Consider the following 72,089-nt stretch of genomic DNA (forward strand, 5'->3'; position numbering starts at 1 on the left):
ATAGGAGGAGGATGTCGTCTATGTACCTGGCCCAAAAGGTCAGCTGTGGCCTGACACGGGCATAGACGACATCCTCCTCCCATTTCCCCATAAACAAATTCGCCAAACTAGGGGCATATTTGGCCCCCATTGCGACCCCTTTAATCTGGCGAAAAAAATCCCCTCCAAACCAAAAAAAGTTATGCGTAGCCGCATAGTCTAAAAGTTTCATAATAAAGATTATTTGTTCTGAGGGGAGGTCAGAAAACCTTTCTAGGGAATCTGAAACGGCCTCTAGGCCCATATTTTGGGGTATGCTTGTATAAAGTGACGCAACATCTGCAGTCACCAGCAGAGTCCCTGCAATAGAGACCCTACCAACACAATATTTATGGGAATTGACAAGTTCAACCCCCATTGGAGGGGAACCCATTTGGTAAGAAGCATTTCCAAGCTCGAAATGATGTGGATACACAGATTAAAAAGTTATGTTCCTCATGGTCTTAATATTGAAGTAGACGTAAATGCGTTTATTGACAATTCTTGAATAGTATATGATTGGTTGGAATAATTTACATAGCTTAAGCTTCCTGTGGTAGTTGTTGCTTTTTCAACTGTAAACTTGGTGTGAGTTCCATGAGTCCCCAATGAGGTTTTTTGCCCTTATCATTTTTTGACATGCCATATCAGTGGTTTTACTACCATAAAAAGTTTCCAATTTCCACTGGTATATAATTCTTTCAATTAAGAACGTATTAGTATCTGGACATACGAGACAGTATATATCTTTACTACAGAAGCTGTCTTGTTTATCCGTTTGGATTGTTTGTGTTTAATATTGTTTTATTATTTTATTGGATACCTTTTGATAAATATATTTTTCAATTGGTATTTGAAAGAAATTTTTTTTAATTTCTTTTTATGTACTTCTATAACAATTTTGTATTTTTAATTTATGGTTCCTAAAAGAATCGGGAGGGTTATTATTATGGGTTTGCCTCTGCGTAATGGTAGGGCAAAAATCTTTACCCCTTTTTTTCTTATGTAAAATGGTGGACTGGGGGTTAATATGGGCATTCCAGTCCTCTTTCCCTCACCCAACATGGTGGATTGAGAGGACAGCATGGAGCTCAGACCGAGGCTGTCCGTTTAAGAATTTGTATATAGGCGGTGCGTCAGAACGCCGTCCCGCATCCCGTGAACACGTCCGTTCGTGACGAAACGCGCGTAGGGAGATAGGCGTTCTGACGTCTCCGCGTTCTACGCCCAACCAGGAAGTGCGGGCGGCACACGAGTCCGGCCGGCTCGTTTTTATATGATCGTTTTTTCTTTACGCATGTGAGTGTAAATCTTTTAAACTTTACTTTATTAAACCAAGTGGTTTTACGCTATGCGAGTGTCTTTGATTTTTTATATGATCCACGATACCTTCGTTCCCGGACTGGAGGCTTCGTATTGGAGATAGAGACAGCGTGGTGTCAGCAATCTACGACACCTTCGTTTCTTGATTGGAGGCTTCATATTGGAGATGGAGATGGTGGGATGCCTGTGACGGTTCACCCAGAAACCTCTGTGCTGTTGCCTTACTGATCTCACTAACACTGGGATCTAAAGCTCTGGTAAGCAGCCCCTCTTCTCACTGGTGGAGGATTGTTTTGAAAAATTTTTTGTTTTTATATACACGCATTTGTGGATATTTTTGCACCTTTATGTCAAGTTTGAAGAACCAATATTAATCTTGGGACTATATAAAAATATTTTTTTCATCACATATGAACTTTTTATGGTTTTTTGAATATTATTTTAGTTAATACTATTCGTTTAAATCTAGCACACATTATAACCCTTTTTTTGTGTCAATCTACATTAATTATTGTGGGGGTTTTCTTTGTAATATTCACATTAATGTCATTTTAGGTCTAGTATACATTTTATTCACTTTATGACGATACGTTAGTATTCATGTATACTATTCACTAATCACATTTTTCTGTCAATTTAATATTGTTTTTACGTTTATTGGTATAGGTTGATTAGGTTTTTTGGTGTTTGACTATTTTCTAGTTTCATTGTTTTTAGCGCAGCTCATTTTGTTCACCTATTTAGTTTGATATCGGAGTATTACGATTAGGGTTGCTGCTTATAGGTTGCTTTCTTTTGTTGCTTGAGTAGCGCGGTTTACCTTTTGTACCGTGCTTGTTGGTGACTGCTACCAAAGTGGCCATGCAGGAGCAGGAGGAGTTCAATAAGCTCAGTGTCAGGTACAGTCCCTGACTGACAAGGTTCTATGTGTGGACAATGTTGCAGATTTACGCAAGCGAGTGCAGGTTGCACTACAGAAAATGATGGCCAAGGATAATGTGGAGACTTTCTTCATGGTTTTTGAGAGGGTGGCACAGTGTGAAGGGCTTCACCAGTGGGCTGAGGTCCTTGCCCCCTTTTTGACCGGGGAAACACAGAAGGCCTATTGTGATCTGAATGCTGCTGAGGCCTGGCAATATAAAACACTGAAAACTGAGATTCTGGCCCGCCTTGGCGCAACAATGGCTTTGAGAGCTCAGTGTGGCAATTTAAGGTGGACCAACCTGCAAGGTCCCAGATGTATGACCTCATTCCCCTCACATGGATGTGGTTACAGCCAGAGGTCGCCACCCCAGCCCAAATCATGGAGAGTCGTAGTGGATCGCTTTGTGAGAGCTCTTCCAACCCCTATACAGCGGTTTGCCAGGGGAGCTGATCCTAAAGATGCCAATGAGTTGGTGGCCCTCATGGAGTGGTACTTGTGTACTGAGTATTTTCTTCCTTCTCCAAGAGACAGACGCCCACCAACCTGGGAAAAAGCAATCCTGCCCTACAGTAGGGGAAAAGGGAGGTAACTGTGATTGATGTTCCTGAGGTGTGAAGTGGCTCAATAACCAAAGGGAGACTCACAGTTTGAATGATAATTACTCAGTCATGCAACACTATACCAATATGAAACTTGCGTCCCTTTTTTCACACAAATAGAACTTTCTTTTGATGGTATTTAATCACTAGTGGGTTTTTTATTTTTTGTGCTATTAATAAAAAAAAAGACCGTAAATGTTGTTTAAAAAAAAAATGCTTTTTTCTTTGTTTCTGTCATAAAATTTTGCTAATTAGTAATTTTTCTTCATAAATTTTGGCCAACATTTATACTGCTACATATCTTTGGTAAAAATAACCCAAATTGGTGTGTATTATTTGGTCTTTGACACCATCGTTTGTAGACTCTATAACTTTCACAATCACTGAAAATGTATCACATCTGATCAGGCCTTCAGTACAGCAGATGAATCTCATTTCTGGAGACACTAAAAAGTCAGGAAAGTACAAATACACCCCCCCCCCCCCAAATTACCCCTTTTTAGAAAGTAGACATTCCAAGGTATTAAGTAGCATGGTGTGTTTTTTTTTTAAGTTGCCATTTTTTCCTACAGTTCTTTGCAAAATGAAGATGTTTTTTACAAAATTGTCATATTATCAGGTTATTTCTCACACACAGCATATACATACAACAAATTACACCCCAAAATACATTCTTCTACTCTTTCCAAGAATGGCGATACTGCATGTGAGACTTTTACACAGCCTGGCCACATATAAAGGACCAACATTGAAGTAGCACCTTCAGGCGTTCTATGAGCATAAATGACACATCTCATTTCTCAACCACCTATTACACTTTTGAAGGTGCTGGAGCACCAGGACAATGGAATTGCCCACAAAAAAACACCCCACGTATAATCTATGAGGCATAGCGAGTCTTTTGAATGGTTCATTTTTTTCCAGAAGTTTTTGGAAAATGTGGGGAAAAAAAAGAAAACGCATTTTTTTTTATTTTTTATTTTTTTTACACAAAGTTGTCAATTTAGATTTAGATATTTCTAACACATAGCATGTATATAGCAAAAGTTACACTCCAAAATACATTCCGCTACTCTTCCCGAGTATGGTGATACCACATGTGAGACTTTTACACAGCCTGGCCACATACAGAGGCCCAACATTGAAGTAGTACCTTCAGGCATTCTAGGAGCATAGATTACACATCTCATTTCATTCCTACCCATCACACTTTTGAAGGTCCTTGTGTACCAGCCCAGTGGAATTACCCACAAAATGAACCCATTTTGGAACGCAAACACCCCAACACATATTCTATGAGGCATGGGCTGCAAATAGGTACTCGGGTACACTGATGGGCTGCATATAGGTACTCGGGTAACTTGGTGAGCTGCAGACAGGTACTCGGGTACTTTGATGGCCTGGCGACAGGTACTTTGGTACTCAGGTGGACTGCGACAGGTACTTTGATGGGTGGGGACAGGTCCTCTTTATTGGGGAGGAGGCACAATCAGTGTGCGTTGGTGTACACTGTAAGCGGTAACGAGAGGTTACCGCAATCTCCTCACACACGATCGGTGTGAGGAGAAGAACCCGGTAACATCTTGTTAGCGCGGTTTGTTGACATTTAGTGATCGGCTGTGGAAGGAGCACAGCTAATCAGGGGTTAAACAGCCGCTGGCCAATGGCTGTTTACCAGCATCGGTGACGAGCAGTGTCCCCGGCACACTCTGCCACCGCCGTGATCGCACGCATGCGCCATGCAAAGTGGGGCGGTACCACCTGTGATCGCCCGTGACTTCATCACGAAAGATCACGTGGTAAACAGCCATGCCCAATATGACGCCCTCCCAGAACAAGAGCCGTGCCGCCAGGCCATCATATGACAGCCAGCAGGCGGTTAAAAGGAACATTAAGCCAACCATCTAAGAACAAAAATGTAATATACTGCAGCTTGGCAGTCCTTTAACCACTTACCAACGGGCCCATAGCCGAATGGCGGCTACAAGGCGGTTGGATAACTCTGGTCGCGGCCATTTATCACATGATCGATCCATCAAATGACGGAGCGATCACTTGCAAACAAACTGGCGTCATGTCATGACGCCAGTTCCTCTCTCCCCTCTGTGTACTGATCTGTACAGTGGAGGGGAAAGATCAGATGGCAGCAGTGCTGTGGGCTGGATCTGTAGTGCCCACAGAGCTGCTCTATGACAATTGCAGTCAGATCCATGGATCCATCCATCCATCCATGCTCAGGCATCCCTCCATACTCTGCAATACCCTTCCAATACTCTGCCATACCCTGCAATACCCAGCCATGCTCGGCTGTACTCTGCCTCTGTATGTGACCAGGCTGTGGAAGTCTCACAAATGTGGTATCGCCGGACTCAGGAAGAGTAGGCAAATCTATTTTGGGATGTCATTTTTAGTATGTACATGCTATGTGTTAGAAATATTGTATAAATGGACAACTTTGTGTTAAAAAAAAAAAAATGCATTTTAACCACTTCTATGACATCCTTGACTTTGTCCGGGATTATCTGAATGATGCCTGCAGCTACAGGCATCATTCAGATATCAGCTTTTTCAGCCAGCGATTCCCTACACCATAAGAACGATCATAGTGGCTGTTTCGCTGCTTGATCGTTCTTACGGGAGATGAGAGGGGACGCACCCCCCTGGTGCTTCTACCGACTCGCCAATACAATCAAAGCCAGGATCATTTTTTTATTTCAGGTTTCCCAGCCTAGAGGTGAGAGTCTTATTGACCCCATATCTCACTGTAAAGAGGCCCTATCATGCCATATTCCTATTACAAGGAAGGTTTACATTCTTTGTAATAAGAATAAAAGTGATCGAAAAATTTATTTTTGGGGAAAAAGTGTCAAACTAAAATAAAGTAAAATAAACAATAACATTTTTTTTTTTTTAAAGCACCCCTGTGCCCGTGTGCTCACATGCAGAAGCGAACGCATACACAAGTCCCACCCACATATAAAAAAGGGTGTTCAAACCACACGTGAGGTATTGCTGCAAACGTTAGAGCGAGAGCAATAATTCTGGTCCTAGACCTCCTCTATAACTCAAAGCATGTAACCAGTAAAAAATGTTAAAGCGCCACCTATGGGGATTTTTAAGTAGCGAAGTTTGGCGCCATTCCACGAGTGTGAGCAATTTTGAAGGGTGACATGTTAGGTATCTATTTACTCAGTGTAACTTCATCTTTCACATTATGCAAAAACATTGGGCTAACTTTACTGTTTATTTTTTTTTTTAAAAGCACAAAAAACTTTTTCCAAAAAAAATGCATTCGAAAAAATTGCTGCACAAATACTATGCGAGATAAAAAGTTGCCTTCGCATTCTCTAGGGTCTTTGCTAAAAAAACAAACAATGTTTTGGGGTTCTATGTAATTTTCTAGCAAATAAATTATGATTTTTACATGTAGGAGAGAAATGTCAGAATTGTCCTGGGTGCTCCCTGCATGTTGGGCCTCTGTATGTGGCCATGCTGTGTAAAAGTCTCACACATGTGGTATCGCCATACTCCGGAGTAACAGCAGAATGTGTTTTGGGGTGTAATTTGTGATATGCATATGCTGTGTGTGAGAAATAACCTGCCAATGACAATTTTGTGGAAAAAAAATTAAAAAATCTTGATATTGCAAAGAATTGTGGGGAAAAAATGGCAACTTCATAAACCCCGCCATGCATCTTTCTAAATACCTTGGAATGTCTTCTTTCCAAAAAGGGGTCATTTGAGGGGTATGTTAGGGTCTCATGAAATGAGATAGGCCGTCAGTACTTCAGGTGTCAAAGAAGGAGGGGGAGCAAGGAGATGGACTTTATATGAAGCACGTGGTTGCAAGAGTGGTAAATTGGTAAACATATTGGAATTTTTATTGATTACCCAAGAATATAACTGAGCATAACAGACAAATACACAACAATATCATCATGGTAATACAGTGATATAGTGTATCAAGTTATAAAATAGTAGTAGCACATGCTATGGCAAGCAAGAAACCTTACAAAATTCACCGAAATATATATTAGAATTAAGCAGTAATAGCCAATAATACTTGCAAAACCTATGAGCTCCTTGGTCCCATAATAAAATATTGAGAATAAACTTGGTATTCAAATAATGTTGATTGAAAGTATAATATATGGCAGCTCTATGCGTTTCGTGGCTGGGAGGCCACTCGTCAGAAGCAAGCACAAGGTGTATCTATAGGTAAAAATATTGAGCTTGAATAATATGATATAGGCAAACATATATAAGGATGGGATATAAGACCCCCAAACCAAATACCTGTTGATTACTCCAAAGTTCTTGTGGTGATGGTGTGGTATCAGGCACCAGATCCGTCCATATGAAAGCACCCCACAGCGGGAGCCGTGGCGGATGACACACCAAAGGTGCCCCACAAGCACCAACCGAGACAGGCATAGAAACCCCAGGCTATCTGAATGTGAATTAAATGAGACAGTGAACCCGGGTAAAAATGCTCAGGAAGAAGGGTATAAAAGGAGTGGATGGAAACCACCCAAAAGTGAGGCAGAAGTCAGGGGCTAGGGCCAATAGCCCAAGGCTGAATTAGAAAGTGAAGTGAGAAAATGAAAATAGAGTGACCACCGGTAGAAAGCAGAAAAATAAAAGTGCAGACCAACCTGAAGTAATATGTGAGATCCTGATTATCTCAGGCATGCAAATGGTGTACGACAGGAACAAGGAAATTGCTAGACTAGTGTGCAGACCAGTGTGAAGAGGAGCCTGGAGTGTCAGGGCACGCCCAGGAGCCTCTCATGTAGGCGCCATAGCGATAACGCCGCCAACGTCACGCCAGCGCAGCAGATGGAAGGGAGGAGACAGGGGGCGGGAGAAGTCAGGCACATACTGCCCGATTCTCCGCCACCGGAAATCCCCCAATCTACCCGCGAACATGGGAACCATACACATGGGTGCAAGGGCGCCCATAGCACGCCGCACGTCCAGAAGGGATGCGCGACGTTGACGCATCATGGCTGTGCCCCCCCGGCGCACAAGAGGCTGGGGGTGGGGGGGGAGAGCCGCCAGGCACATCACAGCTCCCAGTAGAGGAGAACAGACATGACGGCAAGGTGAACTAGCTAGACCACACGAGTAGACCTGCCATATATTATACTTTCAATCAACATTATTTGAATACCAAGTTTACTCTCAATATTTTATCATGAGACCAAGGAGCTCACAGGTTTTGCAAGTATTATTAGATATTACTAATATATATGTCGGTGAACTTTGGAAGGTTTCTTGCTTGCCATAGCATGTGCTACTACTATTTTATGACTTGATGTACTATATCACTGTATTACCATGACATTATTGTTATGTCTATTTGTCTGTTATGATCAGTTATATTCTTGATCAATATTCTTGATCAATCAATAAAAAGTCCAATATGTTTACCAATTTACCGCTCTTGCAACCACGTGCTTCATACAAAGTCCTACCTCCTTGCTCCCCCTCCTCCTTTGACACCTGAAGTACTGATGGCCTATCTCATTTCTTGAGACTCTAACATCCCAGAAAAGTACAAATACCCCCCAAATGACCCCTTTTTGGAAAGAAGACATTCCAAGGTATTTAGAAAGATGCATGGCGAGGTTTATAAAGTTGTCATTTTTTCCAACAATTCTTTGCAATATCAAGATTTTTTTTTTTCCCACAAAATTGTCATTAGCAGGTTATTTCTCACACACACGGCATATGCCTACCACAAATTACACCCCAAAACACATTCTGCTATTACTCTGGAGTATGGCGAAACTCTGAAGTAATACATGTCCCACCTACTTGCTCCCCTCCTTTGACATGACAAGGGATGGAAATGTGTGACCTTACCAGGCCAGTTTAATTTAAAGTCCCAGGGATGGAACAATTGATTTGATTAAGCCATGCATTCATATAAAATCCCTAATTTAGAATCTTTCTCCTCTAATATCAGTACTTCAGGTGTGATCAATTTTCAGATACTGGCACCATAGCTTGTGGACTTTCACAAAGACCAAATAATATACACCAATTTGTACTTATTTTTACCAAAGATATGTAGCAGTATAAATTTTGTCCAAAATTTATGAAGAAAAAAAATACAAAATTTGCTACATTTTATAACAGGAACGAAGAAAAATTCATTTTTTTTTTTTTTTTTTTACAGAATTTGTCTTTTTCTTATAGGGCAAAAAATTAAAAAGCAGTGATTAAATACCACCAAAACAAAGCTCTATTTGTGTGAAAAAAGGGACAAAAATGTCATATAGGTACAGTGTTGCATGACCGAGTATTGTCATTCAAAATGTGAGAGCACCGAAACCTAAAAATTGGTCTGGTTAGGAAGGGGGTTTAAGTGCCCAGTGGTCAAGTGGTTAATGTGGTCGCTGTAACTTTTTTTTCCCCATACACACCATCAGATTTTCTGCTGATTTTTTCCTTTAGATTTACCAAAACCATGTAGTGCAAGGGGCCTGCCTGATTGCATACAAATTGAAACCCCTAAAGTTTGACCTCATATTACATGGTTTTGGTAAATCTGAAGGAAAAAAAAAAATCTGATAGTGTGTATGGGGCTTTAGGCTCCCCCCCTCCCTTTTTTACCTGGTAATTCTGTCACTAACATTCTTCTTGTACTAGGGTGACAACACTCTAATATGGAGAAACAGTGCAATCACCCTAGGACAGAAAGTGTTTTAAAGAACAACTCTAACAGGGGGGAGGTGTTATGTAGTCCATAGAGAGAGCAAAAACACTAACAACAGTAAGTAGAGAAGAGTAAATTATCAGCTAACAATATTTCTGGTAAGATTAACAGACATTTCTCTGCACTTAATGAATAGAATAACAAAATTCTGTATATAAAAAGGAAGCATATAAGAGAAGTTTGTTGTTGGGGTTTACCAACGGTAAACAGCCAAAGAGCACTTTATGAAGTTCATGATGTTTCTGAAGACATAAAAGATACATTTACAATATAAGCTTAGCAATTATGTACATATATAAAAATATCAAATACACAAACTATCTTTTTTATCTATAAAAGACCGTCCAGATTGTTCACTTTAACTGCCATCCTTACAGTACATGGAACCCTAAAAATATGAAGGGAAGATAAAGTTAGGTGGAACTCAATAGGCACAATGTACGGTCTTGTGACTGCTTGTAAGAAAGAGAACCAGTCTTCCAGGGCATTTAAAATTTTTCCACATTTGACATAATTCATACACCCTTCTTTTTTTTCTTCTTTTTAGTAGTATTTGCAGTTGCTATATCCTCTGCAGCACTCCCCCTTTTTCCTCCTTTCTTCTTGGTAGAGGTTTTGTCTATCACAGTTTCCATGTTACCCCAGACTTCATCATCTTCCTCATCCTTCACATCTTGTGTGGGGAGTGGAGTCAACTCTTCTTCCTGAAGATGAGTCAAATAATAACTTAAAATGTATAATTAATAACTATTTACCTTCATAACAAGTCCCAAGAACAGCTCCACCCATAACCAAACATTTACTGCATTTTTCACTAAATGTTACTGTACATAGTTAGCAATACAGTAACATTAAGCCCGCATGTGGATATGGTTCACAGTGAGGTACAATGAGTAGCAACTCTCCATGCATGCATAGTTAAGTCCCAAGAGTAGATAAGAAATGCACACAACTGTACTATAAATAAATAATTTGAGAACCAGGAGTTCCAAATCTTCCAAATTTCTGTTTTTATCACAAAGCGTCAGTCAGTTTCTCAATATCCAAATGCCATGACATTTTAATGTTTGACCTGTGCCATGTGCCAACTTACAAGCCCTAGCCAAAGCTTGTTTAGCTGTCATAAATATAAAGGAGATACATTCAAATTGACTTGAGGTGCATATGGGAGTCTTTAATTACAGCAAGGCCTCATAAGTGGAATGCCATCACTGTATGCATGGGTAAACCATTGTTCAAAAAAGTTTAATCCTTGGGCAATCCCACCACACATATACCAACATAGCAGCCATACTGTAGCCCCAAAAGCAAAGATCCGAGGCATCCAGCACAAATGTTGCAATCTATGAGGATACCATCGAAGTAGAAGCTTGTAATTAATTAGTCTCCAGGAAGGAAGAACTGATGACCCATGAGTAAAATCATCCCATATTTAGGGCCACTGTACAGTATGCCTGTAGAGGGGGGAACAGTATGCCTTTGGATGAAGGATCCCTACGGCACACATGCTCAACCAAAGTAGGACTGAGTGGCAAACCCATGTGTTTTAGGTTCTATTTCTCAAAGCATGAGCACCTCTTAGGAGGTAGTATCTAGGGCAGGCATGTCCAAAGTCCGGCCCGCGGTCCGGTTTTGAACGGCCCGCCTGGTCTTTCTCAATTTATTGTGCTGCGGGATCAGGGCTGTCAGATCAGCAGATCACCGGCACTGTGAGAAGCTCCGTGAGCTTCAAAAGTGAAAGTAAAGTGCAGAGGATTGTGCTGTGCTCTCTGCTTCCCCCTACAGTGCAGTACCCGGCTGAATGAGGAAGCTGCAAAAGGTACTGTACTACAAGCTAGATTAGTGTTAAAAAGGCCTTTATTCATGTGTCTGTATTTGTGTGCATGTATGTCTGTATGTATGTGTGTGTGCACATGTGTCTGTATGTATGTATGTGTGTGTGCACATGTGTCTGTATGTATGTATGTGTGTGTGCACATGTGTCTGTATGTATGTATGTGTGTGTGCACATGTGTCTGTATGTATGTATGTGTGTGTGCACATGTGTCTGTATGTATGTATGTGTGTGTGCACATGTGTCTGTATGTATGTATGTATGTGTGTGTGCACATGTGTCTGTATGTATGTGTGCACGCACATGTGTCTGTATGTGTGTGTGTGTGCACATGTGTCTGTATGTGTGTGTGTGTGCACATGTGTCTGTATGTATGTGTGTGTGTGTGCACATGTGTCTGTATGCATGTGTGTGTGCACATGTGTGTGTGTGTGTGCACATGTGTACATGTGTGTGTGTGTGCACATGTGTCTGTATGTATGTCTGTATGTGCATTTATGTATGTATGTATGTGTGTGTATGTGTGTGTCTGTATATATGTCTGTATGTATGTGTGTGTATGTGTGTGTCTGTATATATGTCTGTATGTACGTGTGTGTGCATGTGTGTCTGTATGTATTTCTGTATGTGTCTGTAAGTATGTGTATGTATGTCTGTATGTGTGTGTGTATGTGTGTGTGTATGTGTGTGTGTATATGTCTGTATGTGTGTGCGGCGTGCATTTGTCTGTATGTGTGCCTGCATTTGTGTGCTTGTGTCTGTGTGTATGTTACTTTTAATCCGGACCCCCCTCCCCCCCTTCTTATACCATCAAAACTGCTTTTGTAGGGCTTGTGTGTGATATTAGCCAGGACTGCTGCTCCTCTGAAAAGCAACCCATGCACAGATCTCTTTTCAGAGGCATTTGAATGGCGGTAAAGAGGCATTATGTTGCCTCCTCACCACCTGTTTTAAGCCCGTAAATGCAACATCTGTGTGGCTGTGTACTGTGTGTAGGGCAGCCCATTAATTTCAATGGACTTCCCTACTCACAAAAATGCTGGGAAAGAAGTTCCCGAGCTTTTTTTTTTATTATTTTTTTTTATTGCACTGCACCAAAAGCACCCTACATTTTCCAATGTGTGGGGTACCATTAAGAATTAACGGTGCCCCCTAAACTGCAGAGCATTCGTCTGTGTGTTGGGAACGAGTGCGACAAAGGCAAGAGAATTCTTGTTGGGCTGTGTATTAGTGCTCGGATGGACACACTTAGACCGAATTTTCGATGGTTCAAAGAATGTCAGGCAAAATGGTCGGCCCTCAGGCATGTTCACTTCATCAAATCCGGCCCACTTTGCAAAAAGTTTGGACACCCCTGATCTAGGGTTTTGTTTTTTGTTTTTATTTAAACATCACAACAGTATAAAACACAGCAGTGTTCTAAATACTAGAATTGGTTTAAAACATTTCCAAGAAACGTGTATTAGCGCTAGATCTAGATACGACACAAATTTTGATAAATAACCACCTAAGAGCATGTACCTTCAAAAGCAAGCCAGCTTTCATATTAATATTAATAGGTTTCCTTTGAAGGAAACTGGCACTCTGTACAGTTAACAGTATTTTAAATAACTGGGTGTAGTGCTGCTCTGTGATAATGTGCTCACCGGAAAAACCTCACACGTGAAATAATAAAATATACTTTATAAACCAATTAAAGGGGTGGAGCCGGGTGTTGTCACTTCTGGTAAAGATCGAGACCAGAAGTTGGTGAGAGAGACACTGTATTGCACTATGCCGGATAAGAGGTTTTTAATGTGATTGCATATTTGAATAAAGGAGTATTTTTTTTAAACAATATTGGACCATTAGCAATCTTTCTTTTTTCTGGGAGTGATAACTTTCACTATGGAGACATGAGCTGGATTTCTTAAAGGGACCTGTCCATCATTTCCCCCACTGAAGGAGTGTTCCCTGGAAGATAGAGAGGGTGACCCCATTTCTGATCCATGGTTAGAGATAACAAGTTCACATGACCTAAATGATGTAAATTATATGGGTCACATACCAAAAGAGAGGACTTAAGGTACACGGAGGTGGAACACTGGCAACTCACAGCTATTTGGGTACTGTTAATATAAAAGGGCAGAGAGGCTGGCAGAAGTGAAGTGGATACTTTGAGCACTTGGATTTATGGACTTGTTAGTGCACATACTTCGATATTTGGATTGTTAATACTGATGGTGTTCTAATTTACTATATTTTACTTTATGGGATTGTGTTTACCATTGGTATTAACATTTTGGGAGTATCAAACACACTAGAGTGGTGTTATTTATTTAAGGAAATTTTTGTTGGTTTATAATATATTTCATATGTGAGGTTCTTGTAATAAGCATGTTATCAGAGAGCAGCACTACAGTTAATATATTATATACATAGTAGGTGGCAGCAGCATTTATTTGCACTATATGTTGGTAGTGCAAAAGGTTTTCATCATTAATTTGACTAGTTAGTAGGTGGTCCTGCTGATCCGATGGCTTCAGCCATTGGCCACAAGTTCAGACTTTTCTAATTTGCATACGTGTCCCATGGCTAAGCAATAGGTTTGTTCATTCTTCTTATCCAAAAGCTTTTTAATTAGGGTGGTAAAAGAAAAATAAAGTCACCATATATAATACAAAATGTAGAGAGTTTTAGTACCCCTAAAAATTAGAAGAGAATCACCAGACATAGTGGTTGATTTACTAAAAGCAAATCCACTTTGCACTACAAGTGCACTTCGAAGTGCAGTCGCTGTTGATCTGAGGGTAGGTTCTGAAATGTGGGAAAGCTCTGCTGATTTTATCATCCATTCACTTGCAAGCTAAAATGCTTTTTTTTTTTTTTTTTTTATCCTGCAGGTCCCCTCCTCAGATCTACAGCAACTGCACTTTCAAGTGCATTTGCAGTGCACTTGTAGTCCAAAGTGGATTTGTCTTTAGTAAGTCGATCCCATAGTGTAGGTGTTTTCAGTTGGATTAGTCAATGACATTTATAAGGTAACTACAATCATCATCCTAAATGTACTCTCCTTGGGTCTCATTTGAGATAGAAGTTGTGACGTATGGAAAAAAAAATAAATGACAGGGCGCGATTAGTAGGATCACAAAGCAAACACTTTCTTAAACAAAGCTCATTTACATGTAAAAAAAACGGGGATGGCAGAACTAGCAAAACCAACACATGGATCACCCACAAGGATATGGGAGGGCCGATCAAACAGCAGCACAGCCAGATGGCAAAAACACATGACAGTCAAAAGCACCAGCTGCGTCTACAGCCACAAGAGGTGCTGCTCACTGACAGGAGGAATGTCGTCAGGATGTGTGTGGGGCATGACACCCTACTTTCACAACCTGCTTGGATTGTATCCCAAGGACATATCTTTATGCAATCCTAATACACACCACTCCACTCTTTAGACCCAGGATTACCCTTTCTATTTATCCTTAGAAACCTAGCATTCTCCCAAGAATACATCTCACAGGTAAGCTTCAAATATTGGACAAAAGCTGGTATAACCTGCCTCCTTTGCTTACTAACATGCAGGGCAGGGACAAGGGAGGGGCATCTGCCCTGTGCACAGTAGTTTTATTGTGGATAAGAGGGCGCTGCAAGGAGTGTTCTGCTACATGGCTGACGGCAGTGTAAAAAAAATAAAAAAAGCACCATCACTAGACAAATCCTTGAAGCAGCAGAGTTCTATCTCCCCCTCCAGTGCAGTGCTCCTGTATCATGTACACACAGCTTTTAGAATATATATCCACCCCACGCCGTTTTTTCGGCGTAGAGGGTTCCCCTTAAAATCCATACCAGACCTAAGGGCCTGGTATGCTCCCGGCGGGGAACCCATGCCGTTTTTTTTATTTGGCGTGGAGTTCCCCCTTTAGAGCTCATTGTCTGATTGCCCACGGCCAAAATCGCCTGGCCTGGGGCGAGTTAAAGTCGTGTTGACGAGTCGTGTCCAAGTTGCCTACAAAAGTCGCGTTGGAAGTCGTGTTGCCCCTGTGTGAACCAGCTCTTACCATCTCTATTTTTTCTGTTTACCGTTATCACAGAGTGAAAGCAAATCTCAAATTTTGGGTTGTCACCAGAAGATGTATAGACGGGGCAAATATTCTTTTACTTAAGAGGGATTCCTTCACATTTTCCATTTTGGCTGTGGGACAGATAGTGAAAGAAAACCTCCCCAATAGGACACAGATGGCAATAAATAAATATCGACAGGGGTTATAACCCTCACTCTATAGAAAACAAAATTAAAAAAAATGTTGCCTTCAGTTCTACTTTAAAATGGGTAACTCTCAAACCTTACCTATAGCGTTATAGGTTTCTCACCTTATACCAGTGGTCTCCAAACTATGGCCGGGGGCCCAGATGTGGCCCTTTGCTTGCTGTTATCCGGCCCTTGGGGGACTATTTATATCCACTAATACCACAATGGGGCATAATTCTCCCCTGTTGGGGCTCAGCCTCACCCCTCCCCCCTCATTGGCTCAGCGGCTGTGACTGACAGACTCCTGCTGCTGTGTGAGAAAATGAGGAAAGAGACACCTAGGAGAGCTGCTGCTCTCATGCCCATCGCTGAATCGAGATGGGGTTCAGGTGAGGATAAACCATACCCAGGTGTTTTTTTTTTTGTTTTTTTTACTGTGATGCATAGAATGCATTAAGGTAAAAAACCTTCTGCCTCTAGAACCACTTTAAGATATCTTTCTTTTGTATTTTTATATATATCTCACACACACACACACACACACACACACACACACACTTGTGTAGTAATTGAAACATGACAGATTTTCTAATCTTCAGTTGAAAAAAAAAAAGTAAAGTAAAGTAATGTATACACTTTTAATTTCCAATTTGCTCTTGACTTGTGTTTTAGGGTCTACATCATCCACTACGCACACCTTTTAAAGAAAATTCTTATGAAGCTGCATAAGCATGCTTCCAGCTTACCTCCCACTTGTCACGTGATGTCAACAGAAGACAATTTAACCGCGATTTTAGGTACACCTGTAAAAAGGCACAAAGAAAATGATGCTAGTCAGATGACTGCAAGATAACCTCTATACTATCACACATTTCACTAGATTTACTTTTTGTCCTGGGGAGTAATATAGCTTTACTGGAGTTCCTTCATTATGTAATAAATGTGTGTTAAGCAAGCAGTTCTTTAATAGTGGAGCAATAGCAAGGCAGATCTATCAACAAGAGACAAATCCTAAAGTTTAGGCTACATTCATATCTATGCAGTTTTCATGCAGTTGCAACACAATGACATTTTAGATGTGTTTTGACTGCATTTTATATACACTACCATTTATTCCTGTGGAAAGCGATTCCACACCAATGATGTAGGAAGCAGAATATAAAACTCAATTTAAGTCATACATTTAGGCCAAAATGCCTTCCGCCACACGTCCCGGGGAAAAAAAAAAAAAAAAAAGGTACACAAAGTTGTCACTGAAATTATATATTGCTCAAACATGCCATGGACATGTGTGCAAATTACACCCCAAAATACATTCTTCTGCTCCTCCCGAGTACAGGGATACCACATGTGAGACTTTTTGGCAGCCTAGCCGCGTACCGGACCGCGAAAACCAAGCACTGCCTTCGGGATTTATAAGGGCGTAAAATGGTTATTTCACTCCTCACTGCCTATCACAGTTTCAGAAGCCATGATATGCCAAGATAGAACAACCCCCCCCCCCCAAAATTACCCCATTTTGGAAAGTAGACACCCCAAAGCGATTTGCAGAGAGTCTTATTGAGTATTTTGCAGATCTTTCTTTTTGTCACAAAGTTTTGAAAATTGAAAAAAAAAAAAAAAATTCCTTTTCTTTCTTCATTTTCAAAAACAAATGAGAGCTACAAAATACTCACCATGCCTCTTAGCAAATACCTTGGGGTGTACTTTCGAAAATGGGGTCATGTGCTATTTTGACCTTTCAGGGCCTCTCCTCCAATGAAAAGGACTTGTCCTGACATGCCCCCACTGCACAGCCATTTACTGGTAAGCTCAGTGTGCTGCTGCTTCTCCCCTCAGCTCTTATGCAGCTGATAACAGAGGGAATGTGATCACTTATAAAAAGGCAGAAGGCTGAAAACCAACTGAACCCAATTTGTTTATTTTTGGACAAGATGTAAAAAAAGGAAAATGTATCCATACTTACTATAACAAAATGTGTGCAGCAAAAAAAATAAAAATAAAAGGCAACTATTTGCTATTTAAAATGTGCATGTAAATTGTCCTACAGTTAACCACTTGCCGACCAGCCACTGTCATCATACTGCGGCAGGTCGGCACAATCCCGCAAATCGCCAAAAGGGTAAGTTGGTACCTTTAAGGGCGATAGCAGGCACACCCACTGCATTGTGGGGGACGCGAAGCGGGCACAAGAGCCAGAACGGGGATGTGTGTATGTAAACACACAAATCCCTGTTCTAACAGGAGAGGAGAGACAGATCTGCTGTTCCTACTAATCCTCTGTCTCCTCCTCTAGTCAGTCCCCCCCACCCCACAGCTAGAAGAAGCACACGAGGGAACACATTTTAACCCTTGATCGCCCCTTAGGGTTAACTCCTACCCTACCAGTGACATTTACAAAGTAATCAGTGCATTTTTATAGCACTGATCACTATACAAATGTCAATGGTCTCCGAAAAGTGTCAAAAGTGTCTGATTTGTTCACCGCAATGTCACTGTCTTGCAAAAAAAAAAAAAAAAATTTAAATAAGAATGCCATAAATATATCCCCTATTTTGTATTCGCTATAACTTTTGCATAAACCAATCAATATACACTTATTGCAATTTTTTTTACCAAAAATATGTAAAAGAATAGATATCGGCCTAAACTGATGAAGAATGTCTTATTTAATTTTTTGGGGGTATTATAGCAAAAAGTATAAAATAGTTTTTTTTCAAAAGATTGATGCTATTTTTTTTTTGTTTATAGAGCAAAAAATAAATAAATAAAAACCCACACAGGTGATCAAATACCACCAAAAGAAAGCTCTATTTATGGGTAAAAAAAGGATGGAGATTGTTTGGGTGCAGCATTGCACAACGGCGCAATTGTCATTTAAAGCGATGCAGTGCTGTATCGCAAAAAATGGCCTGGTCATTAAGGGGGAAAATCTTCCGGGGCTATAGTTCTGATAAACTCTTGGAATATTAAGTTATTCCTAATGCTATACTAGAAACCATCTTAGATATATGGGTTCCTTAGAGTGAACCCTTTGGGCTTTATAGCCACAGCAAAATCTTTTATGGCTGTACGCACTGTCAGCTTTGCCGTCAAGTGCTCCAAGCGAAAGTCTGGAACAGTGGTCAGGTACTATGCAGTGTTGTGGAATTCTCAATTGCATTACGATTTATCAAACCAGTGGTGGAAGAAATGTAAAATATATTATACCACCATTATGATCTCTACTTGAAAATCTAGCTACCTGTCTTGTTGGGGTGATCCAGTGGCTAAAATGAAGCTTCTGCCACAGAACAATCATGTAGCAAATTAAGTCAGAACTCCTAATCAGCATAGAAGTCCTGGGTCACTGACAAGTTATTGAAGCCAGTGGATCAGCCTGAAAGCCTGGCAACTGGAATTTTGCAAAGAAGGGGCAGAAGCTGCAGGATACATATTTCTCTTTTTCTGGTAAAGCACACATTTCAGTATTAAAAATTTGGGGCTGCCATTTCTAACAGGCAACCCCTATTTTAGAAAGAAAAAAGGGCAGCAGGTGTAGCCTACATATTTCTCATCACGTTTCTGATAATGCGCACATTTTCAAATGAAAATATGGGCTGCCATTGGTAACTATGTTCTGTCATAAAAATGTACCTTGTGTAGAAGTTCTTTGTCATTGAGGTTATGGAGCCGCATAAACCTGTCTAGACCACAGGAAGCAACAACGGGCATAGACTTGTGGCACTGAATGGAGCGCACAGAACCAGCACTGCCCTTCAGGGAACATAAAAGCCGACCTAAGTAGAAAAATACAAAGTCATTCAGAAAAGGGACATTGCCAACAATGAATTCTAGCACAGAATTTTTTGATACAACTCTCCTGTATACACAGCATTAGCCAACATCACTGCAGTTAATCAGCAGAGAAATCTAGAGACAGAAGGGATGGAGCGGCAAAGAGCTTGCATTTTTGTTGTAGAAGGGGATAACTCTGAATACAATGCATCCAGAAAGTATTCACAGCGCTTCACTTTTTCCACATTTTGTTATGTTACTGCCATATTCCAAAATGGATTCAATTTAATATTTTCCCTCAAGATTCTACAAACAATACCCCATAAACGACAACGTGAAAAAAGTTTGTTTGACATCTTTGCAAATGTATTAAAAAATAAAAATAAAAAATAAAATGAATAAATATCACAAGTATTCACAGCCTTCGCTCAATACTTTGTTGAAGCACCTTAGGCACCAGTTACAGCCTCAAGTCTTTTTTGAGTGTGATGCTACAAGCTTGGGCAGACTCTTCCCTTTTTCGCAAGATCTCTCAAGCTCCATCAGGTTGGATGGGGTGCATTGGTGCACAGCCATTTTAACCAGTTGCCGACCGCCGCACGCCGATGTACGTCGGTACAATGGCACGGGCAGGCATAAGGACATACATGTACGTCCCTTGCCTCCCGCGGGTCGGGGGCCCGATCGGGCCCCCGCCCGGTGCCTGCGGCGGTCGGTATTCGTACGGGAGCGATCCCGGACGAGGGGACGGCCATTCATTCATGGCCAGCCCCTCGCGATCGCTCCCGACGAATAGAAATCCCCGGTGACATCACTTCCTCTCCTGTAATGTAAACACAGGAGAGGAAGTGATGTATTCTCTCCTCCGTGTCGGTATTTTTCGTTCCGACACGGAGGAGAGCGGATCAGTAAGTTGCACCAACACTCTACACACACAGTAGAACATGCCAGGCACACTCACACCCCCCCTTTACCCCCCGATCACCCCCCCAATTACCCCTGCCCCCCAGTCACAGTGACACCAATGTCATTTTTTTTTTTTTTTTTTTTTTGCATTGGTGTCATTTGTGACTGTAATAACTGTTAGGGCAGTTAGAGTTAGCCCCCTTTAGTTCTAATGTACCCCCCTAACCCCCCCAATAAAGGTTTAACCCCGTGATCACCCCCCGTCGCCAGTGTCACTAAGGCTGGGTTCACATTGCAGCGGTTTATGAGAACGAATGTGATTCGCACCGCACTGCAGTGCAAATCACATCCGATCTCTGTGCGATTCGAGTTCAGCCATTCGCCGCACCCGCCGCAAATTCGCACGGGACCCTTTTTTTGGCCCGCAGCAGAATCGGATCGCATGGGTGTTCACACCATGCGATCCGAGTTTGCAGATCGCACTGCGATATGCGAACTGATCTGGGGGTGTCAGTAACATTTCACTGACACTCCCAGCAGTTCGCATAGGGCAGTGTGAACTGCCGCCGGGAGGCATGCGATGCGGGAACCCGCCGCGGATTCGCGGCGTTTCCGCATCGCTCCAGTGTGAACCCAGCCTAATAAGCGATCATTTTTCTGATCGCCGTATTAGTGTCACAGGTGACGCTAGTTAGGCAGGTAGGTATTTAGGTTCGCCGCAGCTTTTTATAGCGCCAGGGACCCCCATATACTACCGCATAAAGCCCCCTGATTGCCCCCTAGTTAACCCTTTCACCAGTGATCACCATATAACTGTTACAGGTGACGCTGGTTGGTTAGTTATTTTTTTATAGTTTCAGGGCACCCGCCATTTATTACCTAATAAAGGTTTAACCCCCTGATCACCCGGCGGGTGTCATTTGTGACTAATAACTGTTAGGGCAGTTAGGGTTAGCCCCCTTTAGTTCTAAGGTACCCCCCTAACCCCCCCAATAAAGGTTTAACCCCGTGATCACCCCCCGTCGCCAGTGTCACTAAGGCTGGGTTCACATTGCAGCGGTTTATGAGAACGGATGTGATTCGCACCGCACTGCAGTGCAAATCACATCCGATCTCTGTGCGATTCGAGTTCAGCCATTCGCCGCACCCGCCGCACATTCGCACGGGACCCTTTTTTTGGCCCGCAGCAGAATCGGATCGCATGGGTGTTCACACCATGCGATCCGAGTTTGCAGATCGCACTGCGATATGCGAACTGATCTGGGGGTGTCATTAACATTTCACTGACACTCCCAGCAGTTCGCATAGGGCAGTGTGAACTGCCGCCGGGAGGCATGCGATGCGGGAACCCGCCGCGCATTTGTGGCGTTCCCGCATCGCTCCAGTGTGAACCCAGCCTAATAAGCGATCGTTTTTCTGATCGCTGTATTAGTGTCACAGGTGACGCTAGTTAGGCAGGTAGGTATTTAGGTTCGCTGCAGCTTTTTATAGCGCCAGGGACCCCCATATACTACCGCATAAAGACCCCTAATTGCCCCCTAGTTAACCCTTTCACCAGTGATCACCATATAACTGTTACAGGTGACGCTGGTTGGTTAGTTATTTTTTTATAGTTTCAGGGCACCCGCCATTTATTACCTAGTCTCACTAGTGTACCCCTAAATTTAGGGGTGTCTACTTTCCAAAATGGGGTCATTTGGGGGGGGTTTGTGCCATCTTGGCATTTTATGGCCTTCAAAACTGTAACGCCCTTAGAAAGCCTGAAGGCGGTGCTTGGTTTTCGGGGCCCCGTACGCGGCTAGGCTCCCAAAAAGTCCCACATATGTGGTATCCTCGTACTCAGGAGAAGCAGCAGAATTTATTTTGGGGTGTCATTTCACATATGCCCATGGCATGCATGAGCAATATATCATTTAGTGACAACTTTGTTAAAAAAAAAAAAAAAAAAAAAAAAAAAAGTTTGTAATTTTCCCGCAACTTGTGGCAAAATATAAAATATTCCATGAACTCAACATGCCTCTCAGCAAATAGCTTGGGGTGTCTACTTTCTAAAATGGGGTCATTTGTGGGGGTTTTGTGCCATCTTGGCATTTTATGGCCTTCAAAACTGTAATAGGTAGTGAGAAGTGAACTCAAAAATGTACGCCCTTAGAAAGCCTGAAGGCGGTGCTTGGTTTTCGGGGCCCCGTACGCGGCTAGGCTCCCAAAAAGTCCCACATATGTGGTATCCCCATACTCAGGAGAAGCAGCAGAATTTATTTTGGGGTGTCATTTCACATACGCCCATAGCATGTGTGAGCAATATATCATTTAGTGACAACTTTGTGTAAAAAAAAAAAAAAATTTTTTTTTTTGTCATTATTCAATCGCTTGAGGCAAAAAAATAAAATATTCAATGGGCTCAACATGCCTCTTATCAATTTCCTTAGGGGGTCTACTTTCCAAAATGGGGTCATTTGGGGGGGTTTTGTACTGCCCTGCCATTTTAGCACCTCAAGAAATGAGATAGGCAGTCGTAAACTAAAAGCTGCGTAAATTCCAGAAAACGTACCTTAGTTTGTAGATGTGACAACTTTTGCACAAACCAATAAATATACAATTATTGACTTTTTTTTTACCAAAGACATGTGGCTGAATACATTTTGGCCTAAATGTATGACTAAAATTGAGTTTATTGGATTTTTCTAATAACAAAAAGTAGAAAATATCATTTTTTTTCAAAATTTGCGGTCTTTTTACGTTTATATCGCAAAAAATAAAAATCGCAGAGGCAATCAAATACCATCAAAAGAAAGCTCTATTTGTGGGAAGAAAAGGACGCAAATTTTGTTTGGGTACAACATTGCATGACCGCGCAATTACCAGTTAAAGCAGCGCAGTGCCAAAGTGTAAAAAGACCTCTGGTCATTTACCAGCAAAATGGTCCGGTCTGAAAGTGGTTAAGATCTCTCCAGAGATGTTCAATTGGGTTCAAATCTGGTCTCTGGCTGGGCCACTCAAGGACATTCACAGAGTTGTCCCGTATCCACTCCCTGGCAGTGGAGGCTGGTGAATTTTTAGAATGGGAGGGCGCCAGACCCCGCCCCTCCTTTTTGACCCCCTCCCACTTGGTGAAAATGAGTGTGGCTCTAAGGTGGTGTGGTTAGCACCCAAAATGAACGAGGAATGGAGGGACAGCAGGCCCAGATCCTACACAATAGAAATGTGTGTATTCTAGAAAGTTTATCAATCAGCAGATAAAGATACTCCAAACACCTGGTGTTAGCACTTCAATCATCCCAGCACCATGTCACCTGTCCCATCAAATGCAGCCTCGCTGTCCCATCAAATGCAGCTTGCAGCCTGTGTCACATCAAACCCCCCCCTTCTCCACGGGAGCACAGCGGTACTTACCTTGCTGTGTTGTCCTCTCCTGCGGTGTCTCCTTCCACTGGCAGCAGTGTTGGAGGAGTCCACTCCTCATACTTATGGTTTTCTCTCTTGGGTGCAATGGGAGCGAAAAAACAGGAAGTGACATCTAACTCAGATGTCAATCAAACCGTCCGGCCATAGTAATAGATACTACAAGCACCGGGCGGAAGCTACTTTGTGCTTAGGAAAGAGAAAGCCTGCAAATGAAACGCTGCATCTGCAATCTAGGCAGTGGATGGGCCGCCACTGCTCCTTGGTTATCTTGGCTGTGTGCTTAGGGTCGTTGTTTGGAAGATGGACCTTCACCCCAGTCTGAGGTCCAGAGCACTCTGGAGCAGGTTTTCATCAAGGATAACTCTGTACATTGCTGCATTTATATTTCCCTTGAACCTGACTAGTCTCCCAGTTCCTGCCACTGAAAAACATCCCCACAGCATGATGCCACAACCATGCTTCACTGTAGGGATGGTATTGGTCAGGTGATAAGCGGTGCCTGGTTTCCTCCAGACATGATGCTTGCCATTCAAACCAAAGAGTTCAATCTTTGTTTCATCAGACCAGAATATTTTTGTTTCTCATGGTCTGAAAGTCTTTCAGGTGCCTTGTGGCAAACTCCAGGTGGGCTGTCATGTGCCTTTTACTGAGGAGTGGCTTCTGTCAGGCCACTCTCTAATACAGGCCTGATTGGTGGAGTGCTGCAAAGATTGTTGTTGTTCTGGAAGGTTCTCCTCTCCACAGAGAAACGCTGGAGCTCTGTCAGAGTGACCATCGGGTTCTTGGTCACCTCCCTGATTAAAGCCTTGTACACACGACTGTCATCACACAATTCCCGGACGAAAATCCAGACTTTTTGCCTAAAATCCGACTGTTAGTACACTCCATCAGACAGTTGTTGGCCAACTTTGCGTCAACAAATGTTGGATGGCAAGCTAGTAAATTTTCAGCGGATAACGGTCTGTTGTCAGGTTTTCCTATCGTGTGTATACAAGTCTGTAACACAAAAAGTTCAAAGTACAAACACGGATGCTCGGAATCAATGCTCACCAAACTCAACATTAGCAGAAGGTGCCCAAAGGGTGGCGCTGAAGAGCTGAAATTCCACGTAGTACTTACTAAGTTCGGGTTTGTTGGCCGACAATTGTGTACTGTTTGTATGCAAGACAAGTTCCTGGGTCATGTCCGGACAAAAGTATGGCACTTTGTCTGCGTAAAATCCGATCATGTGTACAAGGCTTTTGGCCCTTCTCCCCTGCTCGCAAAGTTTGGCCAGGTGGCCTGCTGCAGGAAGAGTCATGGGGGTTCCAAACTTCCATTTACAGATGGAGGTCACTGTGCTCATTGGGACCTTCAATGCTTCAGAAATGTTTCTGTTCCCTTCCCCAGATCTGCGCCTCGATACAATCCTGTATTTTTAATAAATTTGCAAAGATTTCAAACAAACTTCTTTCACGTGGTCATTATGGGGTATTGTTTGTAGAATTTGGGAGGGAAATAATGAATTTATGATTGACCAGATCTACCAAATGCAAGTTAAAAAGGTAAATAGTGGTGCTAAATTATGCAAAAATACATAGAGAAGTATTACACACCCAATGAGTAATGCTGTGTAAACATAAGAAAAATGATATGAGAATAGTCCATATAATAAGACAATAACAGCAAAGTGGTATCTTCGTGATGAGAAGTTCAGTTGATAGACTGATTTGACACCGCACCACGTGATCACTACCATGTCTCTACTACCCAGCATTAGTTGCCTCACACTCTCATGTTTGGCACGTAAAGCAGTAAACCCCTCAGGTTAAAGTATGTCTCATCACAAACGGTCCAAGTATCCAGAGACGCAGAGGAATCCGTAATATATGTAAGAAAATGAGACTCCAAATAGTGTAATAACGTCAAACATTGATATTATTAAAAATATACGGCCTAATGGTAATGCACTTACAAGAGGGCAAGTTAAAATCGCATTGGTATGGTTTGCAGATGCCTAGTCACAGTGGACATAGGTTAAACACCGAATCTCACTCGACCAGCGGGTCAAAACACATGGAAAGGAACTTCACTTCCAGTGATGCATAAACATCACTTCTGGCTGCTGGACAGCCGGGTTTCGTCATCCTGTGATTCACGATTTTAACTTGCCTTCTTGCAAGTGAATTAGCATTAGGCAGTGTATTTTAAGAAATTAAATGTTTTACTTTATTACACTATTTGGAGTCTCATCTACTTCCATATATTATGGATTCCTCAGGGTCTCTGGATACTTGGAACATTTGTGATGGGACATACTTGACCCTGAGGGGTTTACTGCTTTACATGCCAAACACAAGAGTGTGAGGCAACTAATGTTGGTGAGTTTACATCTAATTGGGGAGTGAAGACACGGTAGCGATCAAGTAGCGCGGTGTTGGATCACATCAGCTGAACTTCTCATCACCAAGATGCCCCTTTCCTGTTATGGTCTTCTTATATGGACTATTCTCATAATTTTTCTTCTCAAGTTTACACAGAATTACTCATTGGGTGTGTAATACTTATCTATGTATTGTTGTATCATTTAGCAACACTATTTACCTTTTGACTTACATTTGGTAGATCTGGTTTATCATACTTTTTTCTTTAAAGTGGCTGCTCTATTCTTATTTGCTCATTTGTTTTCGCTGTGTCGTAGTGTTAGGATCTCAGGTAGCGGCTCATTGTGAGAGCTGATTGTGTCTTAAAATTAAGAATTTAGTCCAGTTTGGCATAAGGCTTTAAAATAACAAAATGTGCAAAAAGTGAAGCGCTGTGAATACTTTCTGGAAGCACTGTATATGTTCACTGTACTTGTTCACTAGTCACCACTACAGACAGGAGACTTTGGAGATTTAATCATGCATAATTACTGGAATACTGTGGATAGTGTCTGTTATAAGCACACATTTATTTTAAAGGGTCTACAAGCCTCCCTTTAATGGCCATTAGCCAGGAAAATGAACCTGCCTAGATAGGCGAGTTTCCAGTTGAGCTTTTAGGGAACAGCAGAAGAAAGAAAACAGACAATATATTTGAAAATAAACCTTATTTAGTTTGATATAGAGCTTTGGTATTCTAAGAGTACACTTGTTCTTTAATCACTCAAGGACCGGGCCTTTTTTTTTTTTTTTTTTAGATGTGTTGTTTACAAGTTAAAAACGTTTTTTTTTTTTTGCTAGAAAATTACGTAGAACCCCCAAATGTATAATGACCATATTTGCACAGCGGTGTTACAAGCTCACTTTTGTTCAAAAAATTACACTTTTTTGAATTAAATAATAAGACAACAGTAAAGTTAGCCCAATTGTTTTTATATTGTCAAAGATAATGTTACGCCAAGTAAATTGATACCCAACATGTCACACTTTAAAATTGTGCCCCCTCTTGGAATAGTGACAAACTTTTACCCTTAAAAATCTCCATAGGTGACATTTAAAAATGTTTATAGGTTGCATGTTTTGCATTACAGAGGAGGTCTAGGGCTAGAATTATTGCTCTTACTCGAATGATTGCGGTGATACCTCATGACAGGACCTCTTAAATATAAGATCTGGGGTCAAAAAGAGCTCAGATCTCATATTTACACTAAAATGAAATAAAAAAAATAAAAAAAATTGTAATTTAAAAAATGAAGAAAAAAAAAAAAAAAAAAAAAAATGGAGACGGGTGAGGGTCACCTTCCCCTCACTCATCTCCATGCATAGCCACGGGGAGGGATCCGATTGCCTACATTGCTGCCGATGGCTCCGGTAAGCAACGGAGGGCACTGGATCGTGGCGGGAGCCGCGATAAAAGTGATCTCGTAGCAAATCCGCCGCAGAGACCACTTTTATCTTGTACCGGACCGCCGGCCAAACACAGGCCTACCGGGGATATGGCAGCTAGCTGCTGCCATAACAATGATAGCCGTCCTCGAAATAAGGACGTACATCGGCGTGCAGTGGTCCGGAAGTGGAGAAAGGAGAAGTACAGCCAAAGCTCGTTTAGCTGTACTTCTGTGAATCACAGCTCGGGAAAGACCACGATAATAGCAGAGAGCCGCTGATTGACAGTCACCAGCTCTTTGCCCAGGGAGCTCGGAGAACCGAGCACTCTGCGGTTTGATCTTTGGTTCTCAGTCTTAGAGTCAGTGGGAAACCATTGCTGCATCTACCTAGGCAAGTACGATTAAAAAAAACAACAAAACATAACATTCTCATACATTTAATTTAAAAATCCTTACCTTTCCTCAAGTCAATTACACCCATGTTACCATGAGAATTTCCAACCACTACAGACCTGTATGGGGAAGCAAAGAGTTCCAAGTTAAGCTATTTTAAACACGCAAATAAAAATTAAAGGTTCATGGAAGATCTTTTAATTCTTTTTAGATCAAAGGGACAAACGTCTGTCTGTAAATGAGTTCAGTTCAACCACTTAAAGACTAAACCCTTTGCTTACAAGTTAAAATCAGTATTTTTTGCTAGAAAATTATTTAGAACCAAATTATATATATTTTTTTTTACCAGAGATCCTAGAGAATGAAATGGCAGTCGTTGCAATATTTTATGTCACACTGCAATTGTGCAGCGGTCTATCAAACGCAATTTTTTGTGAAAAAATACACTTCGAAATTAAAAAAAACAGTAAAGTTCGGCCAATTTTTTTGTATAATGTGAAAGATGAGGTTACGCCGCAAGAATCGTGATCTTTATTCCAAGCAAAAAATTTGTAGCCAGAATTGTGCAGCTCTAAAGAAGCCAATGAGAAAAGCAATCTGACAGCAACTATCTAGAAGCATATTATAACAGTTCTGAGTGAGGTTAATTATCCACATGGAGTAGGTATTATCCCCATAATTCAAATTATAATATATATATATATATATATATATATATATATATATATATATATATATATATATATATATATATATATACATATATATATATACACACACACACACACACACATATATATATATCCACCCCACAAATTTCCGGCTGCTTTTGGCCTCTTTCACACCGACAATCGTTTTTGTTTTTTTAGGCGGACCTGAACAGACACTACATCAAGGGTCTCAAACTGGCGGCCCTTCAGCTGTTACAAAACTACAAGTCCCATCATGCCTCTGCCTGTGGGAGTCAAGCTTGTAATTGTTAGCCCTGCAATGCCTCATGGGACTTGTAGTTTTGCAACAGCTGGAGGGCCACCAGTTTGAGACCCCTGCACTACATAGACCTCTATGGAGCGTCAGATGTCAGCTGACATTTGACCCACTCCGATCGGAAAAAGTGTGACGGAGGAAAAACCTACTTTTCCGTCTGCGGATCGGATCGGGTGACGCTCTGACAGGTCCATCCCTGCTCATCGGGGGAATCGACAGAGCGATCCCCCGCTGAGCAAGCGTATGGTCACGGGGTGAATCATCACGGATCCGTCCCGTGTGAAAGGTCTTTATCTCCTATGTCAGAAAACTTGTCAGAAGTTATCATGCTGATAACAGAGGAACGGAGCAGCAGAAAGACACAGGACGTGGAGCTTTGGAGAGAGATAAGTAAACACTACAGATGTATGTGCCTAAGCCAGATTTCACAAATGGGGTTTATATATAATTAATTTTCTGGTGCGAGAAGTCAGTCTGTTCCTTAATTTTCTAAACTACAATAACAACAGTTCAACTTTACTGTTTTTTCTTCTTTCAGACTCAAAGTTCAGTGTCACAGAGAAATATGCTACAGTGCTGCAGGAAAACAAAGCTCATTGCAAAAAAAAAATAAAAATAAAAATAAAAGTACCTGCCATCTGGAGTAATGCTCAGTGCTGTCAGTGGATCCTCACCAAATAAAGCCTCCAGAACTGGCCGCCTTTGAGGAGTATTGGGATCATATACTCTAACCTGGTAGAGAGATTTCATCAGTAAAAGCACTGCTTAAAGTTGAACTTTATGCTAAACCAATTTTGTTAAAATACAAAAAACAATGGGGGTTATTTATGAAAGGCAAATCCACTTTGCACTACAAGTGCAAAGTGCAGTTTCTGTAAATCTGAGGGGTAGATCTGCTGATTTTATTGTCCAATCATGTGCAAGCTAAAATGCTGTTTATTATTTTCCTTCCCCCTCGCATCTACAGTGACTGCACTCCCAAGCGCACTTTGCACTTTTAGTGCAAAGTGGAGTTGCCCTTAGTAAATAACCCCCCATGTGTATTTTTTACTTGAATCAAGAGTGTCCTTTATGCATTTTTCTTCCAGATCTTGTTCTGGGATGCCATTCCCTAACCCATGTGATGTCTCAAGCACCTGGGGTGGACAGGAGGGGAGAGCCAGCAGGGAACAGATTAGACATTTAGAATGTTGTTTCCCTGTGTCACTCTGCATGCAGGGCAGAAGCATTTCATGATAGATGAGGATGGCTCTCCTGGGGATGTAATCTATTGGTCACCTGCTTGCAATCAATGGGAAGATTGCAGCGGAACTCCTGGTGACTTATTAGGGGTCCAGAGAAGCAGGGTGCTGTGTAATGTAAAAGGGGTCCAGAGATGCAGGGTGCTGTGTAATGTAAAAGGGGTCCAGAGATGCAGGGTGCTGTGTAATGTAAAGGGGTGCACAGGTGCCATTGTGGAGAGGGGATACACAGTAGTGACAAAGATGTTGAAGGATGCAGAGGTATGCAGGGGGCACAGTGGGGTGTTTTTACATTTTAACGTCATGGGGGGGGGAAGAGATGTGCGACAGATATAGGATCGCCCCAGGTGCAAATGCTCTAGGTATGCCCCTGTGCATTGGTTATAAAGCCTGTATGTCTAATTATTGAAGCATTATTTCGAGTCCCATACAGTTTATCCTTTTGGGGTAGTGTGAAGCTGAATACAGGCTGCCTATATAAGTGAATGGAAAAGCATTGGCTGTACGAACCTAGTTAAAGCCATTTTAGAAGACAGATAAATAGCTCTTCTAAAATAAAGGACCCTATGCAGTCATCGCAAACCACAATTAAATATTTTAAATTATGGTCACGAAATAAAATCTGAGAGATTTATCACTTACTTGATGATAGCTTGTACAGGTGACGATTTTGTCTGTCTCTGGGATGAAATCCAAGTCACGAATCCACACAGGTACACGGAGATCGAGCCAATCGTTCCTCACCTAAGTGAAACAAAATATAGCAACATTTGAATGTTTGCAATAGAAATTTCTGAGATCATAATACTGCTTTTTAATTAACCACTTGCCGCCCGCCCTATAGGCAATGCACGGTGGCAAAGTGGTTGCTTAAGCCTGATCGGACGTCATATGACGTGATCAGGATTATGAGCTGTTGCGCGCATCGCGGCGATCGTTTTTGCGGGGTGTCAGTCTGACACCCGGCAACTACGATCTCGGTAAAGAGTCTCCGACTGAGACTCTTTACCACGTGATCAGCCGTGTCCAATCACGGCTGATCACAGTGTAAATAGGAAGAGCCGGTGATCGGCTTTTCCTCACTCGCGTCTGTCAGACGCGAGGAGAGCCGATCGGCTGCTCCTCTGACAGGGGGGGGGGTCTGTGCTGATCGATTATCAGCACAGCCCCCCCGAGGATGCCCACACTGGACCACCAGGGATGCCACCAGACCACCAGGAATGCCCAGCAAAAGTAATCCTCCCTAGACCACCAGGGATGCCAGTCAGTGCCACAATGGATGCCAATCAGTGCCCACAATGGGCATCACTGATTGGCATGCATTATTGTTTGGCACTGATTGGCATCCATTAGTGCAGTATAACAATACAATGCCGCCTATCAGTGCCACCCATCCGTGCCCATCTGTGCCGCCCATCCGTGCCACCCATCAGTGCCCATCCGTGCCGCCCATCAGTGAAGGAGAAAACTTACTTATTTACAAAGTTTTGAAACTGAAACAAAAAAAAAAAACATTTTTTTTTCAAAATTTTCGGTATTTTTTTATTTGTAGCGCAAAAAATAAAAACCGTAGAGGTGATCAAATACCACCAAAAGAAAGCTCTATTTGTGGAAAAAATGATAAAAATGTCATTTGGGTACAGTGTAGCACGACCGCGCAATTGTCAAAGTGCCACAGCGCTGAAAGCTCAAAATTGGTCTGGGCAGGAAGGTGTTTAAGTGCCCGATATTGAAGTGGTTAAAGTCATGATTTAACAAACCAGCTTACTCAGTATTAGCTCATGGGCTAGTGTTTAAGAATGAAAATAGTATCTATTCTAGAAAGCATACATTCTACTTAGAAACGTATGCAAAAAACAAAAAAGGTTGATGAATGTCATACCTATGATATGTATATAAAAAAAGCTAAATGTGGATCTTCTTTTCAATTGATTGTATACTTAAATTTTTCTTCCCCCAATTTATTGTGTGAACATTTGAAAATCCTTTATTAAATAAGCCTCAATGTATTAGTTTGCAAAGCAGAAAAAAAAAGCGGCATCTTATATGGGTTATATGATTTCAGACCAAACCAGGGAAGTGCTTTCTTGTTGCAGTACACATATCCAATACAAAATTGAAAATTGAAAGGCCCGTGTCAATGGACAAAACCTAATTGAAGCAGTTCACATGCACCTGGTAATGATGCTATGGACACAAGCCCAAATCCGATCAATACAAGCCCTAAATATGGCTACATGATGTCCATACAAAGCCATTTAAGACATCTGTTCTAATCCAAAAGCAGGCTGGCATCCTTTAACTATCTCTGTAATTTGTATTTAGTGCAACCCAAGGGCAAGGTAAGTGAGACACACAGTCAACATTCTGCATAACAATATTTTCATAGCTGTTCTCATACATTGGCTAACTTACATTTTTGGCTTTGAAGATAGGCTCCTCTGCTCTTTGCAAATCCCAAATTTTTAGGTCATTCTCTTTTCCTCCAGTCCCAACTTTGTTACGATGAGCATCACACTGCCGCATCTTTGCAACTCCAGGACCAACCTGCACCTCAAGCTGAAACAAAGATATTTACTCTTTAAATACCAGTCATGAAGAACAATGCACCTACAACCAATAAAGGTCAAATTTAGAAAATCTCTGCTGCAGAAGGCGTGTTGGGTCAGCACCATGGCCAGGTGATATAGTGCAACAATGGGGAAAAATACGAGACAAGTGTCTGCATTCTGATCTTATTATTGTGGGTTGCAGGAAAGAAAATTGCTTGATTCCCCCATCAACACAGTCATCGACACAGTCAGCTTGATTTCCCAATCAACTGTGCCATTGTGCTCTCCCAGGTTGGGGCTGGCGTCCCCACTGGGAGAACACAGTGATTACTGCTAGCGGCAAGAATAGCAGTTACCAATAATCGCATGTAAATTCCAAACAGGCTGATTGATCAACTTGGGAATATTCATCCTGCCCATACATGGTTCGAATCTCGGCCGGTCCCTGCTGACCACCTATGGCCATCTTAGCCAACACTGAAGAGTAAAAACCTGTAAAATGCCTTTTAGATGTATGCAACATCTGCATCTGTTAAACAGTTGAAGTGTGACTACCAAACAAATAGTGTTGTTGGAAATAACGAAGAATGACATAAAAAGCACAATTTAATGCAATTAAGTATTCTTTACAAAATCACTACATCTATTTGTGTGAACTTTTCTGCACATCATCTCCCTGAATAAGAATGGTAGAAAGAGGGGCAACAGTGTGAGTGAAGTAAGCTCTAGTAGCATGCATAGTGCTACCAGTGGAAAGTTTCTGCCATAATGGGGAACAGTAATGACCTCATCAGTGTGCTGATGCTCCTTCATAGCCTTTATTGCAGGCTGGTTACAGATTATCTAGCCATTTGTTTAAATGCAGTAATGAAATGCAATTTGGAAACAAGGATATGCGATTCCTGTATCACACAAATAGCTAAAATATATTTAAACAGATATTTTGACAGGTATGTCAGTTTACATACAATATAAAATATTTACCAATTGCCTAAAGTTTAAATTACAACATAAAAAATTCAAACAGAGTAGAAATATTAAAAATGAATGCCAGGCAATGATAAGAGACATTAATATATCACCAAATGTGTTTTTTTTTCTTCATGAGTTTTTTTTTACTTAGTGCCAGCCTTTTGCAGTCCCTGTACAGCAGAGCTCAGACCAGTAAAGGGAAAATCAGCACCAGTCAGCTGTGCTGTAGTGCTCATGTGCTAACAGAGCATGCCGACAGCAGAGTAACAGGCAGATGAGCTCTTCATTCTCTCACTTTCCCTTGTCACTGACCAGTGAAAAGTTGGGGGAGGGACAAGAGCTTCAAGAGAAACATTTGATCTTCCACAGTGACAGACAAGGTTGTACTGTGTGGCATATTTGGGAAAGTCTCAGGGCCAGATGTACACAAAAAATCAAATCCTTTGGCATGTCAAAGTGATACTAAACACACACTGTTTAATTTTACATCCTCTGCTACTGGTCAAATTTTGGGGAAAAAGACAACCCACAGCCTTTGGAATTGAGTAAAAGTAAATAATAAAACAGAGTTTAATTTGTCATATAAATATATATTTGAAATCAAATATTTGTTATTTTTTGGCAATAACATGGTGTGGGCAGATTTCCCCACCAGCCTGTGCCTTAGATTAAAAGAGGGAGGGGAAGCCTCTATCAACCTATATGTAATATTCCACCGCCATTGTGCTTAGCTGGTTAGTGGGCATGGAGGTGGAGAGAGGGAGGGAGCGGGCTGTCATTTACCACTGTGTAAACGCTCATGTGTGTGACGCTACACATACACATGGGCTGCTCAAATGTGATAGTGAGGAAATGCTGAGAATGAAACGCACTGAAAACAGAGCATGTGGAGAGCTGCCAACACTACTCTGCGAAATCCCTAGCTAAATTGGGTACATGGAAAGAGGAAGATAAGAGAACAGCAGGGTCAACCAATTTCTTTGCAGAATTCAGAAAATGAATCTCATAGCGACTATGAACAGCATGTAATCATTTAGCGATAGTTTTTTTTTTTTTTTTTTATGATGTGTTTCATCTGTGTATTTAGCCATTTGCCTGGTGCTCAGTTTTAAACTTTCTCAACAGCAAACAGCAAGTCCCACTCACATTTTCAGATGATCCTTCTCTCCATACTTTCAAAAGTCCAGACTCTACACAAGTAATGATGCCACTGTAATGAAAAAGATATTAAAAAAAGGTAAATAGTGTCTTACTTCGCAAAACGGGTCTTTAAAATGTGATGAATAAGAAACATCATTCCTTAAAGCGTAAGTGCACTTTAAGATAAAGTGCATTTTTTGCCCCTTTTCTGTCAACTTAACCTACCTTCCCGCTCCACAGATGCATGTTTACCTCGATACGACAGTCACAGCCTCAGGCGTTTGTTAACACCTAGCAAAGCAAGTCTCCCTGTCCCGGGTGCAGCTGCGCATTACAGTCCCACTTCTATGAGCCTGTGTCCCAAGGCCAGAGAGACAAGCAGAGATGGCCTCACAGAAGTTTATAAGGCTATAATACACAATGTGGTCAGGAGAGAGACAGTGGCGGCGCTGGATGTAATCACTGGAGGTCTCAGTTTTTGGATCAAGTTATATGCATCTGTGGAGTGGGAAAGTGGGTTGCCTTTACATAACAGCAAACAAATACTCTTGCGCATAAGTGTGATGTCCTGGTGGTCTATTACTTAAGGGATGATTTCTTTAGCCTTGCTGCCCTCCAGGATAGGGGATATCCTAATAGTCACATAAAAGCAGGGTGCATAAAAATCAATAATTGAAAAAATAAATAAATATCAAATTCTAATTACATTTTAATAAAAATTATTTTTGAGTAAAAATCTATCTAAAGATAGTTTTCTATTTAATACATTAATTAATTTATTAAGCATGAAATGGAGCTTAGTTATGTAGTACAAGGCTGTATATAGTGCAATATTAAAAATGTTGGTAAACTCATTCAATGAATCCAAGCTGTGCAAGCGAAAAAAATTAAAATAAGGATCCTGCTCCTTTAAAAGAAAGTTAGATGACACAGTGCTTGCCCTGTGTCATTTGGCCCCTGTAACACCTAAAAAACCTGGCTGATCCTGCCATTTTCTGCCCATTCCTCTGTAAACTGACCACGGTGTATCATGTCTGCTCTCCTGTGTCCTCCTCCCCTCCTGCTACATTCATAACACTAACCTGTATACACCATCAGCATTGTCTCTTATTGCAGTGTCCCCCTCTGTGAATGATTTATAAATATAAATGCTGCAAATACCTCATGTAAGAGCTGAGATTGCAATCACATGACCAGCCAGCTCTCTCCTCCAGACTGACATCAGCAGAAGAATCTCTGCTCCGCCCAATGCATTTCTCAGGAGGAAAGGAGAAAACTGGCCAGTCATGTGATCCCAATCTCGGCAGTGAATTAGGTATTTGCAGCATTTATTTTTTTATAAATCTCTCACACACACACACAGTATATCACATCCCCTTTGATCTCCATCTTCCCAATTATGAAAGAATTCAAAGAAACTTGGTTACCTAATTTTATTACTGCCTAAGAGACCTAAAATTACCACTGCTGCTACTACACAAGGAAAACCTACAATTTTTTAAAAACATAATAGACTTTCGAAACATTATTAAAATTGATAAAAGTGGACATTTTACCAAAGCTCTCATACACCTTCCAAACAATTCCCAATGACCCCAATCACCGCCTCCACACAAGGCCTTCATCAAAAACTGAATAAAGTGCTACGAGGCTCCATATGGCAACAGACACCTCCCAGGAAACACTGTCCCTACTGGGAAATAAGTTATAAAGTCGTATTACCCGAGGCACATTACAGAAAAAGTTTTAGCTTAGACACTTTAAAACAGACCTTCACAACGTATTCTCTGATATTTGTTTGTGGTAAATAAGCGATTATGTTTTTCAGGGTAGCAAGTACATTTATTGGTGGTGCTTGCTGCCACTTCCTCTTACCTCACCTTGTCAAAGATGAAGTAGCCCTTGGCATCCACAGCCTTCTGGCATATCACATCATATATGCCCACGGATGCTTCAGGACAGACTTCCCTGAGGGCTCAACCTCACCCAGGCGCTGTAGTATTTCAGCAGGGGGGCCAGCTGTGAGTGAACAGGAAGTGCCGGCTGGTACCTGAATGTAAGGTGGTGGCACTGAAAAACAGAAATCCTGGCTAGAGTTGGGTGCAAGGGAGGCCGCGCTAAACGTCATGGCTGCAGTTCTTTTATTTTTATAAAAGCCAGATGAAGGTCCTCTGAGTTCATGTTAGCATTATATTTTGTTAAAGCATAACTGAAACCTATGCAAGTATTACTGTAATGCCATAAGGCTGCATATACAGTAATATGCAATTCTTTTAGGTTTATATTAGTTGCCAAGCACTGCAGCAAGAATTAAAATATGTACTGGCAGCACATTAGAGATTAGGGTTTCCCCTGATGAAGTCACGTGTCATGATGTAATGCATAGGGAGTGGCCGGAGATCTATGAACCGGAAGTGACGCAAGAGGCGTCTGCAATGACGTGTGTTTACATTTCTGCAGTTTTTAATCTGTTTCTTTGCAAGTGCCCACTTAACCATTAAATAAATTAGTTCATTTATACATCTTTGCACTATGGGTGTTTCTTTTTTATTCCTTGTGAATGAGCACGTTGAGATCCCGGAAGCCATCACTGACAGTTGGAGCATATCATATGAAAAGGCACTCGTGGATGTCCTCCAGCTATACGCATTGTTAAGGCTGTATATACTTCTTACTGAGGCGAGTCCAGTGAGCACTGAATGGCTTTCACAAAAGAGGTCTTATTGAACATTCCGTTTAAGATCATCATTCATTTATCTAATATAAATATAGCAGACTATTTTTCAAAAAATTAAAACTTATAATATATATATATAATTTGCATCTTCACACCGCATCATTAACATTGCTGTGTAATCCTATAGTATGTAATTATCTGGGACTTTTCACTTTGCCTGCAATATTAAATAGTGTTTACATATTTTTGCACTTTAAATCAGCAACTGTATGATATAGTTTTGCTTATTTTGCACACATGCATTTGTGTATTTTGAACAATAGATCCATTTTACATAGGAGACACCTATTCATCAATTTAGGTAGTGTAGATTATTTATTTATCCTATATTGAGAAAGTTGCGCTGATCACTTTTATATATTATTCACCTATTCGTGCACTGTGAACACTTTAGGTCTAGCTGCAATTTTCATTTAGCTATTAGATTTATTCATTGATAGCACAAGGGATTATTCCTTTTAATTCACATTAGAGATTCAGACTGCTGCTCTTCCACACAAGCAGCGGCCCAGGTCTCCAGTGTTTCACCACGCCCGCCCCGGTTATTCTTTCACAAGGGAAAACAGAGAGAGAGTGAATCTTGCCAGTAGGGAGCTGGAAAAAAATAAATAAAATCAAACCACAATGTCCAGTGGGGGATCAGGCATCTGACACTCCTGGAAGTGTGTCAGATGCTAGAGAATCTCAAGAAGACAGCCGAGGCCAGTGGCACAAGTGAAGGAATAAGTATTAACAATTTACTATACAGGATAACCTCAATTTTAATCACTTCCCATTACTGCAAAGCCCCTTACTCCTTAAAAGGGAATTTAAACCGCTGCTTTTTTTTTCTGACCTGCAAAGTAAAGACATAATGTGATGGATACTAGCACATTATGTGAAACCTACTTTCAAAACGTAGCCCTCGTCGTCACTGCTGGAGGCTGCATCCACTCTCACTCATCTTCCTTCTGAGCCTGCGAACTCCAGCTGTGTGACTGGCCGGAGCCACGCATGCGTGCAGGAGTCACCAGTCAGGGCACAGGGCCCTAACGGAATGGCATGGGTGGCCGTTCCTTTAGAGCGCATGCGCCAATGACATAACTGGCTGCATATACAGTAAATATCTCCTAAACGGTGCACAATTAGGAGATATTTACAGTTCCTATAGGTAAGCCTTATTTGAAGCACAATCAATAGGAATTTACAACCACTTTAAAGCAGCCTGTCAAGATAGAGGTTATCATAGCTAAAGCTCCCCTACAGGAGGCTGAGGGATTTTCATACTGCTGTTATATAAACACGCATACACTTGCTCCTTCAGATATAAATATAACTATAGTAGTTCCTCTATCATACTGAAGACTTACTTGTCTAGGATACCAAGTCCTCTGAATACTCCCTCTCCTCCTCTACATTCATGAAATTCTGTAAATTTAGATTTTTCACAGTTGAACACTTTCACTATTCCATCCTGGCTGCCCACTAAAACCTAAGAGAAAGAAATGGAAAAAAAAGAAAAGAAAAAAAAAAAACACAACACATTAGGAAATGTAATGTGTATCACTTTTAGGACTCGTTCATGCCGTGTCCAGTATCCTGCATATTTTTGCACTGGATGAATGCAGGTCACTAGAGGGGCACATAGAAAAAATAATGGGTTTCCACGTGACAAAACAAAATAATGCATATTGCTCAGAAAAATGCATGCAAATGTGCATTAATGCACATGCATTTTCTGTGTTTTTTTTTTTTTATGTGCAGTATGGTATGAAAGGATCCTTAGGCTTAGTTTTATTTTCAAGAGCATAAAGGGGTTAGTAAATACTTAAATTTTTTTCCCCCTGCAAAGTAAAAGCATAATGAGCTAGTATGTATTGCATACTAGCACATTATGTGACACTTACCTGCAAATGAAGCCTGCGCCACCCCCAAATTCATCTTTGCCCGTCTGCCTTCTGGGGCTGCAGACTCCGGCTCTGTGACGGGCTGGAGTCCCATGCGTGTGGGAACCACCAGTCACGGCTCTTGATATGGAAAAAAACAGCATGGGCGGCCACTTCTTTTTGGTGCAGTGCACAGCAACTATGTCCTAAACATGTTTAGGAGACATTTATTCTACCTATAGGTAAGCCTTATTAAAGGCTTATCTAGAGGCACAACTTACCAATGGAGGTTTACAACCTCTTTAAGAGCCATATAATAAATAAAAAGGAGGATACAACTGGTTGTTATGAGTGTGGTGGGGAATGGGCTGGTGATTTTGTAAGAATTTGCTTTAGCTAATGGGCAGAACAGGTACTCCTCTCACCTCTGATTCCTGTGGATCTCCAAAGCACATGACATTCACCTCCTGTCCCTTGTCCAGAGAGGAAACTTCTGTGTAGTTGGTCGCTTGTTTCTTCACCAAATCAATGCCTGCAATGTCAATATACTTTAAGGTAATAGATATAGGCAACGTATAAAAAGTTCACCACTGGGAGTTTTATTTTTTTGATAAATAATAAAAGACTGAAAATGAAAAAAAAAAATACATTTTATTAGTTTCAGTTTGAAAATTTTGTAAACAAGTGATCTTTCATTTTCACCAATATGTGCTGAGGCAGCACTGATCAGGGCAGTACAATGGCTAAGTGGTTAGCACTTCTGCCTAGCAGCATTAGAGTCATCTGTTCGAATACCTGCCTGAAGTTTGCATGTCCTCCCTGTGCGGGTTTCCTCCCACACTTCAAAGACACATCCATAGGCTTCTATCTAAATTAGCCCTAGGTTGTAAGAATGTGAATAATGGACCTTAGATTGCAAGCTCCTTGAGGGTGGGGACTGATGTAAATGTATAAATGTAAAGCGCTGCATAAATTGATGGTGCTATATAAGTACCTGTAATAAAATAAATCTAGAGTTAAAGTGAAAAAAAAACCCATAAGTGGTCACTAGAACAGTAATAGCGAGACACCTTACAATGGAGTCTCTTCTTTTGGTGACAACCAGGGATTTCCCTCACTTCCTGTTGTTGCTATGAGGCAGGAAGTAAAGGAAAATCTACCCCACTGGGACACAGACATAAAAAAAAAAAATAATAATAATAATAATGTCAGGGTATACAAGCCTCTATCCAACATTAAAAAAATGTTTTGGCTTTAGTTCTACTTTAAAATGTTCATCTTTTTCAATAAAATTAGATGGTGAACACTTACACCATGCTGAGCCGTCAGTGATTTGAAATTCCTGCTCTTCTCTGTGCAGTGCTTTCTAGACAGACTCACTGTGCAGATGCTGACCAATCAGAATTGCTTTGATCTGGAAGCACTGCAAAGAGAATAGGGAGAACAGCTGGCATTTCCGAACTCTAGACTGCACAGGCACCGACAGCTCTGTTTTGTCAGATTTTATAACGAAAGTGATGTTCCATCGCAACCATCATGCTACACCCTGTACTGGTTCCACAGTAACGATACAGTGTGAAGGCAGAAAGCGGACATTGTGTTACACCCTACAGAGTCTTGATTTTCACACTTATTTAACAGTAAACAAATCCGTCTGACAATTTGGATGTTGAACTTTAAAAGCAGCGACAAGCCTGCTGATCTCACAGGTTTGCTAATCTGACAAAACGCCGCTGCTTTGAAAATTAAACATAAAAATGGTCAGTTGGATTTCAAAATACTGAATTTCACTGTATAAGCTCCGTTTACTGTTAAAAATAACAGTAAAATGCGGGTGTAACAAGATGCCTGCTTAATGCACTGTGTCCTTACTGTGAACAAGTGCAGGGGTGTAGCAAGATGGCGGCGACGGAATGTCTCTTCCATTAGAAAATCTGACGGGACGCAGAATCTGATGAAACAAGCTCAGCGCCTACTGAGGTAAGTAAAGTGGGGATTAAAGGGGGGAGGGGTGATGGTTTACAATGTCAGTTTGTTCTTTCATATTTTCCTGAAAAGGTGAACGTGTACTTTACCATTCCCACCCCTTTGGCTGAGTAACCAATATAGTGCTTACAATAGAAATCAGTGGGAAGCAGCAACTTTGTTACACAACTGATACCCCTGATAGTATTATATTCATCTTTCCAACAGTATACAAAGTATCAGATTGATGGAGACTAGACACATGTGTTCTGCTGATACAGGTCTATAAAGAAACAAACGCACAGCCTGGTCTGCAAGTATGTCATAACTAGAGGGCCCTTCTCTTATACAAATATATAAAAATAAAAGCGTAGAGGAATACAGAGAGCAGAGCAGTGTGATCCCTCCACTGACAATATACTGTCCTTCTTAGAAGGCTTCACAGGCAGCAGCCTAATCACTCGTGCCTGCAGCTCATTTACTTCTACAGCAGGAGATTAGAACCTACACACAAGATCACTTACCTTTAAGAATACCGGTCTCAGTACCAACCCACACGTGGTTACGTGCAGGCGCCGCCATGTTTACCCACCAGGCCAGTGATCAGATCCGGTGACGTCGCAGTCACATGACTTGGCTGGCCAGGGAATGGGGTGCTCACGTGATCCGGTGTTGTAGATGAATTGAGTAGTAAAGTGAGGTTGGCGTTCATCATTGTAGTGCAGATTGTGAGGATGTTATCTGCTTTCTAAATGCCTTATCTTTCCTGCTGTGCCTTTCCTCATGTAGTCTCTGCTTAAACACCCTGACTTAGGTGCAAGTACATGTCACCTCACCTTTGCTTTAGAGATGGCAGATTTTGACCAACCTCCAAGGCGTTGGCGACCTGCCACCAACACTGAGATATCAACCAAAAGAGAAGCTTACCGGTCAGTAAGGATGAGCTCCGGCGTGTTCGCACACTCCACGTGCAGAGCCCGCCAGGAAGTCGGCGCAGCGCTGTGCTAATCACAGGCACTGAGGCATTGCCCCAGTGCGCGGCTGCAGAGATCGGTCAATGTCTCACTGCCTGTGATTATAGTAGCGAAGTGTCAACTTCCTGGCGGACTCTGCACGTGGAGTGTGTGAACATGCGGGAGCTCGTCCCTACCGGTCAGACTGTGGTGTGCTGAGCCAAAATAAAGAGAGCATAGGTACGTATTGAAAAGTAAAATAAGTCCCATCGTTGGTGCAGCGCATCCCTCGTAGGAGCCGCTGGTAAATAGGGATCCCCCACCCTGCACAGCCAGGCACATCGACTTTGCACAGGCACACCGAGACCAGAAACAGTCCTTACAGCTTTGTTTTTTTATTTAAGGGTTAATAACTGGGATGGGGATAGGGCAGTTTCGGCCCGTGCATTGTGGGTGCATGGGCACTGCCCTCTCCTTTCAGGATGCCGGGTTCATGAATTCCTATGGTGCCCCCCATAGGGTGTGTTTTTTGAAGAACGTGATTAGAGCCAGAGTCTCTAATAGGCTTCAAAAAAGGGTGTCCGGGGGCGCAGAGCACTGCGTCCCGATCCCACCCAGTTGTGTGACGAGCAAATTAATTTCACTATTTTCACACTAAATTTTCTCCCCGTTAATCAGGAAGCAGTTGTGAGACCTGTTTCACGATTGGCCAAAATGTCAGGCGATCCTATTGGATGCCTGACATGGAACCAGAGAGGAAGCCCGCCAGCCTAGAGCCGCAACCCGGACCAGCACCCGCTAGCCTGGAGATGATGCCCAGACTCCGCACCTGCTAGCCTGGAGCCACTGCCTAAACCCCGTACCTGCCAGCCTAGAGGCGCTGCCCGCACCCCGCCACTCTGGATGACACCCCCCATCTATCTGGATCTATCTAACCAGGTAAGTGCCAGACCAACCGATAGACACATGCAGGGGGGTTGTTAGTGCCGCCCCCCCCCCCCGAAAAAAAATAAATAAAAATACACCAGCCACCACTGGGACAGGGGTATTATGGGAAGCCCGCTAGACTGGAACAAAGTCTCTTCAGGGACAACTATATACACTCCTCTTGCTCCAGCGCATCACTTGCTTTCAGAAACATTCAGGCTCAGCTGGAACACTATTTAGGTGGGATCTGACAGGGCACTCTGTCGAATCCAGCAAAAGCTCTTTACAGGCAGGGACTGCAGGTGTGTAGAAAAAAAAAATCCCAGTGTCCAGCTACCTTCCTGTGGGTACTGATCCCAGCCCCACATCTTCAGGCACTGCCAGCCCACCTGGCTGCAGCTGCCTCTTTCACTAGCCCTCCTGGAAAATCTTCCACAGTCCTCTCAGACTGACTCTTCAGCCATCCCAGACTGCCACTCACCAGTCCTCCCAGACTGCTCAGTCTCCAGGATGCACTCGCTTGCTCCTGCTGTCCTCACACCTGCTCCTGTGCCTCTGGACAGGACTCCTTTTGTTTTCAGAGGATTCCTCCAGCACCCGAGCCCCAGGGTTACCTTCAAGAGCCTCCTCAGCACACCATCTCCAGCTTCCATCCAAACTCACACTGCCCCTGCTGGCCTGACTCAGAGAATTTAAGAGGTACCCTCCCCCTGCCAGTCCATTTGGCCGGCGATTGGTTGGGGCCCCCAACAATACCCCAGGTAGCTCCCCCTAACCTCCCTCCCATTCTTCTGGAACTTTCTTCAAAGTTCCTGTAAGTAGGGGGAAGTACCATAGGTGCTGCCTGATGAGTTTTCCAGCCTCCCTAAGTCACTCACCCTGACCCAGATTCAAACACAGGCTTGGCTGCTAGCCATGCCAAACAATTTACCTACACTACAAAAAACCTATGTACAACTCTACGCTAGAGGGTGCTACATTGGTGTCATAAAGATAACGGCGTTTCCAGTTATTGCTGTTCTTGGGGTAAAATATGTCCCAATCAATGATGTCATTAAGAGTACAATATGTCCCAATATTTGGTGTCATTAACCACTTCCCAACCAGCCTCTACAGTTGTAGAGGTTGGCTCTCCCTGGCGAATTGTGCATCGGGCGCATACACAGCGATCTGTGGGCGCATGCGTGCCTCTTTGGCTAGCAGGGGGGAGCCAGTCAGCGGGTCAGAACGGGGATCTGCCAGTGTAAACAAACAGATCCCTGTTCTGTGAGGGGATTAGGGTCAGATTGTCTGTTCCTAGTGATTAGGAACAGCGATCTCCCTCTACTCCCTGTCCACTCGCCCCACAGTTAGAAAGCACCTCCCTAGTAGGGATGAGCCGAACGCCGCCCGGTTCGGTTCGCATCAGAACTTTCGAACGGACCGCAAATTCGTACGAACGCAACCTCTCCCATATACTCTAGTTGTAGTGCAGGAATGAGCCCTGCTGCAAAGCATTGCATCAAAAATTGTAATTAAACGCCCCTGTTAAACGGGCTGAAAAATTGTGCCTAAGGCCGCGTACACACGGGCGGACTGTTCGCCCAACCTTGTTCGGCAAACAGTTTCATCAAACAGTCCGCTCAAAATTTGCATGAGCGGACTTGCCCACACACGAGCGGACTGTTTGACGAACAAGGTTGGGCAAACAGTTCGCTCAACTTTTGAAATGAACGGACTCGCCCACGTAAGGCGGAGGCAAATCCGCCCATTTCGAGCGCGTGTACAGGTAGGCGGGGCCCGCGAAGGAGACGTCGCGGGCTCCGCCGCCTGGAATGGGCTTAAAGGGGAACCCCAACGCCGAAAAAAATCGGCGTGGGGGTTCCCCCCAAGTCCACACCAGACCCTTGTCCGAGCACGCTACCCGGCCGGCCAGGAAAGGGGGGCGAGCGAGCGCGCCCCCCCTCCTGAGCCGTACCAGGCCGCGTGCCCTCAACATGGGGGGGTGCCTTGGGGAAGGGGGGGGCCGCGCGGCCCCCCCACCCCAAAGCACCTTGTCCCCATGTTGATGAGGACAAGGGCCTCTTCCCGACAACCCTGGCCGTTGGTTGTCGGGGTCTGCGGGCGGGGGGCTTATCGGAATCCGGGAGCCCCCTTTAAGAAGGGGGCCCCCGGATACCGGCCCCCCACCCTATGTGAATGAGTATGGGGTACAATGTACCCCTACCCATTCACCTGTGAAATAAAGTACAAATAAAAACACAACACAGGGGGAAAAAATATTTTATTGCACAGCCGGGGGTCTTCCGTCTTCGGGGGTCTTCTCGCCGGACTCCTCCGCTATGTGTGTGTAGCTCTTTTGCCAGCGGAGGAGTCCGGCTTTCTTCCTCCCCGCCGCCGGCCTCTTCTCCCGACTTCGGGGGTCTTGTCCCCCTCTTCGGTTCTTCTGCCGGGCCACCGCGCCTGGTCCGGTGGCCCGGTCTTCTGTCGCCGTCTTCCGTTCTTCTGTCGCCGCCTTCGGTTCTTCTGCCGGGCCACCGCGCCTTCTTGTAGCTCTTTTACAGGCGGTGGCCCGGTCTTCTGTCGCCGTCGCCGCCTTCCGTTCTTGTTCTTCTTGTTCTTCTCCAGGCGATGTTGACACGTCGCTCCCTCCGGCCGGAATGCCAGAGCCGCCCTGCGCTGTGACTTATATAGTGACAATGGGGCGGGGTCACATGGTATATGTCACATGGGTTGATGTCACATGGTGACCCCGCCCCCTTACGATGTCATAGTCCCCATGTGACATCAACCCATGTGACCAACCCATGTGACATATACCATGTGACCCCGCCCCATTGTCACTATATAAGTGACCGCACAGCGCGTCCCCGGCATTCCGGCCGGAGAGCTCGTCGAGTCAACATCTCCAGGAGAAGAACAAGAAGAACAAGAAGAAGAACACGAACGGAAGGCGGCGACGGCAACAGAAGACCGGGCCACCGCCTGTAAAAGAGCTACAAGAAGGCGCGGTGGCCCGGCAGAAGAACCGAAGGCGGCGACAGAAGAACGGAAGACGGCGACAGAAGACCGGGCCACCGGACCAGGCGCGGTGGCCCGGCAGAAGAACCGAAGAGGGGGACAAGACCCCCGAAGTCGGGAGAAGAGGCCGGCGGCGGGGAGGAAGAAAGCCGGACTCCTCCGCTGGCAAAAGAGCTACACACACATAGCGGAGGAGTCCGGCGAGAAGACCCCCGAAGACGGAAGACCCCCGGCTGTGCAATAAAATATTTTTTCCCCCTGTGTTGTGTTTTTATTTGTACTTTATTTCACAGGTGAATGGGTAGGGGTACATTGTACCCCATACTCATTCACATAGGGTGGGGGGCCGGTATCCGGGGGCCCCCTTCTTAAAGGGGGCTCCCGGATTCCGATAAGCCCCCCGCCCGCAGACCCCGACAACCAACGGCCAGGGTTGTCGGGAAGAGGCCCTTGTCCTCATCAACATGGGGACAAGGTGCTTTGGGGTGGGGGGGCCGCGCGGCCCCCCCCTTCCCCAAGGCACCCCCCCATGTTGAGGGCACGCGGCCTGGTACGGCTCAGGAGGGGGGGCGCGCTCGCTCGCCCCCCTTTCCTGGCCGGCCGGGTAGCGTGCTCGGACAAGGGTCTGGTGTGGACTTGGGGGGAACCCCCACGCCGATTTTTTTCGGCGTTGGGGTTCCCCTTTAAGCCCATTCCAGGCGGCGGAGCCCGCGACGTCTCCCTCGCGGGCCCCGCCTACCTGTACACGCGCTCGAAATGGGCGGACTTTCCGAGCGGGAACAGTCCGCTCATTTCGAAAGTACAGCGGACAAGCCCACACACGGGCGGACTGTTCGCTCAAACACAGTTTCAGCGGACAGTTTTTCGGAATTTCCGAAAGACTTTGTCCGTCCAACTGTCCGCTGAAACTGTCCGCTGAAAGCCCACACACGAGCGGACTGTCCGCCCAAACACTGTTCAGCGGACAAGGTTGGGCGAACAGTCCGCCCGTGTGTACGCGGCCTTAGGCACTGGTGCTGGTGCCACGACACTGCAACCTCTCCCATATACTCTAGTTGTGGTGCAGGAATGAGCCCTTCTGCAAAGCATTGCATCAAAAATTGTAATTAAACGCCCCTGTTAAACAGAGGCTGAAAAATTGGGCTGGTGGCATCACCCAGAACCAAAAATGTTCTTCCAACATATCAGCAGAGGAGGAAGAGGATAGACAATCAACATAACAGGACAGTCACTCAGCATCAGCATAGGCAGTCTTGAAGGGATGTGATATTAAAAAAAAAAAAATTATTCGGTTACATCAGCTTCAGGTGCTTGGTAGCTGTGGGTGATCCAAGACTGATTCATCTTTATGAAGGTCAGTCGATCAACCGAGTCGGTGGACAGTCGCACTCTGTGATCGGTAACAAAGCCACCAGCAGCACTGAAGGTGCGTTCCGAAATAATGCTGGATGCAGGACAGGCCAGTAGCTCAAATGCATACTGTGCAAGCTCTGGCCAGTGATCCATCCTCCAGACCCAGTAAGCCAGAGGATTTTCGGTGGGAAAGGTGTCCAAGTCTGACCTTGCCCCTAGGTATTCCTGCACCATCTAAATCAGACGCTGGCGATGGTTGCTGGAACTGATCATACCTTGGGGCTGCGTACTAAAAAATTGTCTGAACGCATCGGTCAGACGGCCACCTTCTCCACCACTCCTTCTGACCGATGCCTCAGCAACACATTGTCCAGGACCAGGAGTTTGTAACCTCCCAGTCTCAGGGAACGCGTTGCACAGACCTTTCTGCAAGGCCTCCCGGAGATTTCTCATCCTCTGCTCCCTCTGCGATGGCAAGATAAGGTCGGCAACCTTACCCTTGTACCGTGGATCAAGGAGAGTGGCCAGCCAGTAGTGGTCCCTCTCCTTGATCTGAAGAATACGAGGATCCTTCCGCAGGCTTTGCAGGATCAGAGAGGCCATGCAGCATAGGTTAGCTGAGGCATTCAGTCCGGAGTCCTCTGGGTCACTAAGGACAACATGATTCGCAGCTACCTCCTCCCAGCCACGTACAAGTCCACGGGTTTCTTGGGACTGTAAATCATCCCTACAAGACTGCTGCTGCTGCTGAGTGCCAGCCTCCACCTCCATGCTGACACAATCATCCTCCTCCTCCTCTTCCTGTGTGATGGGTGGGACAGCAGGAACACTGTCTGGATAAAGGGGGCCTTGAGAGGCAAGGAAGTCCTCCTCTTCCTGCCTCTGTTTTGCCTCAAGTGCCCTGTCCATTATTCCAAACAGCGTATGCTCCAACAGGTGGACAAGAGGTACAGTGTCACTGATGCATGCACTGTCACTGCTCACCATCCTTGTGGCCTCCTCAAATGGTGACAGGACAGTGCATGCATCCCTGATCATGCCCCACTGGCGTGGTGAGAAAAAACCGAGCTCCATGACCCTGTCCTGGTGCCGTAGTCGCACAGGTACTTATTGATGGCCCTCTGCTGCATGTGCAGCCGCTGCAGCATGGCCAACATTGAGTTCCACCTGGTGGGCATGTCACATATAAGGCGGTTCTTGGGCAGGTTCAACTCCTTTTGGAGCTCATCCAGCCGAGCACAGGCATTAAATGATCGGCGGAAATGCACACAGACTTTCCTGGCCTGCTTCAGGACATCCTGTAAGCCCGGGTACCTGCCCAAGAACCGCTGCACCACCAGGTTAAGGACGTGAGCCACACAGGGCACATGGGTCAGTTGTCCCCGTCGGAGGGCGGAGAGGAGGTTGGTGCCATTGTCGCAAACCACCATTCCTGTCTTAAGCTGGCGTGGCGTCAACCACCTCTCGGCCTGCCCCTGCAGAGCTGACAAAATATCTGCCCCAGTGTGGCTCCTGTCCCCCAAACAAACCAGCGCAAGCATGGCATGGCATCGTTTTTTTTGCGTACTTACATACTTGAACGCCTACGGAGCACCGCTGGTTCTGAGGACAGAGCACTGGAAGAGGCCATGGAGGAAGAAGAGGAGGGGGTGGAGGAGAGAAGTGTGTCACAACCAGTAGTAGCATTTTGGAGGCGTGGTGGCAGAACAACCTCCAACACTACTTCACCTTGTCCTGCATCCTTCCCAGCTGCCAGAAGAGTGACCCTGTCCATGCCTGCTGGACCATGAGTCAGCGGTAATATGCACCTTACCACTGACCGCCCTGTCCAGTGAGGCAAGGACATTGCCTTCCACATGCCGGTAGAGAGCCGGAATTGCCTTCCGTGAGAAAAAGTGGCATTTGGGGACCTGCCACAGGAACCGCACATTGTACAAACTCACAAAAGGGAGCCGAGTCTACCAACTGAAAAGGCAGCAGTTGAAGTTCTAGCAATTTAGCCAAGCTAGCATTCAACCACTGGGCATGTGGATGGCTGGGAGTGAACTTCTTTCGACGGTCCAGCAGCTGGGGCAGGGAAATTTGCCTGCTATAATCAGACGTGGGTGTACTGCTAGCAGAGTGCCCGGAAGCACTTGGCTGTGACACACCTAATTCTACACCTTCATTCCTCTCAGAGCAGGTTTCAGAGAGGACTGAAGGTCTAGTGGGGTTGGAGATCCCAGCTGATAAGGACCAAGGAGAGGTCCACTTTGTTCTTTGGTGTGGGTCTTTGAGGTACGCTTGCCAACGAGCTGCATGGCAGGTCAACATATGTCTGGTTAAGCATGTGGTGCCCAAGCGGCTAATGTTTTGGCCACGCGAAATACGCTTGAGACATATGTTGCAAATAGCAGCGGTGCGATCTGATGCACTCGTCTCAAAAAAGGCCCACACCAAAGAACTTTTAGAATAACGCGCAGAGGCAGCGCCCTGCAGAGGCGGAGCTCTGCGGTGTGATTCAGTTGGTGTGCTGTCCCTAAGCTGGCCCCCGGAGGGCATCCTGCCTCGTTGGACATGTTCCTCCTCCTCCTCTCTCCTACCAGGCACCCACGTGGAGTCAGTGCCCTCATCATCCCCTCCCTCTTCATCGCTGGAGCAAACCTGGCAGTATGCTGCAGCTTGTGGAACATGACTGCCAGATTGCTGTCCTTCTTGAGCATCCCCTCTCTCTGCACTAATGCTACTGCCTTCCTCTAGCTGAGTATCATCATCAGAGCCTACAAAACACTGGGCATCCTCCTGGAGCATGTACCCAACACTGTGCTCAAAGTGTTCAGGGGACTCCTCAGGAGGACGTGGTGGGTCTAGGGAAGGAGTCACTGATGATGACATTGAGACGAGGGAAGACGTTGTGTTGGCAGCTGCTTTGCTAGTACCCTGAGCCTGGGTGAGAGAGGATGAGGAGGATAAAGAGGGCTTGGTCATCCACTCTACCAAGTCTTCGGCATGATGCGGCTCAACACGTCCAGCTGCCAAAAAGAAGGACAAGCGTGTCCCATGGCCACGTGCTGATGATGACGATGCACCGTGTCCACGACCAGCACTGTTGTCTCTAGACACAGAGCCTGCTTGCCCTCTTTTATCGGCCTGTGCCTGTCTGCCTCTCCTTGTTGGCCTTCCAGACATGGTAATGGCCTGAAGGGAGATGGGAAAACCAGCAATTGGGTAGTGTATATTGTGCTGGAGGCACACAACACCCACTAACTCCTGCAGATTCCTTTATTGTAGAACAGGAATTAAAGGGTAGATACTGGTGTATACTGTGCTGTGCTGGAGGCACACAACACCAACTAACTCCTACAGATGGCTCAATTAGAGAAGAGCTATATAGGTGGATATAAAGGTCTATAGTGCGGTAAGGGCACGCAGACAACACGCACAATCTCCTACAAATGACTGAAAGCTCTATTACAGAAGAGCAATATAGCTAGCTTTATAGGTGGATTTAATGGTGTATAGTGTGGTCAGGGCACGCAGACAACACGCACAATCTCCTACAACTGACTGAAAGCTCTATTACAGAAGAGCAATATAGCTAGCTATATCGGTGGATATAATGGTGTATAGTGCGGTTAGGGCACGCAGACAACACACACAATCTCCTACAACTGACTGAAAGCTCTATTACAGAAGAGCAATATAGCTAGCTATATCGGTGGATATAATGGTGTATAGTGCAGTTAGGGCACGCAGACAACACACACAATCTCCTACAACTGACTGAAAGCTCTATTACAAAAGAGCAATATAGCTAGCTATATCGGTGGATATAATGGTGTATAGTGCGGTCAGGGCACGCAGACAACACGCACAATCTTCTACAACTGACTGAAAGCTCTATTACAGAAGAGCAATATAGCTAGCTATATAGGTGGATATAATGGTGTAGTATAGTGCGGTCAGAGCACGCAGACAACACGCACAATCTCCTACAACTGACTGCAAGCTCTGTTACAGAAGAGCAATATAGCTAGCTATATAGGTGGATATAATGGTGTATACTGCGGTCAGGGCACGCAGACAACATGCACAATCTCCTACAACTGACTGCAAGCTCTGTTACAGAAGAGCAATATAGCCAGCTATATAGGTGGATATAATGATGTATACTGCGCTCAGGAACGCAGACAACACCCACAAACTCCTGCAGATTGCTAAAAGCTCAATTACAGAAGAGCAAGAACGCTAAATCGGCCGATAACGAACGATGTATACTGTGTTGAAGGTACACAGAGAACACCCACTAACTCCTACAGACGCCAACACACTACATAAGGCCGCCGCGCTGGCGGCCTTATATAGTGTGGGGCTTGTACTACACAGCCTGAGCTATGATTGGCCATAGGCATCCTGCCTGTGGCCAATCATGGCTCTCCTCGCTGCCGGCGCTGTGATTGGCCAAGCATGCGGGGTCACAGTGCATGCTTGGCCAATCATGAGCCAGCAATGCACTGCGATGGCGCAGTGCATTGTGGGCCGTGGACACCACACGAATTTGGCGCGAACGGCCCATAACGTTCGGTATTCGCTGAACGTGTGAACAGCCGATGTTCGAGTCGAACGTATGTTCGACTCGAACATCAAGCTCATCCCTACTTCCTAGGAAGCATTTTAACCCTTGATCCCTTCCCTGACAGTGTCATTTATACAGCAATCAGTGCATTTTTATAGCACTGATCTCTGTATAAATGTCACTGGTCCCAAAAAAGTGTTTGATCTGTTTGTCGCAATGTCGCAGTCCCACAAAAAATCACAAATCACCGCCATTACTAGTAAAAAAAATATATATATAATAATACAAATGCCATTAATCTATCACCTATTTTGTAGACACGATAACCTTTGCGCAAACCAATCAATATACGCTAACTGGGATTTTGTTTTACCAAAAATATGTAGAAGAATACATATTGGCCTAAACTGAGGAAGAATTTCTTTTTTTTTTTTTTTACATTTTTTTGGGATATTTATTATAGCAAAAAAGTTAAAAATTGTTGCTCTTTTTTTGTTTATAGCGCAAAAAATAACAACCGCAGAGGTGATCAAATACGACCAAAAGAAAGCTCTATTTGTGGAAAAAAAGGACATCAATTTAGTTTGATGTTAGTTACATATTTTACCACAACGTCGCATGAACGCGCATTTGCACGTTATAGCAACGCAGTGCCATATCGCAAAATATGGCCTGGTCAGAAAGTGGGTAAATCCTTCTGGGGCTGAAGTGGTTAAGGCTACTTTCACACTGGTGCGTTGCGGGCACTGGCGATAAAGCGGCGCTATATATATTTTTTTTATTAGATTTTTTTTTATTAAGAACAAACACAAACAAAACATACATACATCAATAACAAAAATAAAAACAAAAATAACAATGTCTTTTTCCCCTATTACAAGACAGGAGGATTTCCGTATATTTATGAGGACACATGAAGACCAATGTTGCTTGACCTTCAGTCTGGCCAAGCGGCGATATATTTAGCGGTGCTTTACCATTGTTTTAGCGGCAGTTTTAACCCCCGCTAGCGGCCGAAAAAGGGTTAAAACCGCCCGCTATGGGAAGGGGCGTTTTAGGAGCAGTAAATACACCGCTCTTTCAGTGCTTCAAAGATGCGGCTTGCAGGACTTTTTTGACCATCCTGCAAGCGCACCGCTCCAGTGTGAAAGCCCTCGGACTTTCACACTGGAGAGACAGCAGTGGCTGTTTCAGGGCTCTTTGCTGGCGCTAGCAAAGCGCCCCAGTGCAAAAGTAGCCTAAGAGTAAAATAAGCCCAATAGTCGGTGTTAACGGGATAAAAGAAGCTATAATATTTAATGCCAGTGGAAACAAATTAGGTGGTAATTGTCGGTGTCATTAGGAGTAAAAAAAAAAAAAATTAATAAATGTTGTCAGTAGGATAGAATAAGCCACATTCATTGTCAGTAGGGTAAAATAAACTCGCATTTTTAGTGTTGGTAGGAGCAAAAGAGGTGTTGATCGCTGGTGTCAGTGGGAGCAAAATAGGTGCCAATCAGTGTCAAGTGGAATGAAATAAGTCATTGGTGTCTGTGGGGTAGAACAATTCCCAATCATTGGTGTCAGTGGGATAAAATAAGCTCCAATCCCATTAGGCTTCCCATATCTTACTGGGAACAGGCTATAATGCTTATATTTAACCGTCTGTCTCCCTGGAATACCCATCTCGGTTTTCCAGGGACATCTAGTGGTATACTGTGGGTCTTCTTGACCCCTCTATACCTTGTTTTAAATTTTGTTTTGTAGTTTTATTTATTTTCTTTCTATTTTTCTTTCTTTTCTTTTTCTCTCCCGTTTGGCAATAGTTCCCATTTGGGATATCCTGAGTTTGACCATCTGCTGCTGCTATGTCCCTGTCAGTTTGTTCTTTCTATGTGAAACCACCCCAGTAAACAGTCTCTAATTTTAATACCATCTCCATAAAGAGAGGCTTGATATAGTGCTTTTTTAAGAAATGCATTTTCAAACCGTTATTTATTCAGCGTGTGCGAATAAATATTTTACTACATGGTTTCACAGCACTAATCCTTATAATAAGTCTAAAGAAGTCTCAATTGCCATTCATAGGAATTCCCAACTCCAGGTTCTGGATTCAAACATTGATCCCTTGGGTAGATTTTTGTTTCTTAAAGTCTGTCTGGACAGTCAGTCAGTTTGGACATTCAGTCTATACTATTTTAATCTATATCCACCCAATACCTTCCAATCTACTCAGGGCTTTAAATATCTTTGTACCCTTGAAACCTTTGCGGAAGGCATTTTGGTTATTCTTTAATTGTTGGACCTCTCCTTTGCAAGATCATTCATCTAGGATTCAGTTGGGTAAGGAGATTAAAGAACTCTTGCAACTCAAGTGAAGCTGATTAGATTCTGGCTTGAACAGAATGTCACATTCCAGCCCTGCCACTGTGTACATCCCAGATGGGGTAAACTAATAGGCAGGGGTTAGTACATAAGGTGTCACATCTTCTATGTTTTCCTACTCATTGGGCTACGCTAGGCACTTAGACTACGGTCTTGCCTTACACACGGGGTACCTTTTTATAAGCAGATGGCTGAACTCTAGTTAACTCCTTCGATGTAATATACACCACCACGGTTATTGATGTATGTTGGAGGAATACGCTGAGCCTATGCCCTGAACCCTCTCCACATGTCGAGCGTATCACCGCTACCTCACTCCCAGTAATGGTATGGGGTCCCACCGTGCCCCTAGCAGGGACTCCATGCATGCACTCCACTTAAAGAGGAAGTAAACCCTGATGGATCTATGCATCACATAGTAGCCCATTATGTGTCACTTACCTGACACAGGAGCCAGCGATGTCACTGCTGTCCCCTGTAGTCCGGAGCATCCACCTTCTTCTGGGTATCGCTGCTCCGGCCACTCACAGCGCCGAAGCAGCAATGACGTCACTCCCACGTATGCGCACGGGAGCCGCCACTATTGGCATATCGCCGTTAGCAGCATGCCGCTGTCTTTTCGTAAATATCTCCTAAACCGTGTAGGTTTAGGAGATATTTCTTGGACCTACAGGTAAGCCTAAATCTAGGCTTACCTGTAGGTCAAAGTGGTTTGTAAGGGTTTACAACCACTTTAACTCTTACTCCAGTCTGTACCTGTGTACAGGTTAGGGGCCTCTGTGGTGCTGATCTGCTCCTGCTACTATGGGAGGTGGACTGCTCATGGAAAGAGTGTCAACAACTGCCTTACTGCAAGAGGCTGTCCCGCCTGTCACAGGCATGTGCTTCAAGACAGGCTGCTTGATAGACCTCCATTACCCTTGGTAACCACTTGCTTTACTGCACACCACGTTACTTCTGCAGTGCTGTCTTCATACCCCATTTTGTTTGAACTAGGCGTCATGATCGTTCAGACGTCATCTGGTACTGGCTTTGGTTATAAGGCTCTTTAGGCAGCTCTGTAGGTGTTGAGACGCATGTTTATTGCTCAACAAGTGTTGAGCCATGTTTTTATTCCCCCCCCCCCCCCACAACCATCACCCCTTAAGCTGCAAAGGCAGAAGATGAGGGTGCATATACAGTGCCTTGCGAAAGTATTCGGCCCCCTTGAACTTTTCAACCTTTTGCCACATTTCAGGCTTCAAACATAAAGATATAACATTTAAATTTTTTGTGAAGAATCACCAACAAGTGGGACACAATTGTGAAGTGGAACGAAATCTATTGGATAATTTAAACATTTTTAGCAAATAAAAAACTGAAAAGTGGTGTGTGCAAAATTATTCGGCCCCTTTACTTTCAGTGCAGCAAACTCACTCCAGAAGTTCAGCGAGGATCTCTGAATGATCCAATGTTGTCCTAAATGATTGATGGTGATAAATAGAATCCACCTGTGTGTAATCAAGTCTCTGTATAAATGCACCTGCTCTGTGATAGTCTCAGGGTTCAGTTGAAAGCACAGAGAGCATCATGAAGACCAAGGAACACACCAGGTCCGTAATACTGTTGTGGAGAAGTTTAAAGCCGGATTTGGATACAAAAAGATTTCCCAAGCTTTAAACATCCCAAGGAGCACTGTGCAAGCGATCATTTTGAAATGGAAGGAGTATCAGACCACTGCAAATCTACCAAGACCTGGCCGTCCCTCTAAACTTTCAGCCAAGTGGCCCATGATCACTCTGGATGAACTGCAGAGAACTACAGCTGAGGTGGGAGAGTCTGTCCATAGGACAACAATCAGTCATACACTGCACAAATCTGGCCTTTATGGAAGAGTGGCAAGAAGAAAGCCATTTCTCAAAGATATCCATAAAAAGTCTCATCTAAAGTTTGCCACAAGCCACCTGGGAGACACACCAAACATGTGGAAGAAGGTGCTCTGGTCAGATGAAACCAAAATCTAACTTTTTGCCCACAATGCAAATCCGTCCCAGTTTCAGGTCTTTTGCAGACTCCAACAGGTTTTCATCCAGAATGGTTCTGTATTTGGCTGCATCCATCTTCTCCTCAATTTTAACCATCTTCCCTGTCCCTGCTGAAGAAAAGCAGGCTCAAACCATGATTTTTTATTATTTAAAAAAGTTTCAAAAATCCAATAGATTTCGTTCCACTTCACAATTGTGTCCCACTTGTTGGTGATTCTTCACAAAAAATAAAAATGTTTTATCTTTATGTTTGAAGCCTGAAATGTGGCAAAAGGTTGAAAAGTTCACATGGGCCGAATACTTTCGCAAGGCACTGTATATGTCAGCAAAATTATCTCCACTGTCACATTTGTCAAGCAGGCAGTAACTCCACCAAATGAAACCCATGCAAGGCGTAGTGGTGCAGCATTTGTGGGGTTTGAACAGGCAGCAAAGAGGTGACATATTGTCTCCTCAGTGCCTGTCAAATGACTCTGAATAGTGATCCAACATCAGATTGCTTTTCAGAGGTGCAGACGTGAGAGCCACTGATGTGCACATAGCCGTAAACCTTTGTTTTTTCTTTTGGGCCTTTTAGTTCTTTGCTTGCTCTGTTGCCCACCCCTCAGTTGGAATGCTTTTGGAAGTCCCAGCGCCTAATTCTACCCCACTTCCATTTAAAGAAAGGTGTTCATTAGCATCAGTGTAGTTAAAATAAATAATTAGTCAATGCTTTATCATCTTATGTTATGTACCTCTTCTGCATATAAACTGTGCAACCAGGGTAAGATAAGAGGGAGCACAGACTGCTCCTCATTCCCATCCCCCAACTGAAGTGTGTAGGATTCCAACTAGGGATTGGTCTTAAGAAGGCAGAGACTTCAAAAGGAAGAGATTCCTTTTGTCTCCCTGATAAGATCACATATTCAATACCATACTCAGTATAGTACTGGTTATGCTACAGTTTAGAACAAAAACCCCAGATAGCAAGCAATTGTGCTGCAAGTTTGAAAATGACTTGCTAAGCTATTGCTAGACTTGCCACACAAATTTGCTACAAAGTGGAAAAGTGTCAACTAAAACTTGAGTTTCAAGTGCTCTGCAAGTGTACAACTTGCCAGTGAAAACGTGTAGCAAGTTAATAAGACTCAAGGCCCATACACACGATGCGAAAATCAGTTAGGAAGATTTTCAGATCGTAAGTACTGTACTTTCGACAGCCGATATCACTTTTTCGTCAGACAATATCATAAAAAATGTTTCTGGATGTGAACTCAACGTCTGATTTTCAGATGGTCAGTACAGAAATCGTCACACAAAAGTCGAAAGTACAAACACGCATGATCGGAATCAAGGAACGACCAGGAAGAGTTTGGTCTTGTAAACTACTGTTAGTAATCTAGAATTAACATTTGTGATGCGGCAATTGATGAAATATCGAAATGCAGCGTACATTCTTATCTTCTTTAAGGGGATAATAACAAAGCTGCCCCCGCCGCCATCCTCTGTCAGGGAATCGGGAAGTGAATCGTTGCGGCTTCACTGCCTGGTTCCCTACTGCGCATGCGCGAGCCGTGCTGCGCGTCTCTTTTGGTCCCCGTTGTGTCCTGGGAACTGTGTGTTTCCCAGAACACAATGGGGGGGGGGGGCATCTGTGGGGGTCTGCAGCGGTCTGTCCTGGAAGTGGGTGCAGATACCTGTATTATCCAGGTAACTGCACCCCCCCCCCCCCTGAAAGGTGCGATTGTGGCACCGGAGGGGGGGGAGGGATCAGATTAGCGGAACTTCCACTTTAGGGTGGAGAACCGCTTTAAGATCAAAGATACAACTCTGTTGGTGTCCCTTGTTAATTTTACATTGTGTTGTTTTTAATCTAACTGCCTACTCCCATTCTGTCATTTGAAGAAAAACACATACCCAAGTATTAATCTATACAATTTTTATTTTTGTTTTATTTTATTTTATTTTTTATTGTGCAGGAAAAACAGAAATTAGAGATGCTATCTGCCATCCAAATAAAAATAACTTAAAGTGGAGTTCCACCCAAAAAAATAATAATTAATTAATGAGCGGGGCTTCGATCTCCCGCATCACTGGACCATGAGACAGGTAAGTGTCCGATTATTAAAAGTCAGCAGCTGCAGTATTTGTAGCTGCTGACTTTTAATTATTATTTTTTTTTAAGCGGAACTCCGCTTTAACAAAAAAAGTGCGAATCAACGCTCACCAAACTTATACCAACATGAAATAAGCAGAAGGGGCCCAAAGGGTGACACTTGAGAAATTAACTTTCTCTTTATACTCTCATAGTACATCACTACATTCGTGTTTGTCGAAGGACAATTTGCGGATGGATAGTTAGTATGCTAGACAAAATCCTGCACACGCGCTTTTGACAAAAATCAGACACTCAACAATCGAACTGTGTGTACGAGGCATCAAGCCCCATATACACTATTAGATTTTCTACAGATTTTTGTCTTCAGATTTACCAAAACCATGAAGTGTAAGGGCCTGCAATGAAAGGGCTTTCCTGATTGCATACAAATTGAAACTCTTAAGGTTTGACCTCATATTATATGGTTTTGGTAAATCTGAAGACAAAAATCTGCAGAAAATCTAATAGTGTGTATGAGGTCTAACAATTCAACACTGCCACAATTTTGTGGCAAGTTTTCCTTGCTATCTGGGACCATAAAAGGCACTAGGCTTAATACTTATTATAATACATGCTTTATTTAACAGTAATGTCACTATAATTACACAATTTTAGCGGCATTGTGAGTACAGACCATAGCACAATTAACCATTTATAAAGCCATTATTTGTTTACAATAAACATTTAAAGTGTTACTTAACACAGAACCATACATTGACTATATCTGTTCTCCCATTGTACACAGAAAATGCAATTATTTTAGTAAATATAAACTTCTAAATACTTTTTCTCATCAGCAGTATATAGCAGTCTTGTGATTTCTATCAGTGTCTGGCCGAGCACTGGTTAAAGCTTGTAGAAGTTTTCATTCTCCTCTGACTGTCCTGTGAGGCTGCATGACCCCTGACCCTCTGTCTGGATACTGCTGATTGGCCTTGTGCTGATCACATGCACCATCCCAAAAAACAAAAACTCTAGTAATACACACCAAACTAAGCATGTGCAGAGTGCCCCCAAGGCTCTGTACTATTGGGAGATGGGTTGGGGACAGAGGAAAAAGGGGAAGATTAGAGGAAACAGGATCAAATAACCTTTTTACACAAAGAATTAAACCCTTAAGTTCCAGAGTGAGTGTAACAAGCATGCTTTACTGCATGTACAGACTAATTTTACCGTTTCGGTTTAGCAACACTTTAAATTTTGGATATGGCATTATTCAGTTTGGCATGTATTGTTTAGCATAGATAGATTTATCTAAATGCCATGCTGTAGAGATGTTTTATTTGGCACGTGTCTTAATCTGGATATTTGGAGTTTCCTAGATTGATGTAGCACCATCCTAGATAGGTGCAAGGTTTAGATAAATGAAATTTGTTTGTATTTTGATAGGTTAATTTAGTTGCCATGATGTAGTCAATGTGGCTAAAATTGTTTATTAAGTAAAAGCATAATTTGCTCACTGCACTCTGTCAGCTGCTGCCAGTTTGTCTGATAGCTCCCTCTGTATCCAGGAAACGTGAGAAGTTTCTGGATGATAGGTGTGGAGCTATGCAGCTGGAAGCATGAATATGGATACAGTCCCTGGCCAATCACAGAGAGGCAGGCTTTGATGGCATGCCGGGAGACAGCATATATTCTGAGCTCGGGTCTTTTCCTGGAGAGTATTAGTCCAGCTTGGATGGTATGCTGCCCTCCCAGGCACTGTTGCTATGTCTACTGTCATGACGCTTTGAGTAGGTGACCTGAGAGCCTGGCTGCTGAGACTCTGGAATTATAGAGAGCTGACTGAGGGCGGCTGTCTGCTGAAGATCTAGTCTGGTATCACCAGAGTAAGGTGTCCCTTGAAAGTTGGAAGGAGGCAATCAGCTGTTCCTTGGGCCTTGTGTGAGTATAGACTCTTGGAGACCTTTGTGCTTTTGCCACCCCTCTGGTGCTAGAGAGTGAGCTGTGGGTCTATTTAAAGGGTATACCAGCTGGTGTCCTGAAGTGCTTTGTCTAGCTAATCCTCTACTTAAAGGGACCCTGTTCTTGTGGCTCTAATAAAGAGATTTACAGTTAACTACTACTAATACCACTATCTTAAAGTGGTTGTAAACCCCTTTTTAAAACTTGTGCCTATAGGTAAGCCTTATTCTAGGCTTACCTGTAGGTACTGTAAATATCTCCTAAACATGCGATGTGAAGAAACGGCCCTCCATGCCGTTTCTTCATAAGCGAGTGCCGTGACTGGCGGCTCCTGCGTGCATTGTGTGATTGGCCGAGTGACGTCTCGTGACTCGGCCAATTACACAGCCGGAGTTTGCAGCCCCGGAAGAAGGATGTGCAAAGATGGATGCACCCCCCAGTGGGGACAGCGCGGGCTTCATTTTCAGGCAGTGGCAACAGGTGCTCAAAATTTTTGGGGGGCGCAGACAAACTGAAAAATTCTGAAAAAAAAATTCAGGCTGCTGTAATTCAGGCGCCCGGCCCCCGAAAAGGGGTGGCAGCGGCGGGCCATTCATGCAATGCATGAATCTATCTATTGGTGCTAGAGGGGTGGCTGGAGAGAGGGGGCAGAGCCCAATGCGCCTTTATGGACACACCACCACTGTTTGCAGATAAGTGCCACATAATGGGCTAGTATACGATGCATATTAGCCCATTGTGCTTTTACTTTTACAGGGTTTTCAGAGAACAAAAGAGGAAGTAAAACCCATCAGGGTTTTCGAAAGCATCCCACCTAATTCCCTCAACCCTATCCAAGTTCTCCAAAAATAAAAAAACACTCCTAGACTGGACATTGAAGAAATGTGTGAATGAGCTTGTGCGCCTGGCTGCTGGGCAAAGATTGTGGAGAACCCTGGACAGTATTCATGTGGCTCCTACAGGAGTAGCACTACATTAATACATACAAAACAAAATAATTTGTTTAAGTATGTTGAACCTAATGGACATGTGTCTTTTTAACCTATAAGAAGCTATGTAATTAAATGATATTTGTAACATATTTCATATTATAATATCTAAAAATCATGTTTCGGCATGTCTAAGTAATGCCATTTAAGCCTATAAAATGCAGCATATTCTGCCAAGGGTAGAAATAGGATTAATTATAGTCTGTATTAATAATATTTGATTTAATTATGTATATGTATCAACTTGACACGTGGATGGGTCTTGATATGTTTTAATGCAATTGAGGGCAACATACCCGTGGCACATTTGAAATCTACAGTTTATCATGCACAGACCAGCAATGTTTAAAACATTTAGTGTTAAGGGTGAGACTTGGTTTTGCCAGTGTAGAAGCTGCTTGCAACAACTAAATGTTAGCAACTCGTCATTGACTTCAGACTATGGCGGATACCTATATTTCACAAGAAAGAACGATTTAAATTGTGGATTCCTTCAGATCAGTAGAGAACACACATGGCATTGAAGCCCATTACTGTCCTGCCCACCCATTCTGGCAATTCTGGCCTGTACCAAATAAACATCCAAAAAAGTGAAGCACACTTACATGACTGTGCCTTTAAATAATACTCAAAATAAATAAAATTAATTTTGACAAAGTAATAATGCAAAGTAGTGATCAATACACAATGAATAGTGTCCATAAAGAATTCAAACGCAAAAAACGTTAAAAAATATTATTGTGAACTTCCAAAATGAATAAGAATTCCTTTCCAATCTCATTATTGTTTTTTTTCAGACTCATTTTTATTATTCACTTTGGAGGTTTACAATAAGAATTTTTTATGTGTTTTGCTTTTGGATTATTTATGGACTCTATTCATTGTGTATTTATCACTTCTTTGCATTATTACTTTGTCACAATTTATTTTGAGTATTATTTAAGGGCACAGTCAAGTATATACAGTGGTGTGAAAAAGTGTTTGCCCCCTTCCTCATTTCCTGTTCCTTTGCATGTTTGTCACACTTAAGTGTTTCGGAACATCAAACCAATTTAAACAATAGTCAAGGACAACACAAGTAAACACAAAATGCAATTTGTAAATGAAGGTGTTTATTATTAAAGGTGAAAAAAAATCCAAACCATCATGGCCCTGTGTGAAAAAGTGATTGCACCCTAAACCTAATAACTGGTTGGGCCACCCTTAGCAGCAACAACTGCAACCAAGCGTTTGCGATAACGTGCAATGAGGCTTTTACAGCGTCCTGGAGGAATTTTGGCCCACTCATCTTTGCAGAATTGTCCTAATTCAGTTACATTAGAGGGTTTTCGAGCATGAACGGCCTTTTTAAGGTCATACCACAACATCTCAATAGGATTCAGGTCAGGACTTTGGCTAGGCCACTCCAAAGTCTTCATTTTGTTTTTCTTCAGCCATTCGGTGGTGGACTTGCTGGTGTGTTTATGATCATTGTCCTGCTGCAGAACCCAAGTTCGTTTCAGCTTGAGTACACGAACAGATGGTCGGACATTCTCCTTCAGGATCTCTTGGTAGACAGCAGAATTCATAGTTCCTTTTATCACGGCAAGTCTTCCAGGTCCTGAAGCAGCAAAACAGCCCCAGACCATCACACTACCACCACCATATTTTACTGTTGGTATAATGTTCTTTTTATGAAATGCAGTGTTCCTTCTACGCCAGATATACTTGGACACACACCTTCCAAAGAGTTCCACTTTTGTCTCATCGGTCCACAGAGTGTTGTCCCAAAAGTCTTGGGGATCATCAAGATGTGTTGTGGAGAAATTGAGACGAGCTTTGATGTTCTTTTTGCTCAGCAGTGGTTTTCTCCTTGGAACTCTGCCATGCAGGCCATTTTTGCCCAGTCTTTTCCTGATGGTGGAGGCATGAACGCTGACCTTAACTGAGGCAAGTGAGGCCTGCAGTTCCTTGGACGTTGTTGTGGGGTCTTTTGTGACCTCTTGGATGAGTCGTCGCTGCGCTCTTGGGGTAATTTTGGGCGGCCGGCCACTCCTGGGAAGGTTCACCACTGTTCCATGTCTTCGCCATTTGTGGATAATGGCTCTCACTGTGGTTCGCTGGATTCCCAAAGCTTTGGAAATGGCTTTATAACCCTTTCCAGACTGATAGATCTCAATTACTTTCTTTCTCAATTGTTCCTGAATTTCTTTGGGTCTCGGCATGATGTGTAGCTTTTAAGGATCTTCTGGTGGCCCTTACTGTGTCAAGCAGCTCCTATTTAAGTGATGCCTTGATTGTGAACAGGTGTGGCAATAATCAGGCCTGGGTGTGGCTAGAGAAATTGAACTCAGGTGTGGACAACCACAGTTATAGTATGTTTTAACAAGGGGGGCAATCACTTTTTCACACAGGGCCATGATGGTTTGGATTTTTTTTCACCTTTAATAATAAACACCTTCATTTACAAATTGCATTTTGTGTTTACTTGTGTTGTCCTTGACTATTGTTTAAATTGGTTTGATGTTCCGAAACACTTAAGTGTGACAAACATGCAAAGGAACAGGAAATGAGGAAGGGGGCAAACACTTTTTCACACCACTGTATGCTCTGCATTTTTTGGGATGGTTATATATGAGCCTGGTATCAAAGGTATTGTGTTCAGCAACATCAGTAAATTAACCATAAGACAGATTTTTATTCTGGTTTAATGTACCAAGTAAAGCCTAGTGCTAGAAAGGACTCCAAAGTTAGGTTCTTCCTAAGGCAGTCAGGCTACCAACATGAAAGTCGATCACCATTAAACTTGGAAGTGGCCCTCTGGTGAGACAAGTGTATACATCTCCAGATGACATGGTAAAGTATTCTTATGTTATACCTCAATTCTCAGCTTCCAATTCCCCAGAAATTAGCACTGCATTTTGCCATTTAACACCATAATTTGGAAACAGTCCTTTACCCCATTCCAGGCTCAGCAGTAGACCGTATCCTGTCCTTGACTCAGCAGACCCCACCCCAGCTTATCACTAGAGTCCCTGGAAGTGTCCCTAGGTCTCCTTCTCCTAGTTAGCAGCATATAGTAAACTGAAATATCACTATGCCCATTCTAAACTCTTACAATGTAGCACCCCTGAAAATATTCACAGCTATACTACTGACCTTTATCCCTAGCTCAGGAACATAATTTTCCCAGAAATAACCACATATCCATAACTAATTCAAAATGGACATGTACCAGGAAATACTGTATAGCCCCCTAGAACTATCACACTCCATGTAAGGTGAAGTAGCAAAGTATTTCTCCTATCTCTTGCTCTGGAGTCCAATGTCCATATCAATATTAGTCCCCCCATATCCTTGCCTTGGTAATTCAGCATGCCTAGAAGTCTCTCTCTCAAAACATTTGATACCATACAGACATTTTCCAACTTGTATAAAAAAGCAAGTCATTCCCCTTTCTCATTAATTTGGTTTTTATTATATTACTAGGGCATATAACAATAATTTGACTGAACTATCTTCTTGTAAAGATATATACAGTGGAATCATATGCTGTGATATTGCAATTTTAAGCTCTTCTGGATAAAGTTTGATCTTTCAATACCATAATTCAATAATTACGCATTGAAAAACAAGCCAGAAGTAAGAGGAATATAGGGACTGTCATTGCTGCTCTTTTTTAACAACCCTTAAAGGGTAACTCCACTTTTGTGGGGAAAAAAGCCGCAAATAAAATATAAATAATATAGCGCATATGAGTGAGACACTAATCATTTTGTAATTGAATGTTATTAAAAATTACCTTTCCTTTTCAATCTGCAGCCAATGTAATTTTCTGGGTGTATACTGACCACTCCCCAGAAACATAATTTCCTGCTTGTGTGATTGGCTCACCAATTTTCCCAGAAGCCTGCCTAAGATACAAGTCAGATTTCAGGCATCCCTTGCAACAAAAATATCATTTTTTGAGATATACTTTCAATGGGAAACCAGGCCCAGCAGATTTCCTCATTAGTGCCCTGTAGCTCCACATCTGACTGTTAATTATGAAACCACTCCCATTAGACCTACTCAGAACAGAGGCACAGACAAACACACGTGGATTTCTTCAAAATAACAAACTGTAGGAATCTGCAACAAAGTTTGTTATAATCCTTGCAATGTACATCAGTCACCCAGAGGTGAATGTTTTTTTCCTGGCCCATCCTCCCGTCAGCACATAACAGGTTAATACCTCCTTTGGAGCCCCCAATGACCACATGTTCCAAGCTGAATATAAAAGACAGCCCCTCCCTTTTTGGTCATGCTTCAGGCCACATGCTGATTGCAGTTGGTAAGTAATTTGTTTGCTGCATTACCCCCCTACCGAACCTGCCCCTCCATGTTCAGCCTCTCATGGAGTTGGAAGACCAGAATTCTGAAAGTAAATCTTTCTAAAAACTGAGGTGCCTTTTTGTGCCAAGACTGCGGGCAAAATTATGCTTAAACAGCATTGATATATTATACAGCTGTGGTATCATATGAGCTCTGGATTGTCATCATTACCTCTCCCTTTGGGATTTTTTCCTGTCTTTTTATATGCAGCACACCGCACTGCTCTCCAGGCTTTATTGTCAGTCTGAGAGCAGCTGTGAATGGTGTCACAGAGTGTGGGGGGTGGAACTGAATTTGGAGGTCTTCCGTTTGTATGGGCTTCTCTCCCTCTTTCTCTGCAGTGCTGCCAGGTAAAGGACTTACCTCAGATTCTGTCTGAGTCTCCTGTCTGTCTCTGGGGGTGCTGTCCTGGCTCCCCTGCTATGCTGTGTACTTCTGTGGGTTTGACAGTCTGACTGGTTTTTGTCTCTGACTCTGACCGTGTCTGCTGTCTGCCTTTGGAAATGCTGCCTGAAGCTCACCTGCAGATACTTCTGAGGTGAGTGGATGAAGGCAGGTGGCTCTTAAAGAGACATGGTTCCATGTTTTTTGGTGAGAGGTAATATGCTTTTCTCCATATATTTTGTGCAAGTATGAGCATTCCACACCTGTTAGTGTCACAGAAGATTAGCAAAGGTAGGAGGGGGCGACGTGGGACATGGTTCTTAAAAGAATGCCCAAGGAAAATATGCAAAAATTAAGATGTTTTCCTTTTTTCACGATGGCAGAGCGTAAATCGCTCATGATGGAGGATGGCTTTTTCCCATGATGGTAGACAGGTTTCCTAAGCTTTATTCATATAAAATGGCTGCTGTATGTTTATGCACTGCACTTCCAGGGGTGGTTGCTGCCCTCTTATGTCCGGTGCAGCAAGTGTCTTTGTATATTTCCTTCAACGGACTTGTTCACACCAGATGCAGTCCAGTGCGTTTTTATTTCTGCATCAAGAACGTATGGATAGTGTTTAACTTTGATTCCATTACTTAATTCACACCAGTGCAGTGCACTCTAGTGCCGTCAACAAGAGTAGAATGTTACATTGTTTCTTTGATATATTAACTTCAGAAATGGCATTACATTCAACACTGGAAACTGCAAGATTTGGCACAGTTTCTGGAAAGAGTGGAACCTGGCAACTGACTTTTGGTTGATGCATTTGATAGACCTAGTACAAGAGCTGGCACACTCAGTCACTGCTCAGAGAGCATTATGCCACTGGAGGGCAGGCAGAACTTCTACACAACCTTCCTATAATGGGAGGTTATTGTTCGGCCAAACGCTGATTTAAGCGAATGACAGGAGGAAAAGTCTGGACTGTAGCCACAGACTAGTAAGAGGAAGCCGCCATCCTTCACTCAAGCCCACTGAACTTCAGAGGGTGCAGGAGGCCAAATCTTATAGGACAGGCTGCAGATTTAATAGATCACAATGGAGGTATCTCAAAGTTACTTTTGACATGAAATAAGTCCAGAGCAAGCTACTAAGATGGCTGGAAAGTCTCTTTTAATGGTGCATCCAACCAGTCTCTTCCAGTTGGGACCAGGGGGCCTAAGTGAAGTAGATGGTTGTAGCTTCCTTATGGAGGGTTTGGACAACAATCGCCAAAGACCGGTGGGTCCAGACAACAGGTGGGTGGACAATGGAGAACAGATCTCAAAAGAGAAAATGTTTGCAAAATTTTTTTGCTTTTACAAGGCCATCAAGCCAGTGATGCCGAAAACATATAAATCATCTGGGGGCCTTTCTCCCCAGTTTTTTTAGTTCCTAAGGCAGGAGCCTCCGGTCCTGTTTCAGTTTGAGGGAATGGAATGTGTTCATATACATCAAGACTTGTACTTCCATGTACCAATCAATGCTGAACACCAGAGGCGTGCAAGATTTGTGGTGGCCAGAGGTCACTTCCAGTTGTTTGCCTTTTACAGAATTGGCACAGCCCAAGGAATCTTTTTGAAGATCTTGTTGGCAGTACCTTGGGCCAGGTGGCACATGAGGGCATTTCAATTTGCCTTCTTTAGCCTATGAGTTGGGCTGTCTATGGACCAGAAAATCGTTTGTGCCTATACAAATTCAACAAAAACTACAATTTTGGACATTGCCACTGCGCTTCTTTCGATGATTCTGAAGCCTAATGCCAGTTTCTGGGGCTGGGGAGTTCACCATCTAAAGCAACAAGTGCAAGGCCATTGAAGCGAAGTGCAGACACCCCAAGTATCTTGAATAGGGATGAGCTTGGTGTTCGACTCGAATGCATGTTCGTCGCGAACATCGGCCGTTCGTCTGTTTCAGCAAATTCTGAACTTTGTGGACCGTTCGCACCAAATTCGTGTGGTACGAATGGCCCACAATGCACTACGCCATCGAAGTGCATTGCTGGTTCATGATTGGCTTGACCAATCACAGTGCTGACAGCGAGGAGAGCCATAATTGGCCACAGGCAGGATGCCTGTGTCCAATTATAGCTCAGGGGGTTTAGTACACGCCCCACACTATATAAGGCCACCAGCGCAGCAGCCTTGTGTAGTGCATTCCGGCATGCAGGGAAAGAGCAAGATAGGCAGGGACAGTGTGTTCTTTTCTCAGGCATCTGCAGGAGTTAAAGTGGGTGTTGTGTGCCTCCAGCACAGTATACACCTGTAGCTACCCTTTTTTGCTGGTGTTCTCTAATACATTCATCTGCAGGAGTTAGTGGGTGTTGTGTGCCTTCAGCACAGTATGCACCTGTATCTACCCTTTTATGCTGGTGTTCTCCAATACAGGCATCTGCAGGAGTTAGTGGGTGTTGTGTGCCTCCAGCACAGTATACATCTGAAGATAACCCTTATTGCTGGTGTTGTCTGTTGCATATCTTGCATATTAGCCTTTAAAATTAGAATTAGAATTTCGAACGTTCGAGTCCCATAGACTTTAATAAGGTTCTAAAGTTCATACAAATTTTCGGTCCGTTCAAAGGTTCTGGTGCGAACCGAACCGGGGGGGGGTGCTCTGCTCATCCCTAATCTTGATTTGAAAAAAGCCTTTTTCTAGCATTGCAAGCCTTTCAAGATTTTTAGGGGGTTGACAACAAGACAGTAGTAGGCTTGCATCTTACAAAGAAACTTTTTGTGGGGCAGAGAATCACTTAAATCAGTTAAGGTTGGTCTTATTGCCAGGAAAGCAAAACCAATTATTGGTTCGGTTAAGCAGAATATTTTTTTTTTCTATAAGTGCCTCATACCATCATTGGCTCTATGGGGCGTTCCAGCAGTAGCTCTCAGGGAGACTTCACTGAACATGCAGCTTCTGATATTTGCAACAGGATACCAATGCAAAGACTCCATCATACAAGAGGTTTACAGTGCCATGTATTTCTCCGTTTGATCTTTGTCTCTGGTCAAATGAAATCCTTTATGGCGAGGTCAGTAACAGCTCCCTAATCCAATAAGACTACTTTTAATAGCCTGGCTATGGAATAGGCTACACTAGAGGTACATGTATTCTGATCTGGGGTTGTTCAGACCCTGGTGACCAGAAGATCATCCATGAACACTACATAGGAGAGGATATGAAAGAAGTCTGTTTTGTCTGCTCAGCTAAAGCTTTCTCTCCAAGTAGCGACGTAAAGCGGTGTACAGCCATTCATTACTATGCTCTGCTCTACACAGCAGCTATGTATCCCTAGTGTGGAAATATGCAAGGATATTATATTGTATACCCAAAAACCTTTGTGCATGAGTCCCTAGTAGTCTATCTCTACCTTCTTTATTTTTTAGGTCATTGATGTGGACCAAGCAAGTGGCCAGATCTCCTGATCTACAAGCTTTTCTGGGTCAGAGATTTTTATTAAAGAAAGTAGATTGGAATGACAGCCAGGCAAGTAGCTTTTTTAGACAAGGGTCAGCTGTGGTAGCTCCTGTATCTTTCATCACAGATTTCCTGTAAATATTAAACCCACAACAAAAAATTACAGATTGAATAGAGAAAAAAAACATAGACTCTTACACATATCAAAGAATTGCTGTAATAATGTGAATGTTTATAATACTGTTTAGCTGAGATCGATAACAGAGTATGAAATAATATAACAATAACATACATTGTTTAAATTCCCTATACAACACCCTCCCCCCCATATAATTAGAGTTAACTAGTATTAGCAGTAGTCTTCCAGTAGTAAAAGAAAAGGAAAAGCCTAGATAGGTGACATGAGATCCACTGGACACCACTGATAAGACTGGTAGTTTAAGCCCTTATACACACGGTCGGACATTCTGACGTAAAATGTCCGATCGGACCGTGTTGTGGCTCCATCGGACTGTTTCTGTCGGAATAACCGACCGACAAAGTTTTAGAGCTGGGCTATAAAACTTTCCGACAAAATGATCTGATCGGACTTTGATTGTGTGTAGAGAATTCCGATTGGACAAAGTGCCACGCATGCTCAGATCAAATTCCTAGACCAAAGCTATTGGCTACTAGCCAGAACGTAGTCCTGTCGTATCGAAATAACATTATCACGTTACGTACGATCGGATTTTCCGACCACTTTGTCCGACCGTGTGTATGCAACACAAGTTTCGGCCAAAATCCGACGGATTTTGTTGTCGAAATGTCCGACTGTGTGTACAAGGGCTAAGAATTGTAAAAGGAATGTTTCAAATATTCATTGCTGTAAATAGACATATAATTGATACATATGTGTGAAAAGGAGCCTAAAGCTCAACATGCTGGTTCACAAAGAGAATGTGCAAAATGAAAGGCCAACTCTGGTGGACTTCCCCACCAGAGGACCCCCTTCCCCTTTAGGCCACCTCCATGTGTATTTTGTGTTTTGTATACATACATTTTCCAGATGATTTTAGGCCGGTGATGTGATATGGAGAGCTCTCTTAGGCAGTCCTAGATGAAGCAGAGATATTTGTTGATGTGAGGATGCATCACATTATAATGCACCATTACACTCTGAGTGCAGGGTGCTGTGATGACGTCTAGGTCAATGAATTCCATGCATTTACATCATATCCTCAAGAAGACTACATCATCTTGTGGCAAGAGGTGACAGAACCAGAGAGAAGGTGAATATTGCAGCCATTGTTGTTTTTAGTTTTTTTTTTTACCTCCTGAGGGACTATTAAAAATTTAGCCCAGAGTTGGTCTCTAATATGTAATATTTCATATATGCTTGACTAAAGCAAAACAAAAAAAAATGTATCTGTAACTCTGAACATAATAAATAAAGAAAATATGTACAAAAAGTCTATTTATATTTTGTAATATATCTACACATGGCAACCATATTTGCTCATTCAGTAAGCAGGATTTTGCTTATTAGTGCTCTACACTAATTTCACCTCACATATCCTTCTCTGTTACATATAATTCCCCTGAAGCCCAGGGAGCAAGCCAGACTTGTCCTGCAATGGGGATAGGGGAAGAGGGTGGACAGACAACCGACCATTCATGTCATACCTCCTCAAGGGTCACCGCCCCTCCTCCGGTGTTGTCACTTAATTCCAGTAATAGCCCAGAAACCTGGTGCAATGACACCTAGGAGATCACCCCTCTGGCGGGTGTCACCCTGGTGCGGTCCGCATCCCCCGCACCCACATAGCTACGCCACTGGCTTGTGCCATAACAGATTTTGTTTCAACGGTTTCTGTGCTAAATCAAGGTTTCTAACTGCAGATGTAAGCCATGCACATACCAATTAGGGGCAGTAGCTACACATAGATATATGAGATACCATGAAATATGTATGAAAACACACTAAAGTCATATCAAACATTGTCACTTAGTAAACTTTACAATAACAACTTACACTGGGGGACATTTATCCAGCCAATTAACAGAAGGTTTGGATGCAAACCAGGTTGCTTGTCAGTTATCAATATCTTGCAACCTGTCAGCAAGTTACTGCCTGCCCTGGCATATGCTCTGATGTCAAAGCAGATATGGCCAAGAGTAAATGAAGCAAACCACCTCCATCAGCAGGCTCAGATACCACAGATAAAGCATTACATGTTTTCTATGTAAAGTCTGATATACCCCTCTTTTATCAGTCTTTAAGCGTACATCTTTACCAATCTTTTTAAGTTTGTTTGATCCTGATTAGCTTAAGCAGTCA

General features: G+C 43.2%; 1 protein-coding gene across 2 annotated transcripts; it reads right to left on the reverse strand.

Annotated features, from left to right (window-relative positions):
* Positions 1–9,768: 9,768 nt before the first annotated feature.
* WDR74 (WD repeat domain 74) lies at positions 9,769–42,050 on the reverse strand. 2 transcript variants are annotated; one of them, XM_077455835.1, is made up of 11 exons: positions 41,915–42,050; positions 39,851–39,957; positions 38,910–39,031; positions 34,830–34,893; positions 32,575–32,718; positions 30,802–30,903; positions 29,550–29,650; positions 27,995–28,050; positions 19,297–19,439; positions 16,407–16,463; positions 9,769–10,293 (listed from the first exon to the last, which is right to left on the reverse strand). In XM_077455835.1, exons 1-11 carry the CDS (start codon positions 41,970–41,972, stop codon positions 10,105–10,107), a joined length of 1,143 nt encoding a protein of 380 aa, XP_077311961.1. In that variant the 5' UTR covers positions 41,973–42,050; the 3' UTR covers positions 9,769–10,104. The 2 variants fall into 2 exon arrangements, with proteins under 2 accessions (XP_077311961.1, XP_077311962.1); XM_077455836.1 differs by lacking the exon at positions 41,915–42,050 and adding an exon at positions 40,737–40,837.
* Between the last annotated feature and the right edge of the window lie 30,039 nt (positions 42,051–72,089).

Source organism: Lithobates pipiens, unplaced genomic scaffold (assembly GCF_037356315.1).
Source record: "Lithobates pipiens isolate NorthernLeopardFrog02 unplaced genomic scaffold, aLitPip1_a1.2 Scaffold_10, whole genome shotgun sequence".
In the NCBI taxonomy this organism is placed as follows: domain Eukaryota; kingdom Metazoa; phylum Chordata; class Amphibia; order Anura; family Ranidae; genus Lithobates; species Lithobates pipiens.

What these genes read in the sequence shown, in the direction of transcription:
- WDR74 (XM_077455835.1), bottom strand. Translation starts at nt 41,972, where the DNA reads ATGGCGGCGCCTGCACGTAACCACGTGTGGGTTGGTACTGAGACCGGT. An exon ending in CCTGTACAAGCTATCATCAA is followed by an intron (nt 29,651 to 30,801) that starts GTAAGTGATAAA and finishes TCTCTCTACCAG; the next exon opens with GTTAGAGTATATGATCCCAA. An exon ending in CATCACGTGACAAGTGGGAG is followed by an intron (nt 10,294 to 16,406) that starts GTAAGCTGGAAG and finishes ACTCATCTTCAG; the next exon opens with GAAGAAGAGTTGACTCCACT.